The 72,089-nt window shown below is 43.9% G+C and overlaps 1 protein-coding gene and 1 long non-coding RNA gene across 2 annotated transcripts; both read right to left on the bottom strand.

Moving 5' to 3' along the window:
• On the bottom strand, positions 15,531-17,419 carry LOC110437663. Its single transcript, XR_002455568.1, has 2 exons — positions 16,750-17,419; positions 15,531-15,883 (listed from the first exon to the last, which is right to left on the bottom strand). It is a non-coding gene; the product is annotated as an uncharacterized LOC110437663 (long non-coding RNA).
• LOC8084763 (acyl transferase 5) lies at positions 43,170-50,672 on the bottom strand. The gene is made up of 2 exons (XM_002441921.2): positions 50,098-50,672; positions 43,170-44,222 (listed from the first exon to the last, which is right to left on the bottom strand). The coding sequence occupies exons 1-2, from the start codon at positions 50,572-50,574 to the stop codon at positions 43,377-43,379; spliced, it is 1,323 nt and encodes a 440-aa protein (XP_002441966.1). The 5' UTR covers positions 50,575-50,672; the 3' UTR covers positions 43,170-43,376.

Genomic DNA, 72,089 nt, shown 5'->3' with positions numbered 1-72,089 from the left:
TCATTTTCAGGAACAAGATTCTCCCAACAGCTTATTTTCCTTCGCCATTGATATCTTCGAAGAAGAAGGCGAGGAAGCAAGCTCCTCTCGGGCAGTTGGAACTGTATCGGCAGAAACCAGAGCTAAACTGGAAGAGCTATCGGCCATACTTCATCAAGACACGACTCAACTGGTTAATGATTCTGACCCAGCCAAAGCCCTGTTCAAGACCCTTAGAGGGCAAATTCCTGCCGATGCTAAGGAAACACTCTTCCACGCTGCACACCTAGAAAGCCGCCAGCTACAGTACCAGAGAGCTACTCGACGCCTTGCCGATAGAGCTACTCAAATCCAGCTTTCTGAGGAGATGATGAAAGAGAAACTCTTAGCCGATGAGAAACATAAGAACATCGGCACCTTAAAGTCCTCAGGTGATGCACTGAAGCAGAAAGTGTCTGATCTATCGGCAAAAAGAGAAGCCCTACTGGCCGAACTCAAGCAAGTAGAAGATGCTCTGTCCCAAGCCCAGCAAGAAGAGAATCAACTGCCGGAGACCATCAAGCAGCTTGAACAGGAACGAAACGCCCACGGTCGCAAAGCGCTGCAACTGAAGAGGAAGCTGAAGCCGATCGAAGGTTCTGCCGATGATGATATCAAAGAAATAGAGACAGCCAACCAGATTCGGCTGCGCGCCATATCGACGATCCAAGAGTTGCTGAACATCTGAAGCTTTCATCGGCAACATACCCTTGTTTTTCCGTTTCTAGCTTTTAGTCTAGCCGATAAGACTGTTATCGGCATCTTTTGAAACATTAAGTCTGTCTCCAAACATTTAACTCCAGCCGATAGGAGTGTTATCGGCACTTAAACTTTTACGCATCGACCCATATGCTGGGGAAGTATTTCTTTAAATATTTGTCATTTAATGCTCTGGGGAATTCAACTCCTTCGAGAGTTTCTAGAATATAGGCATTACCAGGAGCTGAGTGTCTTATCCGATAAGGACCTTCCCAATTAGGAGACCACTTTCCAAACTTCGAACTCTTAGTGCCAACTGGCAAGACCAATTTCCATACCAAATCTCCATCGGCAAACTCCTTAGCCTTTACTTTTTTATCATACCATCTAGCAACTCTCTTCTTATTTTCTTCTATACTCATTAAAGCTTTTAACCGATGCCCTGCTACATCATCTAACTCATCGGTCATCAAAGTGGCATAATCATCGGCAGCCAATTGATCTTGAAAAGATAATCGCCTGGATCCAACCTTAATCTCCCAAGGCAAAACTGCCTCATGTCCATACACCAATTGATAGGGTGACACCTTGGTTGATCCGTGACAAGCCATCCGATAAGACCACAGTGCCTCATTTAACAATGCATGCCACCGCCTAGGATTTTCTTCAATTTTTCGTTTAATAAGCTTGATAATCCCTTTGTTAGACGCTTCGGCCTGCCCATTGGCTTGAGCATAGTAAGGAGAAGAATTCAATACTTTAATTCCCATACCGATTGCGAACTCATCGAACTCCCCCGACGTGAACATGGTGCCCTGATCGGTAGTGATCGTTTGGGGAATTCCAAATCGGTAAACAATATACTCCTTCACAAAATCAATCATATTGGCCGATGTGACTTTCTTCAAAGGGATAGCTTCAACCCACTTAGTGAAATAGTCAGTGGCAACTAGAATGAACTTATGCCCTTTGCTGGATGGTGGATAAATCTGGCCGATCAGATCAATAGCCCAACCCCGAAACGGCCAAGGCTTGATAATAGGATTCATAGCCGATGCGGGCGCTCTTTGAATGTTACCAAACTTTTGACAACCTTGGCACCCCTTGAAATACTTAAAGCAATCCTCAAGTATAGTTGGCCAAAAATATCCATTCCTTCTAATCATCCATTTCATTTTGAAAGCCGACTGATGTGCTCCACACACCCCTTCATGGATTTCTCCCATCAAACTCCTAGCTTCATCATCACCCAAACATCGGAGAAGAATTCCATCAATAGTTCGATAATATAGTTCATCTTCGAGGAGCACATACTTAGTTGCCTGAAATCGAACCCGTCTCTCAACCTTTTTGGACGGATCTTCTAGATAGTCGATAATTTCCTTCCTCCAATCACCGGCACTGACTGCCGATGCCGCATTAATCATTGGCTGATATCCTGAGGCATGCTGGGCTAACCGATTAGCGTCTTCGTTATGCAATCGGGGAATATGCTCCAATCGGAAGTTCTTGAATTCCTTTAACAGTTGCATACTTCTCTCGAAATAAGTTATGAGAACTTCACTTCGGCATTCATAGCTTCTAGCCAACTGATTTATAACCAACATGGAATCCCCGAATATCTCAACAGCATCAGCACGAACCTCTCTTAACAACTCTAATCCCTTGATCAAAGCTTGATACTCAGCCTGATTATTTGTTGATGTAGCAACAATCGGCAAGGAAAATTCATACTTCCTCCCCTTAGGGGAAACCAATACAATGCCGATTCCTGCCCCCCGGTCACAGGTAGATCCATCAAAGGAGAGTGTCCAGGGTGCAATTTCCAAGGTTTCCACTAGACCGCAATGCTGAGCCACAAAATCGGCCATGATCTGCCCTTTGACTGCCTTAGCCGATTCGTAACGCAAATCGAACTCCGACAGCGCTAAAATCCATTTGCCGATCCTACCACTCATGATCGGCATAGATAGCATGTACCGGACTACGTCATCTTTACAGACAACAGTACATTCGGCCGATAACAGGTAATGTCTCAGCTTGATGCATGAAAAATATAAGCACAAGCATAGTTTCTCAATGGCCGAATATCTAGTTTCAGCATCAATCAACCTCCTACTCAAATAATAAATTACTCTCTCTTTCCCTTCAAGTTCTTGAACCAAAGCTGAACCGATAACCGATCCATCGGTAGATAAATATAATTTGAAGGGCTTCCCTTGTTGAGGTGGAACTAAAACTGGAGGATTTACCAGATACTTTTTGATTTCATCCAGAGCCAACTGCTGTTCTTTTCCCCAAACAAACTCCTGATCGGCTTTCAATTTAAGAAGAGGACTGAAAGCACGAATTCTCCCAGATAAATTTGATATAAATCTTCTGATAAAATTCACCTTGCCGATCAAGGATTGGAGCTCGGTTTTATTGGTAGGGGCCACTATTTTATTGATGGCATCAATAGATCTTCGACTAATTTCAATACCCCTCTGATGTACCATGAAACCAAGAAACTGCCCTGCCAATACACCAAATGCGCACTTGTTGGGATTCATCTTCAATCCATGCTTCCTTGTGCACTCCAACACTTTTCGTAAATCGGCAAGATGCTTTGAGAAATCTCCAGACTTGACCACCACATCATCAATATAAATTTCTACGATCTTGCCGATGAACTCATGAAATATAAAATTCATAGCCCTTTGATAAGTAGCCCCAGCATTCTTTAACCCAAAAGTCATGACTATCCATTCAAATAGTCCAACATGACCAGGACACCTGAATGCGGTTTTTGGAATATCCTCCTCTGCCATGAATATTTGATTGTATCCTGCATTACCATCCATGAAGCTGATGACCCGATGGCCAGCCGCAGCATCGACCAGTAGATCGGCGACAGGCATTGGGTATCCATCCATCGGCGTAGCTTTATTGAGATTCCTGAAATCAATGCACACCCGAAGCTTCCCATTCTTCTTGTAAACCGGAACAACATTGGAAATCCATTCGGCATACCGACACTGCCGAATAAACTTAGCTTCAATAAGTTTAGTGATTTCGGCCTTAATATCAGGTAGAACGTTAGGATTACATCGGCGGGCTGGTTGCTGATGTGGCCGAAACCCAGGCTTGATGGGTAACCGATGTTCGACAATTGATCGGTCTAGACCAGGCATCTCTGTATAATCCCAAGCAAAGCAATCTTCATATTCCTTTAACAAACTAGTCAATTGTTGCTTACACTCAGGATCTAATTTAGCACTAATAAAAGTAGGCCTAGGCTTGTCACCACTACCTATATCTACTTCTACCAAATCATCGGCCGATGTGAACCCTTGGCCTAATTTTCCATCATCGGCGAATCTGTCCATTAAAAACCGTCGTCAGAACCGACTGCTTGGATCGGCGGAATCTCATAATCGGCAACTTTGAGAAAATCTTTCTCCCAAACTTCCCCTGAAATGCACCTAGTCTTTTCATAAGTATCTGCTTCTGCCGATGCGATAACATAAGAAGAATCCCCTGGGACGATCTCAATCTTGTCACCTACCCACTGAACCAAGCACTGGTGCATTGTAGATGGGACACAACAATTGGCATGAATCCAATCTCTCCCCAATAATAAATTGTAGGCACCTTTTCCGCTGATCACGAAAAAAGTTGTCGGCAAGGTTTTGCTGCCGATGGTCAACTCTACGCATATCGCCCCCTTGACTGGAGACACGTTTCCTTCAAAGTCTTTGAGCATCATATCGGTCTTGGTCAAATCTTGGTCCCCTTTCCCAAGCTTCCGATATACTGCATGCGGCATAATGTTAATAGCAGCTCCACCATCAACTAGGATCTTAGTCATTGGCTGCCCATCAACCCTTCCTTTGAGGAACAGAGCTTTAAGATGCTGCCTCTCGTCATCGGCAGGTTTCTCAAAGATAGCCGTCATCGGATCCAAAGCCAACTGAGCTATCTGATCAGAAAATTCCAGGTCATCGTCACTGGTTGGTGCAAGAAACTCCATCGGCAACATGAAGACCATGTTGACGCCTGCCGATGGACCTTCCCTCTTAGTGTCTGACAGCTGCCGACTTCCAGAGTTCTCTCCCTTGTTTAGCTCCTCTTGCCTTTCTCGTTGCAATCTCCTTTTCTGTGTCTTGGTTAATCCTTGAGGGCACCATGGAGGAAGTGGCCTTTGTCTTGTCATCGGGCGTCGGTTCTCCCTTGACTCCATACGATGTGTGTTAGCATCTCTGCAAAATATGAACTCATCGGGAACCCGCGCATTAGCCATCTCCTCGAGTTCTTCCTGGTTCCTGGGAAAATACTGGACACGGTCACCGAGCCGATCGCGAACGCTAAGTCTGCCCCCCAGCCGATCATGAACTGACGTCCTTCCTCTGATTGGCCCATTAAATCGCCGTTCATCATCATGATAACGCCGATCGTTCCTATCGTATCGACCATAACCGTTGCATTCAGGGCAGTCTCTGACAGTAGGAAGCTTGATATCTTCTTCCCAACAATGGATGAAGAATGGGCAATTCCAATGATCCCTGTGCCGATTCCACTCCTGTCGGCGTCTTTCTTCTTCCCGTTGATAATCTTCCTGCCGGCGCCGATACCGATCTTCCCGTTGTTGCCATCTCTCTCGAGGCCTTCTATGAGTTATGACGATACCAGATCGAGGAAGTCTTCCTGAGCTAGTTCCTTTCTGGACCAAGCCCTTACTTCTTGCATCGGCGGTAGTAACTTGATGCTGAGGATCTACCGATGCACTCTTCTCAGCTGTCTCCGACGTTAAGACCTTAGCCTTCCCCTTAGCATCCAACATGTTTGTCGGGAAAGGATGCTGGTCTATCTTCATCGGCTTCTGGGCTTTGGAACTGTCAAACTTGATTCTCCCTGACTCTATAGCCGATTGCAACTGCTGTCTGAACACCTTGCACTCGTTGGTGTCATGTGAAGTTGCATTATGCCACTTGCAATATCTCATCCTCTTCAACTCTTCTGCCGACGGGATCACGTGGTTAGGTGACAGTTTGATTTGACCTTCCTGAAGTAGAAAGTCAAAAATCCTATCGGCCTTGGCGGTGTCAAAGGCGAACTTCTCTGGTTCCTTCTGCCCGAAGGGACAAGACATCGGCTTCTTGTTTTTTACCCACTCTGCCAAACCGATCACTGGTTCCTCGTCGGAATCTGAGCTTGTTGCTTCGTCAACAAATGACACTTTCTTATTCCATGCCCTCTTAGGCTCGAAAGGCTTGATGTCTTGATCAGATATCCTCTGCACCAAATGACTTAAACTTTCGAACTCCTGAGAGGCATACTTGTCCCTGATATGTGGTAACAAACCTTGGAAAGCCAAATCGGCTAGCTGCCGATCATCCAGAACCAGGCTGTAGCATTTATTCTTGACCTCTCGTATCCTCTGCACAAATCCCTCAACCGACTCATCATTGCGCTGCCTCAACTTGACCAAGTCGGTGATCTTCTTCTCATGAACCCCCGAGAAGAAGTATCTGTGGAATTGCTTCTCTAGATCGGCCCAAGTAATTACCGAGTTGGGAGGTAATGATATGAACCAAGTGAAGGCCGATCCAGACAATGATGATGAAAATAGACGAACCCTCAATTCGTCCCTGTTACCAGCCTCTCCACATTGAATAATGAACCTGTTGACATGCTCCATGGTTGACGTGTCGTCCTGTCCGGAAAACTTTGTAAAATCCGGTACCTTGTACCGATGTGGAAGCGGGATCAAATCATACGCTGGAGGATACGGTGTCCGATAAGAATAAGTATTGACTTTGGGTTTTATCCCAAATTGCTCCCTCATTACTTCAGCAATCTTATCGGCCCAATACGCATCGACATCTTGCCGATGAGGCGGCTGCGGATCTGGCACTTGGTGGCGAACCTCCACGTGTCTGTTTGGGACGTGACCTGTGTGGAACATCGTATTGGTCACCTGTCCTCCAATCTGCGGACTACCGAACTGCTGTCCACCGATCGGCTGTCCTCCGAGTTGCTGTCCAAAGTTTATTGGCTGGTTGGGAATCCCTTGACCTTGGAACCCGGGATAGACCTGCCCCTGCTGGAACCCTGCAGTCTGATAACCTTGCTGGGGCGATTGTGGAAAGGCTTGCTGTCCAAGCCATCCATTATTAGCGTTCATCGGCATAGGTACTGCCGATGATTGGTAATTGGGTACCGTCGTTGAATTGACATACCCCGACTGGGCCATAGGCCTCTGTTGCATCAGCATTGACTCTGCCGATGCGTTGGGCATCTGGAACATTGAATCTTGAGGATTCCCAGTATGAGGCCTTGCAGTAGTAGTTGTGGTATATCGAGGACTCTGGTTCACCGGCACATTGGAAGGTGCCGATGTCATAGGAGTTTTGCCCCTCATGTCAGTTATCTGTGATGTCCCCGGCGTCAACTCTGGAGGCATACCATAACCCCACCAGTTGGGAGGAAGCGTTAACCCTGACATTGCCGATGCCAACATATCTGTTGTCAGTTTATGCTGCCCAACTGAAATTTGCGGATTGGTTGCCATCGGCATAGATAGTGCACCAGTAGTCCCCAATGTACTTGGAGGGACGGCAGACTGTGCACTTGCATTCGTCAAGGCAGCCGATGGAGCCGTGACCTCTGGAGCCGTGGGTTGATGATGGGAGGGGCCCACATAATCCGGCGGGATTTGTCCTTCCTTGAAGGTTCTTGCCACGGCGTTGAAAACCGTGTTAGACAGTACACCAGCTTGGTTAATCAACGCTCGATTGATGGCATTGTCAACCATATCTTGAAGCTTGCCAGGATTGGCGTCGAAGGTGACCTGCCGTGGTGCCGGCAGTGCATCTTTCTGGACTACTTCGCCGCTCCTGTTTATGCTGAAAGACTTCAGGCATTGCTGCTTAAACTCTTCCATGGCTTGGGCAATAGCTTGCTTTTGCTCATCCTTGAGGTTGGCCTCCGTCACGGGGATGACGTTGTCTTGATCGAGGTCAGAGATCGACATGCTGATCTTGATCTTGAATCTGGTCCCACTGGGCGTGCCAAAAGATGTGTTGATGCAAAACGGATCTGCAAACACAAAGGGCTAATACCCGATTCAAACGTTAAGGCGTGCCAGCCGATTTGACCTTACTATCGGCAAAGGTGATAACTCGAATACTTTAGTCCTGACAACAGCGATGCGCCCGGATGTCACGGCTAAGAGGTACTCACGCGGAACTCAAGAACAAGTCGAGCTTAAGTCGACGAATTCCTAAGAACTCGTAATAAAAAGAAAAAAAAGTATGACGAAGTCGTCGAAAAGTAGATGCTGGAATATGAGTAAAAACGTATGTTTGATTGATTTCTTGATTTTTTATTACAAGGTCCTAGGGTTTATATTTATACCCTGTTCGAAGAGCTACGACCAGACACGATTAGAACTCGAATTCCAAATTACACGGAATCCATATACAAAACGATGCAAATAACTAAGGAAACAATAAAACTACCCTTCGTAACAAACCGAAACTCCTCCACATGACAACTGGCAGCTTCCGGACTCCTCTTTCACGTCATCGGCAATCCCTTTACCTGGTCATCGGCACCATACTACTGCCTGTAGACTTAGTCACACTCAACTTCTCCCTCATCGGCAACCACCCCCATCGGCAACCCGCATTGTACTGCCACCTTATCCTATCATCCCAGACACGTGTCCAAAAACGGTGTCAACATGCAGTTAGCATTTTAATTGGTCAATGTTTTAATCCTATTTAATCATCAATTATGCTTAAGCTCCCAATTAGCCCAAATGAGTACATGATAATAACACCGTTAACCTTCACGGCTAACACTATCACCATCATGGTTAAACCACATTAATCATCACGATCAATACGTCAGATTTTCATTAGTTATTCCCCATAACCATCCATACCCAACTATTCCGTAAGGGTCCAAAGCCGCTCATGTCCGAGAGCACGGCTAGTATACCAGTTTGATCAAACTCTGCGCAGAGGTGTGCACTTTTCCCGTAAGTCGTGTTACCCATATGCCCGGGGTTTGCAAGACCCACTAACACTACCAAGGTGAGCGGGCAGGGAACACTATGAAGCCTTCCATAGGCCACGCCTAACCAGTTAGGGCCGCGAGGTTTCCTCGGCAGGCAGATATAGAGAACCCCCCTTTCCTATGGCACAATTCCATCACGGCTATACACATAAGAACAGAAGCAGTTCTATACCCAAAGTGGCAAGCCCCTCTTGCGCCCTTTCGGGTAACCTCTAACCAGCTAGATGAGATCCTATTACAGTAACCATCACGGTTGCACTGTAAGTCCCGGATTGTCGCTTACAGAGAAGTCCTTACGGAGGGTCTAGGTCAACTCGACCGAAGTCAATTGCACCATAGCCCTTTTTCCCAACATTTATCATCATATTCATTAAAGTCAGAGCGATAGTAAATTCTCAATTAATTAAAGCACTAGCAAAGCTACCCACATGCATTCTACCCATAGGTGTCATAAATATATAGTCAGGTAGCTAGGATGTCCTTAGGGTTACCAAATTAGGCACATGCAGATGCGTAATTAATTAAGTGAATAGGTGTACAAGGGAAACCCATGTTATACTTGCCTTCGGTGAAGGGGAACTGCTGCTGGTCCTGCTGCTCCTCGAAGAAAAATGGATCACCCACGGACACGTCACCGTCTGCGCTCGATTGGTACCACACAACAACACGCATCCAGGTTCATTCATACAAGCAAACAATCATTTAATTAGAACAGTACACCAACAGATCAAAAATGAAATAAAATATTTAAAAACAGAACCTACGATTCGCTACGATCACATAGATACGAAGATCACGAAAATCAGAGCTAAAACGACCAAGTTACGACTTTTCGGCGATTTCCTATAGGCAATTTAATTAATTAAACCTAACCCTGAAAATAAAAAGTGGCAAAATACAGAAACAGTGGTACTATCATGTAGAGAATTTAATTACGAATCTAACGCAATTTGAACGGGTCAAATCGGAGCTATAACAAATATTCTATGGCCAAAACAAGTTCAGTGGCAATTCTGTAGTTTTCTGAAAACGTAATTTGACCTAACCGACGGGATTTACGCTTTCTAAAAGACAAAACGTATTTCGCTCGAAGGCGCTAAGGACTGCGGCCGAATTTGGAAGTAGCAAATTCTCCCCCGAAGGGGTATCGGGCGTCTCTGGCCGTCCGATTTGAAATGGACGGCCAGGATTAGATCCTGGGAGGGGGAAGGGAAGAGAAGGGGGGCCGGCCGCCGGAGGGGGAGAGGACGGCGGCGGCGCTCCATGGCCGCGGCGAGCAAGGTCGCCGGCGCACATCAAGGGGAGGCTACAGCGCGCGGTTTTCCAAAACGAGACCACCGGGAGAGAGAGGAGGGCAAGGGGAATTCATCCCCGGCTATGACGCGGCCGGAGAACGCCTGGGAGGCCCGCGCCATGGCCGGCCGCGACGAACTGCTCCGGCGAGCGCGGCCGGGGCGCTAGAGAGCCTCGTTTTGCTCAGAAAAAGAACGGGGAGGGAGCGGGGAGGAGTGGGAAACTCACCAACGCGACGAGAATCGACGAAAACGGCTCGGGACGGCGGTTTCGCGCGGCCAACGAAGAACTCCGGCGACGGTTTCTCGCAGCGCGCTCGCGGAAGGGAGCAGAGGCGAGGAGAACGCGAAGTGGGCGAGGAGAATGGCTCGGGCGCGCGGGGTTTTCTCCAACTTAAAGCCGAGGCGCGGGGAGGGAACGTGGGGGGAGCGGGGTGGGCGCTGCCTGGCGGTTTTCCAACCGAGTGAGAGAGAGAGTCGGGGCGACGGTTGGGGAAGAAGATGGTCCTGACGGGTGGGCCCCACCCGTCAGCCACCAGCAAGAGAGGGGGAAGAGAGGGGCAGGCAGCTGGGCCGCGGCCCAGGAAGGAGATGGGGCGCGGGGGAGAGTTGCTGGGCCTCCAGGCCGAAAAGAGGAAGGGGAAGGGAGAGAAAAAAAAGATTCTCTTTTTTTTTTACCCCTTTTCCAAATGAATTTCTTTTCTTCAATTATTTTCTTGCGCAAATATTTTGGTTTTTAAAACAATCATCACATAAAAGAAATGCACCGGCATGAATGCAACAATTAAGCTTCCTCTAAGCTTATATCAAATTTTAATTTCTCCAGATTTATTTATTTTCCTATAGTGAAAATGCTCACAAAATAAATTCATTTAAATTCATTTCATCTATTTAAAAGAAACAAAATTTGTGGGTGTTACATCTTTACACTTATATTATTTTAGAATATAAATATAAATAACTATGAAAAAACCAAATAAAGATTTTATGCTTATATATATATATGTCTTTTGCTTAGTGTGTTTAATAAATAAATAAAGTGGCTATGCTAATCTATATCTAAATAAAAACTCTAGCATGGATATAATGAATAGTTGCTCTGCCTAATCTGCTTAATTTTAAGTTCTCTCTCAAGTTTAGATATAACTGTTATAATTTAAAGCTTGCTCTAGACCTAAACTTGTGGGATGAAAACTTGATCTGAAGTCTAAGTTGTTAACGGATACGATATGGGAAGGTTGATCTGCTGTTTATCTGTTCCTAGAGATGCTAGAATTCTAGAGAATTTTATCTTTGAAAATCTTTAAAATGTTGCATGATGAGTTCCTGTATGATGAGAGTTTAAATTCCTACCACAGCCATATATACATGCTTGCTAGATTTTGAGCCACACATTTACTATTTACTGCTTATGAGCATTGAGTGTTGTCAAGCTGTGTAGACCCTTAGGAGCTTGTCATGTGGTTAAATCAAGATTCACTTGCACTTTCACTCATATATGCTACTTCTACTCTGGAAGTACCATCCACATATATCCATCCATTCCATCTCCAGAATCACCCAAAAATATTCTACTCCTAATCCGGGAGAGAATAGCCAAAAATATTTTTGTTTTTCCCCTGTGAAGTAAATGCTCAAGTTATCTTACTACTACCACTTGCTATATTATCTCAAGAGATGAGTGCTCTAAAAAAAGAGAAAAAAAAGATACGAGGAAATAAAAAGGAGCAAGTACTCGGAACCTCGAAAGAAAAGAAAAAGCGAGACGAGAGGTAAAAATGGACAAGTGTCCGACAGTAGAATTAGTGGTACAAGATACCCACCTGAGAGAAAAGAAAAAGAAGAGCATCTCATTCTCCTCATAAAGTTTCCAAAAGCAAGGAAGGTATGTATCCCCTCAAAAGAGCAAAAGTAGAATTAGACTTCCACCGCCATTGTTTTTGCCATTATTATCACCATCATCACCATACACCATTCATTCGCCACACATGCACATCTTGATTTGGCTTATTGATTTGTTTCTTTGGATCCATGGTTTGACTATGCAATAAATGTCTTGTAAGTATGTATATTTTATCTCCCACCTATGAGCTCAAGATATTAAAGCCTTATTAGAGTAGGGTGAGAGAGAAGACAATGTCACTATGCTTTACACCACAAATACTACATATCTTGAGAGAAGGCATATACCATCACTGCCTTGGTAAGGATCTAGAAATACCACAAAAGAGAGATCTGAGAGAATCATACAAGGAATCTCTGAGTTTTATTTGAAAATCTGCAAAAACCTCAGAGCTATAGCTGATCAAGAATAAGAGACATGGCACTTGACTAGACTGTTCTATCTTTTAACCACTCAAGACAGAAGTGACGGTTACAAGTCCCATGGTGAAAGGTAAAGTAAGTAAGTTTTAAGTCTTGACAGTTTACTCTAACTCAGAGATGAGATCTTATTTAAAAAGCATGTGTACCGTCAATTTTTAAAGATATTGCAACAACTTATGATCCATAGCTGAGTCTATCCTTGCTCAGGGACGAGCAAGAGGTAAGCTTGGGGGAGTTTGTTGACGGTCCTTAAGTATCAAATTTAATTATAAAATAAATAAAGAAAAGGATCCAAATGAAATCAACATCTAGACTTAGGGTTTTATCTGACAGAATTCCACGAGTTTTGGTGTTTGTCTATTTCTGCAGGGAGTTATCAGGAAATACGGAAGAAAGGCCCACACGTCGGGATTACATAAAGATATTAATGTGCCGTGCAATTATCTTACATCTAGAAGACTCAAGAAGCCACGAGACCGAAGCGGAGGCGAAACGGGGCCTGATCCTGGACGCCCGCCCTGTTCCCCTGGGCGCCCGCCCACCTCCTGAGTCCAATCAGGACTCTGCTTCGTGGGAGATCTCCACCGACCTAAAGGATGAATCTAAACCATGCAATCTATGTCGGTTTGATCCAACGGCCCATATTCACTTGAAGGGACTATAAAACCAGACCCCCTGGCCCCTGGAGGAGAGAGCCTCTCAACCCTAATTCATTGTTCCATCAAGGGAGAAGAAGCCTCTGATCAAGATTAGAGCCACCACATCAATTAGATATCTAGATTAGCATAGCTACATAGGATTAGAACTAGAAGGAGTCAATCTTCGATTGGTTTCCGGATCTGTCAGGAGGATTCTTGGTAATTCTCTAATTGTGCTTCTAATTGCTTTCTAATTATCTTTGTTCTTCAATATTATGAATATGACTTTGTTCTACTTCAATATATTGCTTATGACTTTGCTCTACTTGCTTATATTCAAGATTATATTGTTCTTAGTTTATCATAGTTATGTACTTGGCTTAGATAGATTGGATCTATATACATGCTTAGGATCGTATAGCGTTTATCCATCGGATCCATGGGTAAATGATAGATATTGTGTAGGCGTGGTGCTTATACCGTATTTATCTGCGATTGTACCCAATATGCCAGATCGTGGGGTGGTTCGTGATAGTGACAGCTTCATTGATTCTTATATAGTCTCCCTCTCGTGTATTGGGCTGGCAGAGCAACATTATTACAGGGGAGTGATTGCTATGTTTCTCATATTCCTTGCTAATATCACTATGCATGGGCGTAGTCTTGTCTCACAATGATTGCTAAGTATGCTTGCACTAACTATGATATGCTAGACTATATAGTTGAGAATAACTTAGGGAATATTCTTGTAGTTCGTTCTAATACCATGCTAGTGACTTTCTAGAATATCTAATTGAGGTGCTTATCATATTTATTATGTGGCTAGATCAGGTTAGTTATCCTTGTCATTATTATTATTTCATATATCTTTTATGTGACACTTATCCCTATATGAAGAGTTAGATACAATGTTCTCAATTATACATGCAATGATAGATGCTCAAACTCATATTCTATTCTGTAATCAATATTGATGATTGCTAATAACTTCCCAGTGGTAAAAATATAAATAACGATACCTGGAATACTTCCCGGTTAAAATGCTACATCGGTATTAATCTATGCGCTTGCAGATCCCATTCATTATTTATTTAGAAGAGCAATTGCATATTTCAATACCGCGTCTCTCATGTCATGCTGGGGATGACAACTTGGCTTAAGTGGTGTGAGGGATAGGTTTGGCATTTTTGGCACCGTTACTAGATTTAGAGATTAGTCTACTTTTGGTAATGATGTTAAGAATACCCAACAACCAGCTAGATCAAGAAAGCTACGAATTTCACTTACATCTGTAGGTGGCTTCCAATTTAGCACATCTTTCACCTTACTAGGATCCACTGCAATACCACCATTAGAGACAATATGACCAAGAAAAGAAACTTCTTCCAACCAAAACTCACATTTACTACGCTTAGCATACAACTTATGCTCTCTAAGTTTCTACAAACTAATCTTAGATGTTCAGCATGTTCTTCTTTTGTTTTAGAGAATACCAGTATATCATCAATAAATACCACCACAAACTTGTCAAGATACTCCATAAATACTTTATTCATCATGTACATGAAGTAAGCTGGTGCATTGGTCAAACCAAAAGTCATAACTGTATACCCAAACAACCCATACCTTGTTGTGAAACCTGTCTTTGGTATATCTGAATTCTAAATCTTTAATTAATGATAACTGGAACGCAAATCAATCTTAGAGAACACACAAGCACCTCTTAACTGGTCAAATAAATCATCATTTCTAGGCAAGGGATACTTATTCTGGATAGTGACCTCATTAAGTGACCGACAATCAACACAAATCCTCTAACTACCATCCTTCTTATCAACAAAGATAACTGGTGCACCCCATGGTGAAGAATTAGGACGAATGAACCCTTTATCTTGCAATTCCTTTATTTGTTTCTTAAGTTCTTCTAATTCATTAACCCCCATTCTATATGGTCTTTTAGCTATGGGTGCAGTACCAGGTAGAAATTCAATAATAAATTCAATCTCTCGGTCAGGTGGCATACCTGGCAATTCATCTGGAAAAACATCTGGAAACTCATTCACTACACAGTCCTAAGGATCAACATCATTATCTAGTTGGTTCACTGTAACTGTGGGTGGTGCCTGTACTGCTACATCAACATTGATTCATTCTCCCTTTCTAGATTATGACGAATACAGCCTGTTTCCTGTCACTACCTGCCTGTAGTGACGAAGTGACTGTCGTCACAGAAGGTGGGTCACTAATCACCTTCTATGACCACCAGAGGACTTCGTCACTGATACAGTGACAATAGTTCTCATGTCATTGATACAATGACGAGACTAAATCGTCATAACAAATCGAATAGAGTAACATCACATATATGATGACATGGCTAATGACGTGGCAGAAAACATTTGACCCATTAGGAATGGGCTTTTCTCATTAATTAGGACCAACCTAGTTGGCCCACATGTTGTGCAAAACTTCTTGGCCTAGTTACAAATCGGCATTTTCTTCCTTTAAGCCCAATATTGTTACAATCAAAGCTGGGCTGACCCATTTAAAAAACAGTCACAAACAATATAATAACAATTACTAATTACACAATAATGACCATACATAATGGGTGCTCCAAACATAACATTTCATATATGTATCATAAATGGGCATACAAAATGGCTCCATAAACTAACATACAGTACTAGCTATATTTGTTCACTAAACAAGTTAATTTGTTCCAGCTATTTCTGTGGTCACCCTGCAGCACTGAAGGCAGCTTGCAGCCGCTGGACACGTTTCTGTGGCCACCCTGCGCCACTGAAGACAGCTTGCAGTCGCTGCAGACAAACTCGTTATTCATGCCTGCAATTAGTAGACACCAGCTAGTAGATATATAATACGAAGTGCAGAACTTGTAATATGATACTGGTTATGCAGTCAAGTGCTAAAAAGCAATTTGTAGCAGTCACTAGAACTGTTATCTAAATAGTATATGATTTCCCCCCTACTAGCTGCCATGGTGTAGGTGGATGACTTTGCAATTCATGAAAAAAGCATGCAGATTATTTTAGAGAAGCATAGAGACACATATACTTGGCGCCGGGATCAAGTAACATATATGTGAAGATGACATTCAGCTTGGGGTAAAATCAAAGCACATTCACTTAGAAAAAAATCAGAAAGCAGTAGGTACAATGCTGAACTAATAGCACATCAGATTTGATCGTTACTATCTGAACTCTGAACTGCAACAAATTCAGGTGGTGAAACAATTAATAAATGTACATATACATAAAACAGGCCATCGATCTATGTTGCCCTCTATAGAATGACCATACAACACAAATCAAGTAATTCTTCTAGTCATGAAGCAACCAAACAAAGAAAATGAAATTTGTTTTTACTAAGCTATCTACAATTCAAGATGCAGAATATATCCATCTCACGTAAAAGCAGTAGCTTTAGTGTTGCAATTTTAGCACATAAATTCAGTTTGCAATAGTATTTAAATTTCTAAAATAGTAGCTTTCAAGGAAAAGCTTGCTGACAGTTCAATCCATGGTGTTAGCTTGTTTCTCACTTACAGGGCAGTAGTGTCTACTATGATTATCTTTTGTCTATCTGAACACTATCACGAAGTTTACTGTTTGCAACTATATACACATGTTATCTTGTCGATATAACATTAAAAAGTATAACAGAGGGTCACTGCTAGTATGTAGCCTCACCACTTTCCATGGCGTGCATGTTCAAAAAATGCATAGCTAGTCCAAATGGCTTGTAGAAATGAACGGGAGCCCTTCACTTGCAGTTACTGATTGTGCTGGTGTTGCAGATGAAGTCAAAGACCTGGACCATGGTGCCATGCCGAAGCACACTGGACAATCTTCACGTCCACTGGGGCAGCATCCACACGCCCGCAACCTGCAACACTGGGCCCTCAAAGCCATGAATGCGCCATGGATCTTGCCAGAGCCATTGATGGTGATGGCCTTAAGGATGAAGGAGCCGAGTTGGAAACTTCCTAGCGCAGGTCCGGCCTTCTCTCGTGTGGATCTGGGCTGTGCTCGCCGGTGCCACCTCACCACAGCCGGATCCGTCTTCCAGAACCTGCAAAACCATCACTGAGGGAGCCGTCAGCGCTACAAGCATCATCCTGTCATCATAGATGGTGTGGACGAGGCTTGGAGTGGTGAACCCTCGCGCCGCCCTAGCCGAGCCGCCGACCCTTCACGCCACCATCGCTAAGGAGGCCGGCCACTCTACTCGATGCGCTGCCAACCATGGCCACCATGCTCTCCTCCCTCACTGCTAGAGTGCTAGGACCGGGAGATAGGGTGCAGCTCAGAGTGGGAGATGGGGTGCGGTGGCTGAGGAAAGGGAATTGTGGCTAGGGTTTCGATAGCCAAGTTCTTATATATTAGGCATGGGCGTATTTCTATCCATCCGATCGTAAATCAATGGCTATAAATTTATGGGCCGAACAGGCCAGTATCAAAAGACAGTTGGGCTATTGGGCTCAACACCTAATTTTTATATATTTTCTTGCTTTTTAGCTATACACGAAGGTGCACGTGGGATTCCAATCTTTGGTGTGCACGGGATTCGAAATTTTAGTGTGCGCGGGAACCAATTTTGAGGTTGTTTTGCTGCATAGGAAACTTTTATAGTATCATAAGTGACCTAAAGGAATGTAAATTAAAATTTTTTAAACTACAAAGTTCTATAACTGTAAGAACACAACAGTTTGATAGAGCATGATTTTAGAAATTTTTAGGGAAAAATCAGTAAATTTGGAGCTAGTACAAGAGAGAAAGGCTAGTTACAAATTTCAGCCAGAGATTAAAAAGTGAAATGAGTTCTTCAACAATTTCAAAATTAAATTTCACATAGCATTTTGATTTAGTAAATAATTTCTAATGAAAAAATTTTGAAAAATAAAGTTTCATAACTTTACGAGATCTACAAATTTTATTTTGGTCATTTCTCCATCCGAGATTGTTTGCAAAATTTAAATTTTAGTGCTTATACTATTCGGTGTCAACTTATAGGGAGCCGCCCCTAGAGAAAGGGGCATTGCTACATATCTTTTTAGTAATAATGTCAGAAGTAATAATATATTATACAATATAAAGAGCATATAAAATTTTATTTAAACATATAAAAAATTTTGGTTCCTTGTCCGATTCGGTTGCATTGGTTTGCTCATTTGGTTAAGGACATACGAAAATATATTATATAATTATATGAAAACATATAAAAACTTTGGTTAAATATTATTATAAAATAATAAAAATTAAAGTCGGTCCTCCTCCATCCGCCAGTGTCGCGGCTAGTCGCGGCCAGCCGCCGTCTGCCGCTGGTGCCGCGGCGGGTGAGTGCCGGCGACTCCCCCGGTATACGAGTAGAGTTTTTTTTTTCTGCCGATGCCGTCGGATGCCGTCTCGGAGGCCACGGGATGGGCTTGGACGGGCTGGACCGGGACTTTGGGTTGGACGGGCTGAGCCCAGGCGAGACCCAGATGCAAAATAAAATAAATAATTGTTTTAATCACGTGCTTTGAGATTCGTGTAAATTATAAAAAAAGGGAGTACCGGAGCGGTTGCCTTTTGAAAAAAATAAAGTTTTATATTTCATGATGATCAACTATTGTCATTGATCTGTCGTTACAAAGCTGATGCAGAGTATACTATGACGATGTTTATGACAGAGACATAGCTTGGTCATAAACAGTTGTCATCCTGCGAACAGTCGTCATAAACAATCTCTGTTTGTGACAAATAGGTGTTCTGTCATCTGGTATTCGTCACAGAAGCCCAGATTTATTGTAGTGGTGTTGTCACAGCCACTACTTTCTCTCTGCACTTAATATCTGTCTAATCTTTCTTCATCTAGACCAAACCCAAAATCACATCTATGCGTGAAGTTCTCATAACCATAGGACTGATAGGGAAATCTACCCCCCTTAAAGAAAGACTTGCTGAGGGGCAACAATAAGAAACTGGTATAGTCCCTCCCGGTGAATTTACTAGCATAGGGGTTTTCATGGCAACTAGTTGAATGCTATGAACTCTAACAAATGCTTGTGAAATAAATGTATGCGAAGCTCTAGAACCAAATAAAATTGTAGCAGGGATAGGGTTGATGCTGAACATACCCATCATAATTTCTGGTCCCTCTTGAACTGTCTCTACAGCCACATGGTTCACCTTTTCCGCATAACAAGTAGAGTTCTGATTGCTATTCTGCTGGTTGAACTTCTCTGGGCAGTCATATGACATATGTCCTTCCTTCCCACAGTGAAAGCACCTAGTATGGGTATTGGGAGCACTTCTCTTCATAGGGGTGGCATTTGAATTTCCTAAACGGGGTGTCTGCTGACCACTCTACTGTTGATTAGGATTACACTGCTGGAATGGAGGGTGCTGATTTCCATTGTGGTTGGTTCTAGAAACGCTGATGCTGTTGGTTGTGGTCCACTGATTAACTGGTCCCTGGAACATCTGCTAGTAGCCCTGCTGAGAATTGAAGCACTAACGGTTATTGCTACCAGAACCTTGTGCTAGCATCCTCCTCTTCTTATCCTGGCCTTTGCGCATGTTATCTAATACAATAGCACGATTCACAAGAGCCTGGAAGGTAGGATAGGTATTTTCAGCCAACTACAACTTGAGTTCATCGTAAAGACCTCCCATGAAAAGACGTTGCTTATCAGCATCTTCTATGACATCATTTGGGGCATAGCGGGCCAACTGCTCGAATGTATCATGATACTCAGCCACAATCATAGAGCCCATTCTAAGAGATCTAAATTCCTCCTGCTTAAGCTCCATCATTCCTTCATTGTTATGTCGTGCTCTAAAATCTCTGCAAAATTCTTGCCAGGTGACAGCAGGAGCATGGTTGGGATGAGCAGCTTGAGAAGACTCCCACCATGTCTGAGCTACCCCATGCAGCTGTCCTGAAGCATACAACACCTTTTTCCAAATCATTGCATTGTGCTATGTTCAATTGTTTCTCTACAGCACGCAAACAAGTCATCTGCCTCCATAGGGTCTGTAGATTGAGTAAACACTGGAGGTCTTCCGTTCATAAATTCCCCACGCTTGTCCCTCACATGAACCGGTGGTGATGGTGGCGGTGGTGTAGGTTGGTGCTGAAGGTGTTGCATAAAAGCATGAATCATCTCATTCTGAGTCCGCATGACCTCTTCCACAGTAATTGGGGCATTGGCACCCCTGCCACGGCATCTGCCTCTGCCTCTTTCCCTTGCTGCCATCTGCATTCCAAGGTACAAAAACATGTCTTAGTAACATCCAACATGATAATTATAAGAGATAATTGAATCTGAATTTTTCTAGGAAACATCCAACATCAGCAGTTCGAAAAATCAGTCATATCTGGAGTTCCAGATTTCAAAAGGAGATATTTTGCACACTGTTGGAAAGATAAAGAAATTATCTACAACTTCTATTTAGATCATATTAACAGATTCCATAGTTAAATTAGTCAAATCTGGGCACAACCAAAACCGTTCCAGAATTCTAGTCTGCACAGAAACCCCATGCAAATAGACAATTCTCTCCATGTACAATTCAGCAATACTTGTGCCTGAAGCTTCGGTACTGTAACATCCGGAACCTCTATGGTTCAAACCTTTTCCTCTAGCATGAAGCAAGGATAATGATATGTCGCGTCATACTGTGCCTCCTCAAAGCGTCTACCACGATAAAAGACCAATGCTTGGTAAGCTGCATCAGCCATACTATCCTTTGTAGTAGCCCGGCTGACTCGAGAGAGGTTTTTTGACTCCACCTTGTGAATCCCCTTAGTAGCATCTAGTGTCTTGTTTAACAGCTCTGTGTCCCAATGTGATCTCCTCAGGGGATGCCTGTGCTCTGTGCAGCAATACTCTAGAGTGGCTTACAGATCTGGGTAGTAGCTATTCAATGCCAGCACTAGTAGTTCAGTTTCCACACACCACTAATGTCCAACCCATCCATATATTAGCTAGTTGAGCAGGTTGGAGTGGGGTTGGATCCTGCATCTCTTCATCCTCAGGCACATCTTCCTCCTGAGCTCCTCTCACCTACGATTCTTCATCTGCCAGCTCAGGAACACCCTCCATATGCTGTCCCCTTGGTTTGAACAGGGCACAATACTCCTCAGCAGACATGCGTGCAACACTACGGGTATGGGGTGACATCTACAAAAAGTTTTTAGACATAGATCAGATAGATGCAAGAATTTCATAATAGAATAAGATTGAGAAGCATAAAAAAAATCTTTAGCAAATAACAAGGCCATAGTGCAATAAATTTTCTTCTATTACTAACCTGAAATTAATTTTGTACTGCTTTGAATGGTTGACTGGCCTAAAAATCAATTACCACAAGAGTGAGGTGTATGGGTTTGGAGTTTCTCAAGGAGAGAAAGAAGAAATGGCCAATATGTTGAATTGTGTTCTGGGGGAACTTCCTATGAAATATTTAGGGATTCCTATCAGTGATCACTACTTAGCCATGGGGGCCTTCAGCTTTCTTCCACAAAAGATGATGTCCAAACTTGATCCCTGGAAAGGGAAATTTTTGACATCTGGGGGGAAACAGATTTTAACTAATTCCTGTCTAAGCAGTATTCCTCTTTATTGTATGGGCTTCTACTGGCTCATGGATGGGATTCACAAGAAAATGGATAGCATTAGGGCTAAATTCCTTTGGCAAGGAGCCGAGGACAAATTTAAATATAACATGGCCAAATGGGAAATGGTGTGTAGACCAAAGGACCAAGGAGGTCTAGGGATTATAAATACTAGAATTATGAATGACTGCCTATTAGTTAAGTGGATCTGGAAGATTTTTCAGGAACCCGAGGAACTTTGGTTCAAAATTGTCAAAGCTAAGTATATGGGTGAAGGGGGTTTCTTTAAATCTAAGACAAAAAGGGTCTCCCAATTCTGGCAAGGACTACATAAAGTGAAAAATCTCTTTAAATGGGGTGCTGTTTTTAAGGTAAGAAATGGGAATCATTGCAAGTTCTGGGAAGATTGCTGGGCCGGGGAGGTTCCACTTGCTGTTAGCCATGAACACCTTTTCAGGATGGTGAGAGATCCTGGCTGTTCTGTCTCAGATTGCTGGGATGAAGGGGATTGGGTTATGGATTTTAGGCGTGCCTTAACCACAGAAGAGTATATCAATTGGGTAGATCTTACTAACTCTTTACCGGGGGTTTGCTTGGAGACCCATGATTCTGATGTGGTGTCCTGGGCTTTAGAGACAAAGGGACAGTACTCTACGAAATCTCTTTATAGGTTCCAAACAGATCGAGGTATGCCTAGTAGAGTTGCTGGAGTTATTTGGAAATGCAAAATTCCTTTGAAAATCAAGTTTTTCCTTTGGCAAATTTTCCATAATAAACTCCAGGTGGCTGGTAATCTCATAAAGAGAGGTTGGAAGGGTGATATAAATTGCTATATTTGTGACATTGTTGAAACCATCAACCATTTGTTTTTTGGTTGTCACTTGGCTCGGTTAGTTTGGGGGATTCTACAGGATATCTTTGAACTAGAATCTGTTCCTAGGTCCATAGAAGATATGTCTATGACCTGGTTATATGGCACGGGGCCTTTACCTAAGCGGTTGATGATGTTTTTCTTCGCGGGTTTTGCCTGGGCGTTATGGATTACGCGAAACAAGATGGCAATTGAGAGGGTCTTTGTTAAAATGCCAATTGATGTGATATATGTGGCGATATCATTCTTGCAGAGATGGAGTATCCTTTTGAAGGAAGAGGACAAGGAGCGCGTGTGGCAGGTTCTGGAGGCAATTAGAAGCTGGCTGAAGAACTTCCAACCCAAGTCCTCCACTGCTACGGATGTCGTCGAAATTTAGCAGCTCCATTTTAGTTATAAAAACTGTTGTCCTTTCCTTCCGAGTTGTGGGCTGAGTTAGACTTGCTTTGTACTGTGGCTGGTAACCCCAGCGAACCTGTTACGTTGTGCTTTCTTAAAAGCAGAGTTAATTCTCTTTAAAAAAATAGTGCAATAATGTTTATGTTTTCAAAGTAAAGGAAAAATCTAACTAGAACAAAAGGGATCTAAATATTTTTTTATGCCACCACAGTGAGTACCTTGGGGATGTACCACCAAAGGAGTAACATGGGGCTTCAAGGTTTTGTAAATGGTTTTGGAAACTATGCATGATGAATTTTTATTTTCTTTTCTGAATGCAAAAAGGTGTTGAACTAAATGAGTATGATTGTGAGGAAATTAAACATGCTTCTAAAGGAAACTAATGCAGCACTGAAAAGGGAAATATGGATAACTGCCAAATATACCTTTTGGCGAGGGTTTGGTGTTTTGAGTCCTCCTAACAGGACATCTCCTTTCACTCAGTTTCTTCGGCCACTCCGGATGTCTTCTCTGGTGACTCCAATGGCTCTTCTTCCTGCGCTAGTGAGTCAGAAATAAGTACAGCTCTTTGAACCCATAGCTTATTGGCTGGCGAGGCAGACTTCGATGAGGGAGCTTTGTCTTTAATGATGTCTTCATTTACTTCTTCTATGGTGTCCTTCTCTGGAAACAAATCTTCATGTCTTGTTACCTCTCCTTTTGTCACACCCATATTTCAAGAATAAAATAGGATGCATAAAAGACTCATGTTCACCACAGAAATAGTCGCACACATAAGTAGACAAATCTCAAGAGTATCATCACAGTGTTTATTACATAGCAGAACAATAATAATCTCATAGTCTTATACACTAAAGATAAATATAATGAATAAATTCTCTTGATGGAAGCATCACAAGGGACAACTGTTGACTAGTTGATATCAAACCTAGTACTCATATCGATAATCCTCAATCCAATCTTCATCATTTTCATAACCTGAGGTGTTGGGAAATTGCAAGAGTGAGCAATATCGTACTCAACAAGTATAACCAGGGGTTCATGAGGCTCAAATAGCTGACACTGGTCTAACTGCATTTAGCTTTTATATGTGGATAGCATGTTCATAATTAAATAGCAAGTGTCAAGGTAGCATAAATAAATCCCATAACCACATGATCAAGTGTAAGCATAATTAATTCAAAGCATGAATGATAAACAAATGAACATAATAACTTAATAAGCATCGTCATCTTTAATATAAGAATCCCAAGGCCGCTCTTAACCGTGAGCACAGCTAGTATACCAGTTTTTAACACTCTGCAGAGATTGTACATCTTTACCCATGAGTCATGATTTACCCTTTCGCCCGAGGTAGCTAATCTCTTAACCCCCTTCCTAGGGAGGTCAGTAGAGATCACTATGAAGCCTTTCAAAAGTTCGTCTAACATGTTAGGGCCGTAAGGTTTCCCGGACGCGCAGATATAGAGCCCCCCTTCCAATGGCACAATGATGCGTAGCCTATACACATAAAGGTCACACTATACCCAAAACGGCAAGCCCATCTAGCGCTCTTTCGGGTAACCACTAACAAGATAGAAAAGGTCTTCATACTGAGCTAAAGCCAGAGCCATTATAGCCCTCATGGTTGCACTGTTATCCCGGTGATCACTTACAGACAAGATCTCATATGGTTATCAGAGATTTGTTAACACTTATTGCATAGTGATTAATCATCTTACAAGATCATGGAATACATCAAGCACTAGCATAAACTACACCAAATGCATATCAAATAGGTAACAAGGAATTTAGGGTAACAATCATCTATGATTTTGCTAAGGTCATCAAGGTGGACACATGCATATGATATAAATTATTTTAATTGTGTATATGTAACAAGGATAGTCCCAAGTTATACTTGCCTTGATCAAAGCTCTTCTGAGACTGCTGCTGGTCGTCAAAGGCTTGGTCTTGCTCACCAATGTACGGCTCACTATCTATTCCCAATCATCAATCAACAACACGCATTCCAATGGAGACAATCACACACAAAACAAACAAGCTATAATTAGAACAATACACCAACAATGATAAAACAAATATAAAATTTTATAAAAATATTCTGCGCAGTGCTACAATCACATAAATGTAAAGATCACGAAAATTGGAATTAAAACGTAGAAATTAAGAGTTTTCTAAGATTTCCTAAAGAACAATAATTAATTAAATAGTATCATTAAATTAAAAAGTTTCAAACTGAAGAAACAGTACCACTATCATGTAGAGCTCGCAACTATGAACATAACGCAATTTGAACGGGTCAAATCAGATTTAAAATGAGCATTTTATGAGCAAAACAATTTTAGTGGCAAACTTGTAATTATCAGAAAACGTATTTCAACAAAACCGACGGAGAATACGCTTTTAGAATTGAAAAACGTAGTTTCCCAGGGGCGCCATGGACTGTGGGTTATATTAGGAAAATGATCGGGGTTTCTTTAGCAAAATGACAACCGAAAGGGTAAGTTCTTTTCTGGACCGTTGATTTTCCATCCGACGGCCGAGATCGATCCCAGGGGAACCCACGGCGGGCCAGCCGTCTCCCCGAAGTCTGGCGTGGCGTCGCCATGGGAGAGGCTCGCCAGAGTTGTCGTATTGGTGAATTGGAGCGCTAGGAAGCGAAAGAAATACGCCAGGCCGAGGAGGAGCTTAGCCCGAACTCACCTATGCGCTTGGTTCGGCACGAGAGGGAGCAAGGAGAGCTTGCCGTGGTGGCGCTTGGATTCAAGCTCGGCGAGATCCGAACCGCGGCTGCTGTTGTGGCTAGGGCTCGGTTTTGCAGTCAATGTGGGAAAACAAGACGCGTGGGCGTTGCTGGGTACTTTATAGTACTCAGGATGATGTCCTACTCGAAACTCCCGGGAGAATCGGGATTTGCCAACGGAGCGGACCTGAGTTCGGCTTGGTTGTTGACTATGGATAACGTCAACATTTATTAGAACTTTAGACATGAAAGGATATATGAATACCCACTAGGCTAGAGTTTTAGCTGACAATTTCCATGAGTTTTGCATGTTTCGTATTTCCCAATGATTATTCCAGAAAAGCATAAAAGAAGGATTAGAGTGCATAATTATCACGAAACTTATCGGTGATGGAAAATATCGTCATTAGGCTTAGGAAGGGTCTAGAAGTCACCCGAAGGAACGAGACCCGCATAGGAGAAAAGGTGGGGCTGGCCGGCCCCACCCTGGGGCTGGTCAGCGCCCGATGGCTGCTGCCTTCTCGAGTCTTCCTCCTACGCCTCCTTGGAAGCCAAGCAAAGTATTCCTCCATCGATTTTAAATCGGTTTGATCCGATGGTGCACACAAGATGAAGACGCGGATCACTGACGTGGTGGTTCCTTGCCCCCTACTCCACCTCGGCCTATATAAGGACGCCCAAGGCCCCCTCCTTGAGGCATTCTACACCCCGGTGCTTCATATTCTCTACACAAATTAGGGTTAGTAGTGTCCCTCTAGTTCATCTAGTTCTAGCTCTTCTAGTTCTAGTTCTAGTTCATCTAGTTCTAGCTCTTCTAGTTTTAGTTCTAGTTCATCTAGTTGTAATTAGAAGAGGGAGAGAGAAGAGGAGAGAGCGAAGGAGGAGCCGGATCTGTCGGATCTTCCTCAACATTGTACTTTTGCAGTATCTGGTTCATCATTCAGCAATCTTCACGTGCCTTAATTACTATTCTAAGTTCTTTATTTATTTAATTTCAGTACTTTAAGTTCATTTATTAATTTCTCGCTTGCATCAAGTGCTTTAGTCTTTGCAACGCTAGAGTAGTAATTAATAGGTTAGGCATGGTACTTAGTCTATATATTACCTAGAATTACACCCAGTTCTACGGATAGCTGTGGTAGCCCCAGGTGGTGACAACTGTGACGGCTGACGTATTCCACCACATTTGGATTGGTATTGTAGGACCGTAGTCGGAGCTTCCTAGTCCCCTTTCTCATCTGTCTATGGCTAATGTTCTCATGTCCCGAAATAAGTAGACTTTAAAGTCAATCCGATTTATAGATCCATAGAGAAACCTTAGAAACATCCTCTCTACCCACTAAAGAAATACTCTGACCTTTACCATTGGACGATCTTGAACCTTAATTAGTACACTTCATGTTCCTTATGGAAAATCGATACTCTAGAATACTCCTAGGTGAAAGTTACATCGATATCCATACACTTGCGGATTTCTCTGTTTGCGTTTAAAATACCCAACAAGCTTTCTGGCGCCGTTGCCGGGGAACGGTAGTTGTGCTAGTTTTGGACCAAGTTCGTCTGTTTATCCTTTTTCTTTTTTTACCATTATCTTTACCCCTACATGGATTCCACACCCATCTACCAATTTTCCACTCCAAGGGTTGAATTATTAGAGCCTCCACCATCATCACATCCTATACTTACGGATGGCTTTCAAATTTCCCTGCTTTCATAGCCATGCTTCGGGAACAAACCTTCTCTGGAAAAGAAGACAAAAATCCATACATTCACCTCCGAGAATTTAAGCAACTGTGTTCTTGTCTGAATATTTCTGGCATGAACCATGAGACCTTAAAATGGAAGTTATTTCTGTTCTCTCTTTCTGAGAGGGCGAAACAATGGTATACTCATACCGTTAGGAGTGTAGAGGGAGATTAGAAGAAACTTCGAGATAAATTTTGTCTCACTTTCTTTCCTATTTCCCAGATTATTCCTCTTCGTCTTAAAATTTTCACTTTCCAATAAAAAGAGAAGGAAGCCTTAGGAGCAGCTTGGGCAAGATTTTCAAATTTAATTGCATCTAGCCCAGATTTGTCTATGCCTGAACATGTCCTGTTACAACACTTTCACTATGGCCTTAGCAAAGAAGCTGCCCTTTTTCTCGATACTTCTTCGGGAGAGTCCTTTTCACATAAAACCGTTAGTGAGGGGAAAGCAATCCTTGACAAAATTCTAGAAAACACCCCATACACTGGTGTCTATGATGAATTCCCTGATGAACAAGTTGAGACAAGCCCCAAGCCAAAAGAGGAAACACTAGCAACCGAATTAGAAACTCCACTTGATTCATCTCATGAATTGGTTGTTGAAAAACCTCCTGAAAAGGGAACACAAACCCAACTAGAGGATAATGATTCTCCTTTAGAGTTTCCCTTTGAATTCGAGGAAGATATCTTTGAAGATTATGAAAATACCTCGATTTTTCCTATCCAACCAAGACCTCTAGCACACACTACACACTCTGATCCACATGAAGGCTCTGTTATCATAGAACAAATTAAAAGCCTCTCATCAATCATGGGTTATGAATGGCTTACAAAAGTAGAGTTATCTCCTGAGGTAGCTCGAATCACTGATCCCCAACCATTCTTTTATGCCAAATTAGGGGGGTCTGCTATGAAAATACACTACAGTCCATCTGTTGGGATAAACCTTATTTCAAAGACATTAGCTAATAGCCTTTATCCCAACACATCCTTAACCCCATCACAAAAGCGTTTACAAACCTCTTTGGGAACTATTCTTGAGAGCAATGGGGCATTAAGGATTATTCCTATCAGCATTAACAACTTTGAGATATGCCTAGATTTTCACATGTACGACACCTTGGAGATTACTCTCTTGATTGGTAGACCAATCATGAGACTCTTACAGGAAAACCTTTACAAGGTCATTTAGACTTTAAGGTTGGGAATTCCACTATAAATATTCCTCTTGCCCGTTCTATCAACACAATAGTGGAACCCAAATACGAGCAAGACTCTATTGAAGAAGTTTTAATGGCATCTCTAGAAAACATGGCCCAACCAATCCTTGATGATGAACACTTTATTCAAGAAGAGGAAGAGTTGGTAGAGCCCATTGAACTAGACAAAAGTGAGCAACCACCTGTTCCTTCAAGCAAGCTAAAACCTCTTCCTGCTAGCCTAATGTATGTCTATCTCAACAATAATCAAGAAACCCCAGTGATCATCAGTGACAAGCTTTCCCAAGAAGAAACCCATAAACTTGTCACTGTCTTAGAAAGACATAAACCAGCTATCGGCTACTCACTCAAAGACCTTGTAGGCATTAGCCCCGTTCTCTGCACTCATCGCATCCCTATTGATCCTGATTGCACACCTTCACGGGAGCCACAGCGGAGGCTTAACCATGCCATGCGAGAAGTTGTTAAAAAAGAGGTCCTTAAGCTTTTACACGCTAGGATTATTTATCTCGTTCCTCATAGTGAGTGGGTTAGCACGGTACAAGTTGTGCCAAAGAAAGGAGGAATGTCGGTTGTTAGGAATGAGAAGAACGAATTCATCCCTCAACAAACTGTCACTGGGTGGCGTATGTGCATTGACTACCAAAAACTCAACAAGGCCACAAGGAAAGATCACTTCCCGTTACCTTTCATTGATGAAATGTTGTAATGGCTTACAAATCACTCGTTCTTTTGTTTCCTTGAAGGGTATTCCAGATATCATCAAATCCCGATCCACCCCGATGACCAAAGTAAGACTACTTTCACATGACCCTATGGAACTTACGCATACCGACGAATGTCGTTCAGGTTATGTAATGCTCCAGCTTCTTTTCAACGGTGCATGATGTCTATTTTTTCCAATATGATTGAGAAAATCATGGAGGTATTCACGGATGATTTTACCGTATATGGCAAAACCTTTGATGATTGTTTAGAGAATTTGGACAAAGTCTTACAATTGTGTGAAGAAAAGCACTTAATCGTAAACTAGGAGAAATGCCATTTTATGGTCCGAGAAGGAATAGTGCTAGGGCACAAGGTGTCCGAACGTGGGATAGAGGTGGATAGAGCCAAGATTGAAGTTATTGAAAAACTTCCACCTCCCACAAATGTGAAAGACATCCGCAGTTTTCTTGGATATGCAGGGTTCTATAGGCGCTTCATCAAAGATTTTTCTCAAATAGCTAGACCCCTAACTAGTCTCCTTGCTAAAGATGCACCTTTCATCTTTAATGATGAGTGCCATACAACTTTCCAAATTCTTAAAAAAGCACTCATCTCAACTCCAATTATCCAACCACCTGATTGGAAGCTTCCTTTTGAGTTCATGTGTGATGCTAGTGATTTTGCGGTTAGAGCTGTTTTAGGCCAAACCAAAGATAAAAAGCACTATGCCATATCTTATGCGAGCAAAACCTTGTCTGGACCTCAGCTCAACTATGCTACCACTGAAAAAGAATTGTTGGCTGTTGTCTTTGGTATAGACAAGTTTAGATCTTACTTAGTGGGGGCTAATGTAATTGTTTATACGGATCATGCTGCTCTTAAGTACCTCCTCACTAAGAAAGATGCTAAACCTCGGCTAATTTGATGAATTCTTCTACTCCAAGAGTTTGACATAGAAATACAAGATAAGAAAGGAGTAGAAAATTCAGTAGCCGACCACTTGTCTAGACTTCAATACAAGGAACCACATGAATTACCCATTAATGATTACCTAAGGGATGAAACCCTACTCGTGATAACAAACTCAGATCCATGGTAATCAAATATCGTGAATTTTATGGTAGCGGGTATGTCCCAGATGGTATGGACAAAAGAAAATTGATTCATGAAAGCAGTCTTCACCTATGGGATGATCCCTATCTATATCGAGTTTGCTCTTATGGATTGCTCAGAAGATGTGTCCATATGGCGGAGGCCATTCAAATTATGGAAAGATGCTATGCCTCGCCATATGGAGGGCATTATGGGGTATTTCGAACACATGCCAAGATTTGGCAAAGTGGCTTTTTCTGGCCAACAATGTATCAAGATACAAAGGAGTTTGTCAGGAGATGCCATAGATGCCAAAAACATGGGAGCATCAACTCACGAGATGCCATGCCACTCACAAACAATCTCCATGTTGAACTCTTTGATGTATGGGGGATTGATTTCATGGGGCTATTCCCTAAATCCAAATTGTGAGTACATCTTAGTGGCTGTATACTATGTATCCAAATGTGTAGAAGCCCAACCATGTCGAAATGCTGATTCCAATCATGCTAAGAGAATGTTCCATAAAATCATATTTCCTCGCTTCGGTACACCCCGGATGGTTATAAGTGATGGAGGATCCCACTTTATAGACAAAATCTTCCGAAAGTACCTAGCGGATCACGGAGTGCGTCACAACATTGCAACGCCATACCATCCTCAAACTAGCGGTCAGGCAGAAACATCTAACAGGCAAATTAAAAATATTTTACAAAAGACCATAGATGAAATGGGTAGGGGATGGAAGGACAAACTCCCTGATGCACTTTGGGCTTACCGAACTACATACAAGACGCCTATTGGTATGTCACCCTATCAGCTTGTATATGGGAAGACATGCCATTTGCCTGTTGAGTTAGAATTCAGGGCCCATTGGGCAATTAAGAAGTGGAACATGGATCTCCACCTAGCTGACAAGAATCGTCAAATGTAACTTTCTGAGCTCGACGAATGGAGAGAAAAGGCTTATCACAACTCTAAGATCTACAAAGAAAGAACTAAAAGATGGCACGATAAGAGAATCAAACATAAAGAATTTAATCCTGGAGACAAGGTTCTACTTTTCAACTCAAGAGTCAAGCTTTTCGGACATGGTAAACTACGAAGCAAGTGGGATGGACCTTACAAGGTCATTGACACTTCAACTCATGGAGCCATAACCATCCAAGATGGTACAGGTAACACATTTAAGGTAAATGGTCAACGCTTAAATGTTTACCTTGAGCCACAAATTAAAATGGTTGAAGAACTTGATGTGATTGAGTTCTTAGAAATCATTCAGTAAATTCATACCTCATAATAATAATAATAATAATAATAATAATAATAATAATAATAATAATAATAATAATAATAATAATAATAATAATAATAATAATAATAATAATAATAATAATAATAATAATAATAATAATAATTGAAACACTAAGATTAGAATTTAGACTTTCTGGTGTCCTACACCGGAGAGTCCCTTTTATTTTCACCATTTTCTTTCTATGAATGAAAAGCCAGGTACAATTTTGAAGAAGTGTGGAGGAGGTGCCAACCCCCATTGTGAACAAATATGCTGAGCAAATCATGGACTGATGGGGGAGTCTGCGTACAAGTACTAAAACTCGGTTTGATCTTTCTTGATTCACTCATATGCTTACTGAGTTTTACATTTGTTATGCACTTGCATTACCTTGCAAATTAAAAAAACCAAGATCCACATTTAGAATTAAAAATTTGAAGAGTGACAGGATGATGACATTATTGAAATATAAGCTTGCATGAAGATGGTTTCATATACATACACTTATGATTGTGGGAAAAATATTATGATAGAGAAATCATATTGACTAAGTTGTTGTGGAATGTGACATAGTTCTGGCATAGAAATCTTACTGACATTTTCGCCTAGAGTGCCTCTAACCTGCAAGGAGTCAGTAGGGATATAGTCTAGCATTCCTTAGATATCGATCCAAAAATGAGACCTAGAAAGCAAAGGCAAAGGAAGATGTCAAAAGAACGGATACTTGTAGCAAAGGCAGAAGTGCAGAGACTTCTAGACGCTAATGTCATCAGAGAGATCATGTATCCAGATTGGATAGCGAATGTGGTTCTGGTCCCAAAGAAGAATGGAAAATCGAGAATGTGCATAGATTTCACAGACCTCAACAAAGCCTGTGTGAAGGACTCCTTCCCCTTGTTGAGAATAGACACCTCAGTCGACAAGGCCGCTGGCTGCTAGAGATTCTCACTACTGGACTGCTTCTCACGCTATCATCAGATCTAGCTCAAGAAAGAAGATGAAGGCAAAACAAGCTTCACAACACCATTTGGAACATACTGTTACACCAGGATGCCCGAAGGACTCAAACACATAGGAGCAACCTTCGCCAGAATGATAAAGAAGGTCCTAGTCAGTCGGCTGTAGAGAAACATAATAGCATATGTTGACAACATCATGGTGATGAGCAAAAATAAGAAAGACTACATTCAAGACATGAAAGAAACCTTCACCAACCTAAGGTCGGCAGGACTCAAATTCAACCCAGAAATATGTGTTTTTGGGGTTAGCAAGGGGAAGATTCTTGGCTACATCATCAGTTCCAAAGGAATTAGGGCCAACCCCGATAAAACCAAGGCAATCATGGTAATGGCACAACCTTTCATCCAAAAAAGAGGTGTAGAAACTTACTGGCAGAGCAGCAGTGCTCAACAGATTCATATCAAGATCCGCCGAACGAAGCCTCCCATTCTTCAAAGTCTTGAGGGGAGGAGACAAAGTGGAATGGGGTCCAGAGCAGTCGGAGGCCTTCAGGCAACTCAAAAACTACATTGCAACCAGTCTAGTGGTAACCGTGCCAGAACCAGATACTCTGCTATTGCTATATGTGGTGGCCTCTAAACACGTAATCAGCATGGTCCTAGTGCATGAAAAAAAGGAGCCCAAAGGAATCATTCAAAGGCTCGTCTACTACATGTCTGAAGCTTTGTTAGAAGCCAAGCTAAACTACACAGAAATTGAGAAAATTGCCGACATAGTACTGACTACATGAAGGAGACTGAAGTACTATTTCCAAAGCCATGAGATAAAAGTCCCAACGTCACAACCATTAGGTGACATCCTCAGAAACAAGGAAGCCTCCGGTCGGATAGGCAAATGGGTGGCTCATTTGTCTCTGTTTGACATCACCTATGTCCCCAGAACCGCAATCAAATCCCAAGCACTAGCTGATTTCATGGCAGATTTGATACCTTCAGCACAAATAGAGAAAAACGAAAACAACCAAATGTGGACACTATTCAAAGATGGAGCATGAGGACAAGCAGGAGCTGGAGCTTTAGTAGTTTTGATTGCTCTGTCCGACTCAAAGTCAAGGTATGTTGCAAGGCTAGAATTCAAGGTAACAAACAATATAGCGGAGTATGAGGGACTCATCCTCAGACTTAACAACGCAAAGGCGTCAGGGGCCAAAACTTTACTAAATCAAGACAGATTCCTAGGTAGTAGCATGGCAAGTCGAAAAGGAATATCTAGCCCATAATTAAGAACTTGCAAAATACTTGACAATTGTAAGAGGACTAGAACGAAGGTTCAAGGGATTCACTCTTCGCCACACCCCAAGATCTGAGAACAGTGAAGCAGATGAGTTGGCAAAGGCCGCTGCAAACAACTTAACCATACCACCAGAATCCTTCTACGAGGTTCTCAAAATCATCGCCGAAGGCATTTTGCACTGTACTTCTAGCAGAAGGTGAAGATTGGAGGCAAGCAATCATAGACTCCATAAATGACAGGGCAAGCATAGAGGACAAAGCAATAGCAAAGAGAATGGAAGCAAGAGCAAGGAACTACACCATCATTGATGGAAACTTGTACAAGAAAGAAGTAGTGCAGCCCCTATTGAAATGCATATCACAAACCAAAGGCAGAGAACTCCTGCATGAAATACACAAAGGAATGTGTGGATCACATATAGGTCTACGTGCATTGTCAGCCAAAGCGCTAAGACAAGGACTCTACTGGAAACTCATATCAAGGACGTGGGAAACATAGCGAGAACAGGTGAGGCTTGCCAGACCTTCGCACCACACCAAGTAAAACCTTTAACACCCACACAACTTATAGCACCAACATGGCCCTTGCAAAGATGGGGAATGGATTTGGTAGGCCCTCTACCAACAGCCCAGGGGGGGGAAACAAGTTCACTGTTGTCACCATAGAGTATTTCACAAGGTGGATCGAGGCAAAACCGCTTGCAACGATCACCTCAGAAACAATCAGGAAGTTTTTCTAGCAGAACATCATTTGTAGATTTGGAGTCCCAAGCTTACTAACAGTCGATAATGGAAAGCAAATTGACTCAAAAAAGTTCAAAGAATTCTGCCAAAGTATAGGCACTAAAACCGCCTTCGCAGTAGTATACCACCCAGAATCAAACGGGGCAGTAGAAAGAGCAAACAGGATAATATTCTCTGCAATCTCCAAAACTCTATTGAACCTCCACAACAGAAAATGGACTAAAAAGTTACCAAGAGTTGTGTGGTCTCACAACACAACCACCTCAAGAGCTACTGGGTTCACCCCCTTCACACTTCTGTATGGCGAAGAAGCAGTGCTACCACAGGAGATCAAGCATCAAAGCCTCCGCTCTATGAAACAACTAATGGCTGAAGAATAGAAGGCTATTGCAAGGAAACAGTAGAAGCGTCAAGGCTAGAAGCAGTGGAAAACATCAGCAAGTACCAACAAGAAACCAAAAGATGGAGGGACCACAAGGTCGTATAAAAGAACATACAAGACGGAGACTTAGTCCTTAGGAGAAACGGGAATTCTACAAACTCTAGGAAGCTTCAACCCAAGTGAGAAGGACCCTACACGGCGAGGCAAGTAGGGAGGCCAGGATCATTCCATCTGCACGATCACTAGGGAAGAACATCCGCACACACTTGGAACATAGATAACTTACGTAGGTTTTACATTTAAATGTAAGGTCGACCTCTGTGAAATATAAGCAATTATTTCGTTCATTACTGTAAAACCAAGGTCTGCACTCTTTTTCTCATAGGGGTACTCCTAGCGGAGGTGAGGTTTTTAATGAAGCAAAACCTATGTAAAACCCTCTAAAATATAAAGAGGAATCACCCCATAGGAACACCACATTAAAATTAAAAAATGGCCAGCAATGGGGCCATCATATTCGACAAGAAAGCATCACGCGAAACAAGGACCCTCCGCAGCATAAAGCCAAAGGCTTAAAATGCTCGTAACGTCCTCAAACGGTGAAAAAGACACCAAGGCCTTTGCAAAAGACCTGGCAAGCAGCCAGGCAGCATGGTCAATCTGGTCAAAAATGACAAAGTCCTATCCTCATCAGGCATCGGAATTTGACCCGTCAACTAACTAGACATTCCTAAAAAAGACCTAAAAGAACTTCGGGCACTAGGAAACGCAGAGCAAAATTCACATCTTACCTTCGCCCAAAGATAGCGAAGGTTCTCAAAACATACTCGGAACATTAATGTTATAGAAAAGCACAAAAATCATAAAATCATGCTAGTCTCAACAACCACAACAACCGAAGTACACATAACACTAAAGTTTCAGCTAACAACATACACGCAATGAATACAACCACTACTATAAAACCAACGCTCCAGCAGCATGAGCCCCAGTCGGGAGTAGTCCGCCACAAGCCAAACAAGCAACCTCACAACCCAAATCATAGAAAACAAATACTAGAGCAACATGGAAGCTCGAGTGAGCCCACCAATCGCCAAAATTCCTGGTACAGCACAAAGTCCCGTAATGTCAAAACCTAGCAAAAGAAAATCATAGCCCAAAAGCTTAGCACACAGTCCACGGCACTGTGATGAACAACTGCCACAAGGTTGTGCACAACTGCAACAAAAGCACTGCATGCAAGTATTGGATGTTATGGAAGGGTATTGCATGAAGTCTCGTAAGATCCCCCCGCAATCGCCAAAACTCAACCGCGAAGGCTAACCTCACCCATGTTCAATGGGAGCAGCTCAACCAAACCAGCAAAGACACCAAGCAAGGAAGCTATCGACAGGCACTCAAGATGTAAACAAACCAATCTTCACAAACTCAAGAGCGACCAACGCCTCCGCTACATCAAGCGTGAAGGAGCACACTCCAACAGCAAGACAAAGATCCTTAGGATCAACACCACAGTGACACTCAAATACACAAATGTAACCAACCAGCGTGCTGCAAGTACTCAAAAGCTTAATACGAAATAATCAAGGTCGCAAATTGTAATAGAGCATCCAAAATAAAATCAAACTTTATTCATGCTAACTCCGGGACAAGTCTTTACATTCAGAGGGGACAAAGGAAAAGAAAAGCCAAATCAAAAATCTAGCTAAGCTAAGATCCTTCGTCAACCTAAACAATGAAGGATCTAAACATCCCAAACAAATCTAACATCAGAAGGACCAAACATCGGTATCTCACTACAGTAATCCGGATGAGGAACTCCACGAGATCATCAACCGTCCGCGAAAGGAAATCATGGAGCCACCAATCTAGAACCCATCCTTTAACATAAAGATCTCCATGTTTAAATGTGACAGGAGACATGTATGATCCCTCCTCAAAGCCTGGGGGAAGAACATCACGTCTAGGAGGAGACCGAACAACCTGAGAATAAAAGACAAGTAAACATAAAAAGCCATACGACATAGTTTGTACTTTTTCAAGTAAAACCAATAAACCTCCGGACAGCCAGGAAGATAAAGCTCCACCAAAAGATCGGCATCCTCCAGCAAGCGAAACACCTTTTCGTCTTTGACAAAGATACGTAGAATCGGATACGAAGGCTGCACCAACAAACAAACAACGTTAAAACATACAAAGCACAATCAAGTAGGAAAAAAGAGAGGCTGAAACAATAACCTAGGAGGGAGGCCAAGACCCGCAATGTGCAAGCGAATGTACAAATTCATATCGTTCATCATCAATATCAAACTCAACAAAATCAAGCCTATCTACAGCTGTCGTTGTTTTACCCCCCCGGGGGGGGTAGCACCAATGAGTGAATTTATGTCTGTGCTTCCTCTTCCAGATGGTGATGTAAGTAGAACTCAGCGGTTTATCCTGATTTGGGCAAAAGAAGGCCCTACGTCCAGCAGGGGGGAGTTCGTATTATCTTGCACCGAAGCGTTTGTATAGGGGTGAATACAAGTATGAATGGGCGTGAGGTTCTAAGTCCTCAGGGCTTAGCTATTTGTGGCTAGGGCATTGGCGGTGTTGTGTATGTGAGTGTGGTTTCTATGTGAAGTAGCCTGCTTGTTCTAAGCCCTGGCGTCCCCTTTTATAGGCTAAGGGGAGACATAGGGTTACACGATGCATGGGTTAGTGTAGGTTACAGTAGGGGTGAGGGCGCAGGTCAACTCAAGGCCTCCGTACCGGCGTGGTAACAGATCTGTACTAATACGCACGCATGTACAAACCTTCTAGCGTCGCATTAGGAGTGGTTGGAGCGCTGACCTGTGACCTTGAGGGCTGGGCGGATTGGGCATGTTTTGTGCAAGGAAAGCGTTGACAATTATGCCCCATGGGGTCGTCCGATGGGATGTTACACAGGGCGTGACAGAACTGCCTCGTACTTTTCCCCAACTTCCAAGTCAAAGCTAGGAAAAAGTGAGATGGGACGGGGGTATGATCCATCATCCCCACTATAGTTGCCATGGTGTTAGGTGGGAGCCTGTCAGGTGCATTAAATGCACTGGATCCCGTACCGGTGGCAGGCAGTCGAGATGCGTCCCACGCTCGAGGCAGTGTGATTTTGCTCGACCCTGATTCCGTGATTGAGGGGTGTATGGACTCCATCATCCTAGCATTTGCTCAAGCCACTTTCCGCCATCGAGGCGCATGTCGATCGGCGTGTTGGCTGTGTTTATGGTACGTCGAGTAGAGGGCATAACATGTAGCGCCTCTTTGGGATGTCGAGGCTTCCTCCTGGGCCGGCCGAAGATGATTTGCACATTGGACTTTTTTCACCTATAAGAGCGGGTGGAGATTTTATTTCTTTTGGGATATACATATGGGTACACCCTTATTGATATCCTCGACAACAACACTCCTATTTCGAAATGCAACTTGCCAATATTCCCATAAATCTGGCAGAACGTAAATCCTATTGAAAAAATGGACAACGGGGGTACATCAACAACATCCTGCGCAGCAACTCCATGAGAGACCTGCGTAGGGTAAAGCGCAAACCGCAAATAAGCAAAACAAACAAACTCAGATTTTGGCAAACATATTAAAACTTTATACAATCACAAAGCTTACAATCAATAGTCTTTTTTACAAAACGTCTCAAAGACGTAAGCCCCTAAAACTACATAGACTCTCACACCTAAGAGGGAGGCTTATCCGAAGGGCCGACATCCTCTGCATCGTCAGCCTCGGCCACACTCTGATACGCCCTAGCAGTGCCCGCAGGCAGAGGGCCAGAGGAAGGTAGGACCGTAGGACCAGCAGCACCAACCTTCGCCTTGTTTTTTTCAACCTCCTGTAAAGACAGCAAGTCAAAACAAAGAAACACAAAGATACACCACCGAATCTACAGAAGACAAGAAGAAAATCCAAATACCTCAAGATGGCGAGCTTCAGCCATGTTCTTGGCCTCAGTATGCCTGAATTTAGCCCAAAAAGAGCTGATAAAGTTCCGGACAGACCTATGCACGCCAAAGGTGTTGTCGCCAACGTCAGCGGTGGAGGAAAGGTTCTCCTTTTGAACCGCTTCAATATGGCTGCAACCCTCATGTCGGAGGAGGCGACCAAAGGGGTCACCGCAGCCAAAGCCCCAAAATCAATAGCCCCACCAACAAAGTTGGGCAGCTTCCCGATATGGGACTTCAACTAGGCCAGACTAACACTAACATCCCCGCACCCAGGAGGGGCGGAGGTGTTGCCGCCAAACTGGCTTAGGGCGTCACGGTACAGCCCCACCATAGTCGAAGCCTGAGCCTCCACCTCCTTCAGTTGGTCCCATAGGACAACCACCGACTCGCGCTCAGCTTCCAGCTCCTGACGAAGGCAATCTAAAATCTCGTCAGCCTTCTCAGCTTTTCGCATAGCCATGTCTTTGGCCGCCACCGTGTCGGAGATGTCCTTCCACAGGCCAGCTACATCCAACTCTAGCTTCTCTTTCTCCCTCTTCAAAAGGGTAACCTCCTTGCGCGCAGCAGGCAGAAGCTTTGCATCCTCTGACAGGCGAGCCTTCTCAGCCTCCAGTCTCATTCTCCTCCTTCTGCACCTTGATGGCTTCATCATGGCTTAAACCTCTTGGGAGCAACGTTCCTCCAAGGCCGCAGCCATGTGGTGACCCTAGTTAAAAAAGTAGCAATAATGTAACCTCCACAATGAAAGCAAATAATAAATAAAACAAACAAACACTCACAAGGCTGTGGTGCTCAAACTGCACATGAAGAAGGGTAAAATAATCCATATAGCGAAGCTCCCGCCGGAAGCGTTCTGCAGAGAACAAAGACGTAAGAAAACATAAGAAAAACTAGAAAAATACCAGCAGGTCAAAAAACAAACATCCGATAACGCTATGCACTTCATGTATAGTGCTCGCCCAACCTCAAATCGTCGAATTGGAGGTTGCTGGAAAAACAAAACAACAAACATGTCAGCCAATGATGAAAAGAAAAGACAAGTAACCCAAGGAAAAAAGCCACGTACAAGCACTAACTTCGGCCGGAGGCGCTAGGCCAGAAGAACTACCAAATTAGAGAAAGACCTTCGTGAGCAATGCTCGCACCTCTGGCTAGTTCCTCCACACTAGCCAAACTAGAGAAAGCATCACCTAAAAAAGAACAAGAACTTCATGTCACATGCAAAACAAAGCAATGTAAGGAATCAAAAAGAAGGGAGTAGCGATAATACCCATGAAAAGGCCCAACGGCCTAGCAAAACCTCCTACAGGGGAAGAGGCCCCAACAAGAGGAGCAGACTCTGCCTCCCTAGAGTCTCTCTCCAAGTTAAGGGCGGGCACTTCAAAAGCCACAGCCTCACCAACAGGGGCCTCCTTGTCGGAAGAATCTCCTCCAAGCAGCGAAGGAAGCGGGGCAACAGGCGAGGGCTCCACAACAGCAGGAGAACCAACCACCGACATAGGTTCTGGAGCAACTAAACCTCCAGCAGGCTTCGATGAACCGGAACTAGCGCTAGAAGAACTACCACCAGAAGAAGAACTAGCAGAAACCTCTTCCAGCACATCAACATGGGCCTTCTTTGCTAAAGCCTTAGACACCCCACCACCCTTACGTTTCCTGGCCTCTGCTGTCGCGGTCACATTCTTCACAGTAGCATCCTTATTCTTCTCGAGGCTTAGAAGAACATCTAAAGGAATCACATACTCGCATCCTACCGAATCGAGGATAAGTCCCTTCGGAGGCCCCAAAACCCACCATCTTAATCGTGAAATCTTCATTCCGATGACCAAGCGGCCAAAAGTCAGAGGAAACCATCTCCTCCACAAGATCGCGCCCACCTGAATAGCGGCATGCAAGCGTAAAAGCCTTGTCGCACGATATGCACTCCTCCAATATCTCCGACGAAGTATCCACCTTAGACAAAGGCTTCATCTCCCTCATCCTCGATGCATACGGATGCATCGTCTCTGTGCTCTCATCTTCAAGAGTGCGCATAGTGCCAGGAGTCTTCACATAAAACCACATTTTCAACCAGTCCTTATCCCACTTGTTCTTCTGGCAAAATGACATTTCTAGTCACTCACCAGGCTGCGTCCTTCAAGGAATAAAGGCGCAGCTCCCAAAGTATGCTATAAAATTTCCTTCGGCAGTCTTGATCTTCTTCGGCTGTCGTTGAAATTCGAAATAGGTGCAGAAGTTATCAATATGGAGCGTAGACCCATAAGACTCGCAAGCCTAGCAAAACATACTCAGTGTAAGTATCCCGTTTGGGCTACAGTGACGCAACTCCAGGTTGAAGGCTTCCATGACCAAGCGGAGGAAAGCATAGGGCGACACCCGCAAACCTCAGGTAAAATAGTCCCTGTAAATCACTGCATACCCTGGATCAGGCTTAGGAACTGTTTGCCCAGCGGGAGGGACCTTCGCCCGACCATCCTTGAAAAATCCAGCTCGCACCATTTCAGCAACATCCTCCGCTATGATAAGGGACTCACCAAACTCAAACGTAGGACCGGCCATTGAGGCAAAATCCTCCACACTAACCAAATCCCCAACAGAAACCTCCATGTCAGACAAGGTCTCATCCAGGTCTTGAACAACAGCAATCTCCAGCACGCAGTCTTCGAACCGCCTGAACCACCCACTAGACCTCACACTAAGCACATTACGAAAAGGACCAGCAAGGCTCGCCGGACAGGATGGGCGAAGGAGTGGAAGCCACTGCAAAAGCAATATCTCAGCCAAAAATGAATGCGAAGGCTATAAGTCAAATGAGCGAAAGCGACAGTGTGAGACAACGAGCACCCCCACCCTCCGTTACATAGGGGGAGCCTACGTCGGTTGCGATTCCTGGTGCACAACGGCTACCTAAAGCAGCAACTGCAAGCAGAGGAAAACACAACGGCTACCTGCAGCAACTGTAGGGCGCAATCAACGGAGGAAAATGCAACGGCTACCTGCAACAACTACAGGGCACAATCAGTGGAGGAAAACTCAACGGCTACATGTGGCAACTCCAGGGCGCAATCAGCGGAGGAAAACTCAATGGCTACCCACACAAACCGCATCATGCAACCTACGGAAAGGAAACTGAAGAATCTTAACCGCACAAATCAAAGCAATTAGTCGAGCAAAACAAAATAAACTATTAAACAAACGAATATCAATAAGACATCCTACGCACTAGGGGGGAGGCGGGAGCTCCGCCTAGGGCCTCCGCTACCAAATGAGTTTTTGAGCATATGGCCCGTAGGAGTGCCCCCACACTCAAAAGGGGGGGGGGGAACTATTGGGGACTCGGCCATGCTTCCCCCCCTTCAGTTGCGTCAGGAGTTTGCTACCACCAAAAACCTACGTGCACCGGACCTTCGGAGATAAAGGGACGAAGGTCCCGAGCAGACCTAACGCTAATGCGATTTTTGCGGCAAGTTATGCATGCAGGGACCAAACCGGCGTTGGGGATCACGAAGGAAGAGGGGCGCACCCTTCAGATTCCACATGACGAAGGATGTGCCGAGTACGACCTAGTAAGAACCGGGAGACCAAGGGGAAGCAGACGAATGACCTTCGGCGCTCTTGTGGCGGAGGATCCGTAGCTTCTAGCATAGGTTGGCCGAAGGTTCGAGCTCCGGCAGGATCAAGGCTCTGATCTGAAGGCGTGCGTAGAGCTCACGGTTTGAAATTACTTAAGTGACCTTATGAACTGTAGAATGCAGTGGTAGAATATGTTGGAATATTCTATCACCGTCACGGGGTAATCTTGTAACTGACCTAGGTCAGGATCCACGCTCTATATAAAGGATGTAAATGCTCATGAGGAGAGAGAGTTAAGATCATTTATTATTGTACCACCTGTTCTAGGGCAGCGAGCTCGTTGGTCATTACACTCAAGCCGCTCACAGCTGCGGTGAGCAGGCTTTGTCCCACCGTTCTGTCTGGAAGTGCCCCAAGCACATTCCAACACTGTCCAAATCAACTTGTTTAAGTGACTTAATTTATGTTTTCCCCTCAAGCATATTTCACAACCGAAACACACATATACATCCACATTATTCTCATTACTTTTCTCAAGATAGAACACCATTGGCCACTGGTTTCTAGCTAGATATATGCTTCATGGCACATCTAGTCTAGGTAAATAGAAATGTTACATTTTGTATGACCAATCAGGGCTACTGGTCAACAACATTTTTATTTGAATCAAACACTTAAATGCATAATTTCCACACTAATAAAAGCCAAGCAACTAAAAGAAGGCCTTCATCTCATCCTTGAATTCCATGAGATGCTTCTCCTCCACGCACTGTGTCATTATTCGAGTCCCCTTGTTCTTCACTGTAGTAGGTGGAGCCCCAAGAACTGCTACAGCCATGTAGTCTGCATAAGTGAAAGGTATGATATGGTTTGGTACACCCCACCCATAGTCAACCTCAAAGAATCCAAGCCTCGTCCAATCAGACACAAACAGAACATTGTGCTTGAATGTCAGTTGATATGGGTCTACCTTCACATCACCCATGGACCATTTGGCAAACTCCAAAGGCAGCCTAGCCTTCCCATCCCGTATCATCCTAATCACATCATGCAATCCTCCACTAGCAACACCCTCAGCAGTTGCTGTTACAGTCACCGGATAGAAGCAATTTCCATAGAAGCCCCCATCGTTTGGAAGCTCCCGTGTGAGGAGGTGGCGAGTGTTGGCAAAGAAGCAAACATGGACCTTGACATCTGGATTGTACTTGATTGCCCTGGTCCTAGCTTGCCAAACCTTGGCAATGGCAACATCGAATGTAGAGCAGTATTGTCCATTGGCTTGAAAGTACTCAGTCTTGACATGTGCAATATTGTCAAAAGTAACATCCATGACAAAATGTTTGAACCCAAAGGACTCAAAGGATGGTGGCGGCGCAGGAGGCAGCTTAGGTGGGTTTGGTATTAACGACCGAGCCCACACAGGTGCTATTGTAAGTTTATCTAGTCCACGGGCAAACTCGGAAATTGCATTGATGAATTGAGCTGCACCGAGCCCATCTGCAAGGGTGTGGACTGCGACCAGCCCCACCACAAATCCTCCACAAGAAAATTCCGTGACCTGGTACACAGTTAGTAGGTTCCATTAATTAATAGATCTTGGTGGCATGGGTGCTTAAAATAATTGAGTGTGGAAAATTAAGTTTACTACGTACTTTGGCGTTCTGACTTAATAAATGTACTACTTGAAAATTATGTAATACTAATAACTAATGAATATATATAAGATTCGGGAAGTATGCAACATTTTGCAAGTAATTGGAAGTTTGTGACCTATTGTATGATTAGGATAAGATATGGAGAAGCTGCTTCATCATTGTTTAGATGTAGTGGTTGTGTGGATTTCACTAGAAGCAGGAGACAGGAGGTACACTACCTAAAGCAACGACTTTATACTTCTTCTTTTGCTAGAAACATGCATGGGGCTAGAAACATGGCATTATGCACTCGGACTTTCAAACTACCACAAGGAAACATTGCTAGAAACATGGGGCTAGAAATATTTCAAGCTTATATGAAACAGTCTAATGGGAAATTAATAACAAATACTGTGGATGTGTTGACATTTTGTTGAATGATGCTACCACTTTGCTCAATGGATATGAGAAAAGAACGAGCACATTGAAAAGTGAGGTTTGACAAAGCTTGCACGACTATATAGCAAAACATTTTGTCGGGTGCCACAATACATATGTTGGAATACATGATGGTCGGCATTATATGGATGCAAAAGCACGTCTCATTCTAATTTTCATAACTTTTCTCTGATATAATTAGTATGCAATACCTCTAAGGCCATGCATCACTGGTCAGTTTTTCTTCTACGCAAAAATTATTACTGCCGGAGGAGAAGACAGAAAAATCACTAGGAGCCAGTGCATCACTCTCATTAGTTTAGGAAATAAAGGTTGTGATCATGGACTATTTGGATAGTGCCTGAAATTATCACATTCATCTCCCATTGCATCTAGAAGTTGTATGCCACTACCACACACTTAAAACTGGCAAATTAAGGTCTTGTTGATCGATGTAACGTACTATACCCGTTGCGCTTCAATTTGACGAAAAATCAAACATTATTTGTCATTGTTCACAAAGCGATCACCCAGAAGGTGTGTTGACTGTATAAGTGAAAGCTGCAGTGCATGCTACTGAGCTTCAATTCATTAACTATCATCAAGTCAACAAGTCACTGTAGTTCTCTATACCACACAGTACAGGTATGAATAACTGGGAATATTGTCTTTACCATACCTACCGTCCTGTAATTGATAGTCGTCTGAGTCATCAGTGTTACTTACTGTGTGTGACATCGATGTAACTGTGTGTGCACCCTAGACTATAGGAGGGTCGTATTTAGTTTCATGTGACATCAGCTAATTCAAGTACCTACATTTTTATGCGAGTACGGTGATGAAATCCTGTCAACGACTAACAACACGTCACACAATGATTCATTATTTTTTAATTAACTTTTTGGTGGTGGACTGGTTAGGGAATTTCATGTGTCATCATACTAGAAACATACAACGAGCAGGACGAAATAAATATGCCACATCAAGTGAAGTAGATATCTGGATTACTAAATTAGTATTAAGGCATGAGGGGATGTTAGGTATGTGTTCAAAAAGTGTGAATATAATTATCCCTCACTGCATCATCATAATCTACAAAAATAGGTATGGATCTCTATATATGTCCTCACAGCTGTCTTGCAGTCTTGCACCCTTTTATACTATTATTTAGATGCACACTGAGCTGTGCAAATCAGCTTATTCATGTCTTAAATTATGTTATCCCCTAAAACATATCTAGGTATTTATATTTTACCATTGCATTTTTATCAACTAGAACTTTTTTATGGAGAGGAATATTTTTCTATTGACCAGAACAATCTTCTGTGGTTGTAGCTTTTTATTATTAAGCTGAACAATTTCCATATATTGTAATCTTGAATATTTTTCTCATGGAGCTAGCTGGAACAAGATTTTTCCACGGATGATTTTTTTTCATGAAAACCAGCAATGTCATTCTCATGAAGTTGAAATATTTATTCTGAGTGTGACTTGGTGTATTGAGTAGAGAAAATATCATGGTTTACCAAGGATCGGTTTTGCTTATATGAAGTTGGAACATCGAATTTATTGAGCAGAATATGGAATTTCATTTTGTAACCCTAAAATGTTGGAAGTTTTCATTTTGTATACGTGTTCAATGCAGAGCTTTCTCTGTATGAATTTTATTTTTTTAAGGAAGTTCAAGTGGTAGTTTACCAACTGAATGCAGGAATCAAAAAAGAGGGCGTAAATTAACATGTATAACTATTCCACTTTTGGTGGAGTCAGTAGTAACACGAACTATTTGAATTTTTTTTTGCAAGGACACAATTGCTCACAACTTTGGAAGTTCATTCCTATCAACAACTTTGAAAGTTCAACAAGTGCCAGCAATATAATCATCAGCAACACGCCAAGAGAATTGCATCTTTGGTCCCCAGTGGAAATTTCAGAATTCACACATAGCTAGGTTGTAGTCTACTATGAATCCTCATACATTAAAGATATTATGAAACTATTTCTAGAGGTAATTTTGCACATTTTATTTTTTTTTCTTCTTGACACAAGTGCAAAAATCACATACTAATATACTATATATTGATTGGTTAAATATACCAACTTTCTCTTAATCAAGACTAAAACATTATTTTATACACTCTATTCTAATAACTTATAACATGTGTTGGGTACCATAATAAGGGATACCCAAATCAGAGCAACAAAAAACGCAAAGAAACATACTAATCACAATCATCAGGGCCTCGGACGCAAGTTCCGACTCGCCCGACCCCTCAGGGCCTCGGACGCAAGTTCCGACTCGCCCGACCCCTTAGGGCCTCGGACTCAAGTTCCAACTCGCCCGACCCCTCAGGGCCTCGGACTCAAGTTCCGACTCGTCCGACCCCTCAGGGCCTCGGACGCAAGTTCCGACTCGCCCGACCCCTCAGGGCCTCGGACGCAAGTTCCGACTCGCCCGACCCCGTCCAGGCTCGGGCGCCGGACCCCACTCCGCCTGGGCAACAAGACTTCCCCCGACATGACGGATGCGACGGCCCCCATAACGCGGCAGGGCAAGGCGACAACTGTTTCAACCACCCCAGTCACTGCAGCCTTACCTCTGTCACTATACACCCCTACCCCTGTTCACTGTAGCACACTACCGCACAGTAGAAAGGGAATGGGTGAGGTAAATCAGCACCACTGTTTGTGGTCATTTTCCACTGTTGACAGGATGTGCAGCAGTACTGGTGATCCTACCCCCGCGACCCCTACAGGGTTCGGTAACCCTCTACAGGAACAGCTATGCCGTCAACCATCCCACAAGGACGAGATGGACCAGCCTCAACAGGGTCGGGGCTGTGTTTTCACCCCTCAATAAAAGAAATCTACTCATGTAAATACCTGGCCTTCCCTTGGGACTATAAAAGGGGAGCCAGGGTTCACAACTGGAAGGGACACAGGACCAAAACACGCACACAACACTTTATCACAGAGCAGCAGCCCGCACTCTATCCACACCAAGCCGAAACCTGGGACTTAGCCCTCTCTCGCAACCAGCTTGTACCCCCTACTGCAAGCACCTTTGGGTGCAAGGTTATACAGAATCCACCACTACACTGGACGTAGGGCATTCTTAGCCCGAACCAGTATAAACCCTCTGTGTCTCACTTGCATCACCATCCAAGCTTGGTCAGTCACGCAGATTTATACTTGTTAGTGCCTAGACCGCGAGTCTAGACACCGACAACATGTTTTGATATTTTGAGATACCATAGACTTTTCTATGCTATCTAGATATTCACTTATGTCTAGATATACATAGTAAAATCAATTGATTTAGAAAAGTCAAAATATCTTATAATTTGGAATAAAGGGAGCAAAAAATATCTTAGTGTGAGCAGTTGTTTGTTATTACGTCCACGATTTCCTTATTCAAATTAAGAAATTATAAGTTTATTAGGAACTACATAAAATAACAAGCCCAGATTAAAATTGTGTCTCCATTTGTTAGCTAAAGGGAGCTATATTTATTCATAGAATATGGCTGCGGCCCATTTTAAAGTCAACATCATCAAGTTTCTTCCCAAAATACTGTTAATTTAATAAAAAATAACATTGGAAAATTTATAACATATACAAAGTGCATATTATATGCTACTAGTATTGAATTCTTCAATATTAATCTTATAAAACTACCTACTTATAGTGTGCATCTGTGAAAATTAATGATGAAAACACAATAAAGGGCCATACATGCATGGAAAAAGGATGTTAGTTTCCCCAACTAGTATATATATAGTGAAAACACAATACCAGAAAACTGAGTATCCTTGAGGGCCAGCAATTTCCTTGAGGGGCGAAATTAAACCCCCAAGGATATACAATTACCTTGAGGGTTGTATAAAACCTCCAAGAAAATGCATATTCTTGAGTGCTGAACCAAACCGCCAAGTTAAATCTATATTTCCTTGAGTGCTAGTTGAAACCGCCAAGGTAATTCTATGTTTCCTTAAGTGTTATTATAAACCACCAAAAGTAATTCACATTTCCTTGGGTGTAACTAGAAACCGCCAAGGAAGTTCTAGTTTCTTTGGGTGTAAACCCTCAAGTAAATTATTGTAGCTGCCAAGGAAAAAACAGTTTATAGTCATATTTCTCTTAACCACCGATATAGTGAACTCATTGCAGTCTTGTTAGTTAGACATTGCATTTTATAGACATAAACGCTCCATTGACATGTTTGGAAAATGATATATAATTTTTGTAAGTAAATTAATCCAATAAAAGTTATAATTTTGTGTTGCTATGCATTAGAGAATGCATATACTAGCACTTAGGTTGAGATGCCTACTTATTTTAAAGCTAAAATGTAACATAATATCGTATGGAGGCAAAGTTTATATCAAAGTTATAGAGCCCGAAGAGATATACAACTTCTTAGTTGATGAAATTTCCATTTGAAATTATTTGAGGTCCATAAAATATGTTTTAAATAATTAGAACTTTAAACTTTAAGTACTCGATGAGATATAAAACTTTATAATTCAAACTTTTTTCATTTGAAATCATTTCGGTTCTCAAATATTCATTACAAGATCCACTAAAGTGAAAACAAAAAGAAAGAAACATTCACTTAGTCACAAAAGACTTTGTGGTGTAGTGGTAAGTTAGTTTCACATGGAACATCAGGTTATGAGTTCGATTCTCACCTACAACAAATATGAGATTGTTTCTCTTTTTTTTCATGCATATCCTTGGGTCATCGGCACTCAAGAAAACATTTATCCTTGGGTGTTTTTACATTTTCGTGGGTGCCATCGGCACTCAAGGAAACCTATATCCTTGGGTGTTTTTACATTTTCTTGAGTGTCATTGGCACTCAAGGAAACCTATATCCTTGGGTGTCGTTATATTTTCTTGACGATGTTAAAAATCTAACCACTGATTTATTTTCTTGACAGTTTAACCCTCAAGGAATTGATTTGTGGCGGCCGGCACTTAAGGAAATAGTATTTCCTTGTCTCTCTACCCTTGGCGGCCATTCCTTGAGTGCTAGCCGCCAATATTGATTTCCTTGGCGGTTTTAGGGGTTTCCTTGAGGGTTTTTGACCCTCAAGGGTATTCAGTTTTGTGGTAGTATATATAAATATGTCATTTGCTACAGTACTCCAAAATCATTGAGACCATGCATCAAATTGAGTTATATGTGAAATGCTTGAAAACATTACATGCTTTTTGACAGCAAAAATAATCTAGTCGTTCCATCGGGTGGATATATAGTAAGCTTAATAATCATTAGAAGATATACTAGAAATAAAAGAAAAACTGTCATCGAATAGCTTGGAATGCATGTGTTGAAATGAAAGTGTACATATATACCTGCATCATCATGGGAATACTGGTAGGGTCAACACCTTCCTCTGGGGCCGGCAGCAGCTCTTCCTCGGAGACCATGAGCGGGTAGTCGTCGAGGCCGTTCACGTCATCGAGGCTGCAGTCAGCGACGGCCTCCACGAACCAGGCGCCCTCGTCGGTGCACTCGACGCACGCCTCCCCGGCGTACAGCGAGCCGACGAAGCGGCCGGCGAACGGACGGTAGTCCACCAGAGCGCGGGACAGCGCTGCCCGGATCACCTCCGCAGGCCTCCTGCTGGCAGCAGCGGCGGCGGCGGCGGCGTCGTCGTCCGCCTTGCGGCGGAACACGTGCAGGGACCGCACCGTGTGGCGCAGCCCCGGCACGCGGTCGATGGCCGACAGCTCCAGCGTTTCGGCCGTCGTCGGCACCGGCGCGGACGACGACGACGGCACGACGAACGACTGGGATTTCCTTGTCACCGTGATGATGGTCGTCGCCATGGTGGTGCGTGTGTGGCTGCTACGAGAGACGACGTAGCTTTGCGAAGTGCGGTGAGGCCGTGAGGGTGCTGCGTGTATTTAGCGTGTAGTGTAGGTGGTGCGTGCGTGCGTTGGCTATACAAGATGCATGGGTATTTATAGACAAAACAGATGACTTTATATTTTAGGATAGAGGAATAACTTTTTTTTAGATAAGGGATATATAAATATCCGGTCTCTACATCCGAGGATGTACACAGCCAATTATTACAACGTTTAGGATAAAAGAAAGAGAAAGAGCAAGCCATGGTCTTAAACATTGACCAGGAAATTAAAGCAAACAGTAAACATGTTTCTATCCTTTATTAGAAATCTCCAAAGCAATTGTCTCCAATCTCTTGCTTATCGATGTGAGGATGTTCTTGGCTTGCTCACCACGCTGCAGTGGGGCCAGAAGCAGAGCCAATACGCTCCCCTGAAAATAACCTGCATAATGAAGTTAGTTTTGAGTTTGTTAAATATAACATCATTCCGGCATCGCCAGATGGCCCAACACATAGCAGCCACCCCAACCAAGATCACACCTCTAAGCCTCTTATACTGATTATGAAGCCAAGTGCCAAACATATGGCTGATAGATCTTGGTTGAGTTAAATTTGCAGCAAAGGAGATAATTCTCCAAATTATTTTGGTAAAGGGGCAATCTATGAATAATTGTTGGATAGTCTCATTCATATTACAACAGATACATTTCTGGCTCCCTTTCCAATTCTTCTTAGCGACCTGTCTTTGGTTAGGACAACACCCTTTTGTAGGAACCAAAGAAAGATTTTAATCTTGAGGGGAATTTTTATTTTCCAGAGAGTCCTATGACGAAAAGGTGGTTGTGTATCAATGAGATGGAGATACAGCGAACGGACAGAAAATAACCCAGATTTGGTTAATTTCCATCTAAAAAAATCTGAACCACCCACCAATTGAGCATTAGAAATCTGTGCTACTAAATTTAGCCATTGTAAAAGTTTATTGTCCACCAGAGCCCTACGAAAAGAGATGTTTAGGGGACTAGAAGCCAACACCTTCGATACAGTTGCGTGGTGATCATGCACTATGTTGTAAAGGGAAGGGTATATTTAACTTTTAGAGGCTTGTCTCCTACCCATGTATCATCCCAGAACCTCGTCTTGGTCCCATCTTTAATTTCAAAAGAACCTTTAGATAAGACCTCATCTTTGATGCGCATGAGGCCTCTCCAAAAATGTGAATCACTAGGTTTAGCTGTCACTTGGGTAAGGGTTTTCGATGTTAGATATTTATTCGTTAGAAGGGACTGCCACATGCCCTCTGTGTTAAGTAGATTTACCAGCCACTTTGCCAATAAGCATTTATTCTGTAGCTGTAAATCTAGGATTCCTAAACCCCCTTGGTCCTTAGGACGACATAAGATGTCCCATCTGGCAAGTCTATATTTATGTTTGTCACTAGATCCTTGCTAGAAGAATCTTGATCGGACATGATCAAGCTTTTTGAGTACTCCCTTAGGAATCTCGAAGAAGGACATCATAAACATAGGTAGACTGCTTAAGACAGAGTCGAGTAGAACTAATCTTCCCCCATAAGATAAGTATTTTGCTTTCCAGCAAGAGAGTTTCTGTTGGAATCGTTCTTCAACCTTTCTCCATTCAGAATTTAGGAGTTGTCTATGGTGCATTGGAATTCCTAGATATCTGAAAGGATATTCCACTGCATTACATCCAAAGAGAGTAGTATAATAAGGTTCCATCTCTTTGGCTGCCCCATAGCAGAAAATTTCACTCTTGTGGAAATTGATTTGAAGCCCAGATAATTGTTCAAAGGCACATAGCAATAGTTTTAAATTCTTTGCTTGTTCTGGATCGTGGTCCATAAAGATAATGGTGTCATCTGCATATTGTAGGATCGACAGACCATCATCAATGAGGTGGGGGATGACTCCTCTTATTTGACCATCGGCTTTTGCTCTATCGATAAGAAGAGCTAGCATATCAGCGACGATGTTAAATAAGATTGGCGACATAGGATCTCCCTGCCTAAGTCCTCGTTTGGTTTGGAAGTAGGGGCCAGTATCGTCATTGACTTTGATCCCCACACTTCCCCCGGTTACCATACTCTCAACCCACCTACACCACTTGGGGGAGAAGCCTTTCATGCGTAAACTCTGTTGTAGGAAAGACCATTTCACTTTATCATATGCCTTTTCGAAGTCAATTTTGAGAATGACCCCATCTCTTTTTTTGGTGTGTAACTCATGGACGGTTTCGTGCAAAATAACTACTCCTTCCATGATATTTCTGCCAGGCATGAAGGCAGTCTGTGTTGGGCTCACCACTATTTTTGCAACCATATTCAGTCTGTTTGTACCCACTTTAGTAAAGATTTTGAAGCTCACATTGAGGACACAAATTGGTCTATATTGCTAAATTTTTGTAGCATTTTGAATTTTTGGGATTAAGGTAATGATTCCAAAATTTAGGCCGAAGAGATCAAGTGCCTCCCTATGGAGATCTGCAAAGAGGCTTAAAAGATCCTCTTTAATAATTCCCCAAAACACCTGATAGAATTCCGCAGGAAAACCATCCGGTTCCGGAGTTTTATTATGTTCCATTTGGAAGATTGCATCTCTCACCTCAGATTCGGTGAACGGACTAATTAGAATATCATTTTGTTCCGGAGAAATTTGAGGAACATTGAGATTATGATCTTCCACAAGTGTGATCTCAGAGCTTTCAGGTGGCCCAAAGAGGTTCTTGTAATATCTTGTAATATGGCTTTTAAGGGACTCATCTCCAACTACAGTCCCTTGATCATTTTCAAGTTTGTAGATATGTTGTCTACGGTGTTTTCCATTAGCCACGAGATGGAAGAACCGAGTGTTAGCATCCCCCTCCAAGAGAGTTTTAACTTTGGCACGCTCATACCATTTCAGTTCCTCCTCTCTCAGAAGACTAACTAATCGCTCTTTTAGATAGTGTTTAAAATTGATTTCTTGATCAGATAGTTGAGTACACTCAGCTTTCTTATCAAGAGCCTCTAAACGAGCTAGCAGTGTCTTTTTTTCTTTCTTGTAGGACCCTGCAGTGTTGTTGACACCATTTTTGGGCACGTGTCTAGGATGGCAGGATAGGGTGGCAGTACGATGCGGGTTGCTGATGAGGATGGTTGCCGATGAGGGAGAGGTTGAATGTGACTAAGTCCACAGGCAGTAATATGGTGCCGATAGCTGGATAAAAAGGTCTGCCGATGACTATGGCAAGGGAATTGCCGATGATGCGAGGGAGGAGTCTGGAAGCTGCCAGTCGTCATGTGGAGGAGTTTCGGTTTGTCACGAAGGGTAGTTTTATTATTTCCTTAATTATTTGCATCGTTTTGTATACGGATTCCGTGTAATTTGGAATTCGAATTCTAATCGTGTCTGGTTGTAGCTCTTTGAGCAGGGTATAAATATAAACCCTAGGACCTTGTAATAATCAATCAAGAAATCAATCAAACACACGTTTTTACTCATATTCCAGCATCTACTTTTCGACGACTTCGTCATACCTTTTTTCTTTTATTATGAGTTCTTAGGAATTCGTCGACTTAAGTTCGGCGTGTTCTCGAGTTCCGCGTGAGTACCTCTTAGCCGTGACATCCGGGCGCATCGCTGTTGTCAGGACTAAAGTATTCGACTTATCACCTTTGCCGATAGCAAGGTCAAATCGGCTGGCACGCCTTAACGTTTGAATCGGGTATTAGCCCTTTGTGTTTGCAGATCAGTTTTGCATCAACACATCTTTTGGCACGCCCGGTGGGACAGATTCAAGATCAAGATCAACATGTCGATCTCTGACCTCGATCAAGAGAATGTCATCCCCGTGACGGAAGCCAACCTCAAGGATGAGCAAAAGCAAGCTATTGCCCAAGCCATGGAAGAGTTCAAGCAGCAATGCCTGAAGTCTTTCAGCATAAACAGGAGCGGCGAAGTGGTCCAGAAAGATGCACTGCCGGCACCACGACAGGTCACCTTTGACGCCAATCCTGGCAAGCTTCAAGATATGGTTGACAATGCCATCAATCGAGCGTTGATTAACCAAGCTGGTGTACTGTCTAATACGGTTTTCAACGCCGTGGCAAGAACTTTCAAGGAAGGACAAATCCCGCCAGATTATGTGGGGCCCTCCCATCATCAGCCAACGGCACCAGAGGTCACGGCTCCATCGGCTGCCTTGACGAATGCAAGTGCACAGTCTGCCGTCCCTCCAAGTACATTGGGGACTACTGGTGCACTATCTATGCCGATGGCAACCAACCCACAAATTTCAGTTGGGCAGCATAAACTGACAACAGATATGTTGGCATCGGCAATGTCAGGGCTAACTCTTCCTCCCAACTGGTGGGGTTATGGTATGCCTCCAGAGTTGACGCCGGGAACATCACAAATAACTGACATGAGGGGCAAAACTCCTATGACATCGGCACCTCCCAATGCGCTGGTGAACCAGAGTCCTCGGTATACCACAACTACTACTGCAAGGCCTCACACTGGGAATCCTCAAGATTCAATGTTTCAGATGCCCAACGCATCGGCAGAGTCAATGCTGATGCAACAGAGGCCTATGGCCCAGTCGGGGTATGTCAATTCAACGACGGTACCCAATTACCAATCATCGGCAGCACCTATGCCGATGAACGCTAATAATGGATGGCTTGGACAGCAAGCCTTTCCACAATTGCCCCAGCAGGGTTATCAGACTACAGGGTTCCAGCAAGGGCAGGTTTATCCCGGGTTCCAAGGACAGGGGATTCCCAACCAGCCAATAAATTTTGGGCAGCAACTCGGAGGACAGCCAATCGGTGGACAGCAGTTTGGTAGTCCGCAGATTGGAGGACAGGTGACCAATACAATGTTCCATGCAGGTCACGTCCCAAACAGACACGTGGAGGTTCGCCACCAGGTACCAGATCCGCAGCCGCCTCATCGGCAAGATGCCGATGCGTATTGGGCCGATAAGATTGCTGAAGTAATGAGGGAACAATTTGGGATAAAACCCAAAGTCAACACTTATTCTTATCGGACACCGTATCCTCCAGCGTATGATTTGATCCCGCTTCCACATCGGTACAAGGTACCGGATTTTACAAAGTTTTCCGGACAGGACGACACGTCAACCATGGAGCATGTCAACAGGTTCATTATTCAATGTGGAGAGGCTGGTAACAGGGACGAATTGAGGGTTCGTCTATTTTCATCATCATTGTCTGGATCGGCCTTTACTTGGTTCATATCATTACCTCCCAACTCAGTAATTACTTGGGCCGATCTAGAGAAGCAATTCCACAGATACTTCTTCTCGGGGGTTCATGAGAAGAAGATCACCGACTTGGTCAAGTTGAAGCAACGTAATGATGAGTCGGTTGAGGGATTTGTGCAGAGGATACGAGAGGTCAAGAATAAATGCTATAGCCTGGTTCTGGATGATCGGCAGCTAGCCGATTTGGCTTTCCAGGGTTTGTTGCCACATATCAGGGATAAGTATGCCTCTCAGGAGTTCGAAAGTTTAAGTCATTTGGTGCAGAGGATATCTGATCAAGACATCAAGCCTTTCGAGCCTAAGAGGGCATGGAATAAGAAAGTGTCATTTGTTGACGAAGCAACAAGCTCAGATTCCGATGAGGAACCAGTAATCGGTTTGGCAGAGTGGGTAAAAAACAAGAAGCCGATGTCTTGTCCCTTTGGGCAGAAGGAACCAGAGAAGTTTGCCTTTGACACCGCCAAGGCCGATAGGATATTTGACTTTCTACTTCAGGAAGGTCAAATCAAACTGTCACCTAATCACGTGATCCCGTCGGCAGAAGAGTTGAAGAGGATGAGATATTGCAAGTGGCATAATGCAACTTCACATGACACCAACGAGTGTAAAGTATTCAGACAGCAGCTGCAATCGGCTATAGAGTCAGGGAGAATCAAGTTTGACAGTTCTAAAGCCCAGAAGCCGATGAAGATAGACCAACATCCTTTCCCGACAAACATGTTGGATGCTAAGGGGAAGGCTAAGGTCTTAACGTCAGAGACAGCTGAGAAGAGTGCATCGGTAGATCCTCAGCATCAAGTTACTACTGCCGATGCAAGAAGTAAGGGCTTGGTCCAGGAAGGAACTGGCTCAGGAAGGCTTCCTCGATCTGGCATCGTCATAACTCATAGGAGGCCTCGAGAAAAATGGCAACAACGGGAAGATCGGTATCGACGCCAACAGGAAGATTATCAACGAGAAGAAGAAAGACGCCGACAGGAGTGGAATCGGCACAGGGATCATTGGAATTGCCCATTCTTCATCCATTGTTGGGAGGAAAATATCAAGCTTCCTACTGTCAGAAACTGCCCTGAATGCAACGGTTATGATCGGTACGATAGGAACGATCGGCGTTATCATGGTGATGAACGGCGAGCTAATGGGCCGATCAGAGGAAGAGTGTCAGTTCATGACCGGCTGGGGGGCAGATTCAGTGGGCACAACAGACTTAGTGACCGTGTCCAGTATTTTCCCAGGAACCAAGAGGAGCTCGAAGGAATGGCTGATGCGCGGGTTCCCGATGAATTCATATTTTGCAGGGATGCTAACACGCATCGCATGGAGTCAAGGGAGAACCGACGTCCCACGGCAAGGCAAAGGCCACTTCCTCCATGGTGCCCTCAAGGATTAACCAAGACACAGAAAAGGAGATTGCAACGAGAAAGGCAAGAGGAGCTAAACAAGGGAGAAAACTCTGGAAGTCGGCAGCCGTCAGACACCCAGAGGGAAGGTCCATCGGCAGGCGTCAACATGGTCTTCATGTTGCCGATGGAGTTTCTTGCACCAGCCAGTGACGATGAGTTGGAATTTTCTGATCAGATAGCTCAGTTGGCTCTGGATCCGATGACGGCTATCTTTGAGAAACCTGCCGATGACGAGAGGCAGCATCTTAAAGCTTTGTTCCTCAAAGGAAGGGTTGATGGGCAGCCAATGATCAAGATCCTAGTTGATGGTGGAGCTGCTATTAATATTATGCCGTATGCAGTATATCGGAAGCTTGGGAAAGGGGATCAAGATTTGACCAAGACCGATATGATGCTCAAAGACTTTGAAGGAAACGTGTCTCCAGTCAAGGGGGCGATATGTGCAGAGTTGACCATCGGCAGCAAAACCTTGCCGACAACTTTTTTCGTGATCAGCGGAAAAGGTGCCTACAATTTATTATTGGGGAGAGATTGGATTCATGCCAATTGTTGTGTCCCATCTACAATGCATCAGTGCTTGGTTCAGTGGGTAGGTGACAAGATTGAGATCGTCCCAGGAGATTCTTCTTATGTTATCGCATCGGCAGAAGCGGATACCTACGAAAGGACCAGGTGCATTTCAGGGGAAGCTTGGGAGAAAGATTTTCTCAAAGTTGCCGATTATGAGATTCCACCGATCCAAGCAGTCGGTTCTGACGACGGTTTTTAATGGATAGATTCGTCGATGATGGAAAATTAGGCCAGGGATTCACATCGGCCGATGATTTGGTAGAAATAGATATAGGTAGTGGTGATAAGCCTAGACCTACTTTTATTAGTGCTAAATTAGATCCTGAGTGTAAGCGACAATTGTTTAGTTTGTTAAAGGAATATAAAGATTGCTTTGTTTGGGATTATACAGAGATGCCTGGTTTAGACCGATCAATTGTCGAACATCGGTTACCCATCAAGTCTGGATTTCGGCCACATCAGCAACCAGCCCGCCGATGTAATCCTAACATTCTACCTGATATTAAGGCCGAAATCACTAAACTTATTGAAGCTAAGTTTATTCGGCAGTGTCGGTATGCCGAATGGATTTCCAATGTTGTTCCGGTTTACAAGAAGAACGGGAAGCTTCGGGTGTGCATTGATTTCAGGAATCTCAATAAAGCTACGCCGATGGATGGATACCCAATGCCTGTCGCCGATCTACTGGTTGATGCTGCGGCTGGCCATCGGGTCATCAGCTTCATGGATGGTAATGCGGGTTACAATCAAATATTCATGGCAGAGGAGGATATTCCAAAAACCGCATTCAGGTGTCCTGGTCATGTTGGACTATTTGAATGGATAGTCATGACTTTTGGGTTAAAGAATGCTGGTGCTACTTATCAAAGGGCTATGAATTTTATATTTCATGAATTCATCGGCAAGATCGTAGAAATTTATATTGATGATGTGGTGGTTAAGTCTGGAGATTTCTCAAAGCATCTTGCCGATTTACGAAAAGTGTTGGAGTGCACAAGGAAGCATGGATTGAAGATGAATCCCAACAAGTGTGCATTTGGCGTATCGGCAGGGCAGTTTCTTGGTTTCATGGTACATCAGAGGGGTATTGAAATTAGTCGAAGATCTATTGATGCCATCAATAAAATAGTGGCCCCTACCAATAAAACCGAGCTCCAATCCTTGATCGGCAAGGTGAATTTTATCAGAAGATTTATATCGAATTTATCTGGGAGGATTCGTGCTTTCAGTCCTCTTCTTAAATTGAAAGCCGATCAAGAGTTTGTTTGGGGAGAAGAACAGCAGTTGGCTCTGGATGAAATCAAAAAGTATCTAGTAAATCCTCCAGTTTTGGTTCCACCTCAACAAGGGAAGCCCTTCAAATTATATTTATCTACCGATGGATCGGTTATCGGTTCAGCTTTAGTTCAAGAATTTGAAGGGAAAGAGAGAGTAATTTATTATTTGAGTAGGAGGTTGATTGATGCTGAAACCAGGTATTCGGCCATTGAGAAACTGTGCTTATGCTTATATTGTTCATGTATCAAGCTGAGACATTACCTGTTGTCGGCTGAATGTGCTGTTGTTTGCAAAGATGACGTGGTCCGATACATGCTATCTATGCCGATTATGAGTGGTAGGATCGGTAAATGGATTTTAGCGCTGTCGGAGTTCGATTTGCGTTACGAATCGGCTAAGGCAGTCAAAGGGCAGATTATGGCCGATTTTGTGACTCAGCATTGCGGTCTAGTGGAAACCTTGGAAATTGCACCCTGGACGCTCTTCTTTGATGGATCTACCTGTGACCGGGGGGCAGGAATCGGCATTGTATTAGTTTCTCCTAAGGGGAGGAAGTATGAGTTTTCCTTGCCGATTGTTGCTACATCAACAAATAATCAGGCTGAGTATCAAGCTCTGATCAAGGGATTGGAGTTGTTAAGAGAAGTTCGTGCTGATGCTGTTGAAATATTCGGGGACTCTATGTTGGTTATAAATCAATTGGCCGGAAGCTATGAATGCCGAAGTGAAGTTCTCATAACCTATTTCGAGAGAAGTATGCAACTGTTAAAGGAATTCAAGAACTTCCGATTGGAGCATGTTCCCCGATTGCATAATGAAGACGCTAATCGGTTAGCCCAGCATGCCTCGGGATATCAGCCAATGATTAATGCGACATCGGCAGTCAGTGCCGGTGATTGGAGGAAAGAAATTATCGATTATCTAAAAGATCCATCCAAAAAAGTTGAAAGACGGGTTCGATTTCAAGCGACCAAGTATGTGCTCCTTGAAAATGAATTGTATTATCGAACTGTCGAAGGAATTCTTCTCCGATGCTTGGGTGATGATGAAGCCAGAAGTTTGATGGGGGAAATCCATGAAGGAGTGTGTGGAGCGCATCAGTCAGCTTTTAAGATGAAGTGGATGATTCGAAGGAATGGATATTTTTGGCCAACCATACTTGAAGATTGTTTTAAATATTTCAAGGGATGTCAAGGTTGTCAAAAATTCGGTAATATCCAGAGAGCACCCGCATCGGCTATGAATCCTATAATAAAACCTTGGCCGTTCCGGGGATGGGCCATCGATCTGATCGGCCAGATTTATCCACCATCTAGCAAAGGGCATAAGTTCATTCTAGTTGCCACTGACTATTTCACTAAGTGGGTCGAAGCTATTCCTTTGAAGAAAGTCACATCGTCCAATATGATTGATTTTGTGAAGGAGCATATTATTTACCGATTTGGGATTCCCCAAACGATTACTACCGATCAGGGCACCATGTTCACGTCAGGGGAGTTCGATGAATTCGCAATCGGTATGGGAATTAAAGTGTTGAATTCTTCTCCTTACTATGCTCAAGCCAATGGGCAGGCCGAAGCGTCTAACAAAGGAATTATCAAGCTTATTAAACGAAAGATTGAAGAAAATCCTAGGCGGTGGCATACATTGTTAAATGAAGCACTATGGTCTTATCGGATGGCTTGTCATGGATCAACCAAGGTGTCACCCTATCAATTGGTGTATGGACATGATGCAGTGTTGCCTTGGGAGATTAAGGCTGGATCTAGGCGATTATCTTTTCAAGATCAATTGACTGCCGATGATTATGCCACTTTGATGACCGATGAGTTAGATGATTTAGCAGGGCATCGGTTAAAAGCTTTAATGAGTATAGAAGAAAATAAGAAGAGAGTTGCTAGATGGTATGATAAGAAAGTAATGGCTAAGGAGTTTGCCGATGGGGATTTGGTATGGAAGTTGATTTTGCCAGTCGGGACTAAAAGTTCGAAGTTTGGGAAGTGGTCTCCTAATTGGGAAGGTCCTTATCGGATAAGACACTCGGCTCCTGGTAATGCCTATATTCTAGAAACTCTCGAAGGAGTTGAATTTCCCAGAGCATTAAATGGCAAATATTTAAAGAAGTACTACCCCAGCATATGGGTCGATGCATAAAAGTTTAAGTGCCGATAACACTCCTATCGGCTGGATTTAAATGTTTGGGGGCAGACTTAATGTTTCAAAAGATGCCGATAACAGTCTTATCGGCTAGACTAAAAGCTAAAATCGGGAAAACAAAGGTGTGTTGCCGATAAAAGCTTCAGATGTTCAGCAGCGCTTGGATTGCCGATATGGCGCGCAGCCGGATCTGATTGGCTGTCTCTATCTCTTTGATATCATCATCGGCAGAACCTTCTATCGGCTTCAGCTTCCTCTTCAGCTGCAGCGCTTTGCGCCCGTGGACGTTTTGTTCTTGTTCAAGGTGCTTGATGGTCTCCGGCAGTTGACTCTCTTCTTGCTGGGCTTGGGACAGAGCATCCTCTACTTGCTTGAGTTCGGCCAGCAGAGCTTCTCTTTTTGCCGATAGATCAGATACTTTCTGCTTCAGTGCATCACCTGAGGACTTTAAGGTGCCGATGTTCTTATGTTTCTCGTCGGCTAAGAGTTTTTCTTTCATCATCTCCTCAGAAAGCTGGATCTGAGCGGCTCTATCGGCAAGGCGTCGAGTGGCTCTCTGGTACTGTAGCTGGCGGCTTTCTAGGTATGCAGCATGGAAGAGGGTTTCTTCAGCATCGGCAGGAATTTGGCCTCTAAGGGTTTTGAACAGGGCCTTGGCTGGGTCAGAATCGTTGACCAGTTGAGCAGTGTCTTGATGAAGTATGGCCGATAGCTCCTCCAGCTTAGCCCTGGTTTCTACCGATACAGTCCCAATTGCCCGAGAGGAGCTTGCTTCCTCACCTTCTTCTTCGAAGATATCAATGGCGAAGGAGAATAAGCTATCGGGAGAATCTTGTTCCTGAAAATGAGAATGAAATAAGTCATTTTTATGGTCAAAGCTTCGGCAGACGATGCTGGTGGAAAAATTGGATGACTTACTTGTTTCAGGGCAATTTCTTGCCTTTGACTCAAAGGTACCGATGGAGCTACAGGTTGATCGGCAGATGTTGCCGATGGAACGATATCGCCTGAAAGAAGACAGGAAGGGTTATGAGACTAAATGAGAATAAGTTTATCGGCGGAAGTATTGTTGAGATATGTTACCCGGAGGAGGAACAACAGTTGTCTGACTCGGGGAAACCGCCGATGATATAACTGGACCTGCCGGGCCAGTTGTTTGTTCACCCACGTCAGCTGATGTACCTTCTGTTTGAGGTTCTTCCTACTGAGGTTCTTCCATCTGTGGTGCTTCCTGCATTGGTTGGGGAGATGGTGCTTGCTGTGTCTGGACTTCTGGAGAAGAAGGGGAAGATTCCACCGGGATTGGAGACACCGGAGGAGGAGGGGGAGTTGCCACTTTCTGGCGCTTTGTTCCAGCCTTAGCACCTTGGGTGCCCTTCCTCTTTGGCTGGCTAGACTTGGGGGCATCGGTACCTTGGCGTTTGGTTTTTGCCGATGCACCAGTTTGCTGCAACAACAAAAAGGAGTTTATGAGCATAGATAGCCGATACAAAGATAGTTAGCATAAATGAAAAGGGTTTGACAAATTGCCCTGAAAGCTTGCGCCAGAGTGGAAGCAGCTACCGTTGGCGATGTCTGAGTTTTCCTGGTGGTAACTTTCTTGAGGCGCGCACCCCGATGCACGATGGAAGCCAGAGTGGGAGCATTATGGCCGATTGAGGAGATCGGGCCTGATGGGAATAAGTCGATCGGTTTCCCACTCCTGCTAACCGATGGGGGGGTGTTGTCAACCTGCAAAAGGAATACAGGGGTAAGTTACCGATGGAAATAGTATTGGAAAATGAGACATCGGTTTAAAATACTTACAGTGTCATCAGGGACTTCGTATTCGGGGTCGATCATGCCGCGGTATGAGAGGGCCGATCTGCAGAATAGATTCTCTTTCCATTCTGCCCACCATAGCTTGTATGCCTGAGTGATAAAGGCAGCTAGAACCCATTCCGACAGATCTACATCTGTATCGGCATTTGGTGGTAGCTGGGCTACTCGAGTCCACTCGAGAAGGTTGGCGATGGGTTCTCTGGGCTTTATCACATCGGCATAAGGAAGTGCAATCGGCAACTGGCTGAAAGCTAGCTGGCGAGCTAATGCCGATGGATTATAAAATTCATAGGTTTGGGGAGAGGTTTTTGTGCTACCGAAGAAATTCACTGGTTTGGCTCTGGGAGTCACAATTGCCATCATCACCTCATTGTCCCCGTCGAGAGCTTCATCAAATGGATTGAAGGACAGAGGGAGCATGCTATCTGGGTCGTCATAAGCCAGCCATGGTCGTTCATCTCTGGCCAGACCCTCATACAGAGTCTCAAAGAATCGGCCGATCTGATCCGGATTGTTCCCTGAACCGGGTAAGACTATAACGGCTTCGCCAAAGTTCAAGGGGGCACGCGTTGCCGATTCCTCTTCACCCAACACATGATTTTCGGCTATATCTCTTGGGAAGTGCTGTGAGAACAAGTTGAAATCAAGGCGCTTATGCAGGTGCAGATTGAGCCACATATTAATAAACCACCAGGGGCCTCCCAAGTTGCCGATGGATTGGCCAAGCAGGAGTTTCTGGGCTACCTGATGAAGAAGGTGGTAAACAGCGCTGAGCAAATATCGGCCGAGAGGAAATTGGCCACCGCTAGCCAGTCTTTCTGCTGCCGATAGATAGACAGAAGTCGGTCCTGCCGATCGACCACAGAATACAAACTTGTCCAGCCACATGTTCAGAAAGGTGGTTTGCTCCTTTATGGTGACAGGCCCTCTCCCGCGGTACTTCTGGATGTACCCTGACCAACCGCCGATAGCGCGAGTCTCCACTTTGGCACTGGGGGCAGTATCAAAAAAGTGGGTGCTATCGGCAGAAGATATATCTAGCCCAGTAAGCATGGCTACAGCGGCAAGGGTAGGAGAAGCAGGGCCGCGGCCAAAGACAAAGGCATTGAGAGTGTCTGACCAAAAGTAGGATGCAGCTATCAGCAGTGACTCGTTCCTGTGCATATCGGCAATGGATAGCCTAATGCATTGAGCTAGCTTCCTCTCACCCCACTGGACTTCATAAGAATTGCTGACCCTCAAGAACCAATCTTTCCATGCTACAGTAGGGCTGGGCCAAGAGCGAAAGGTGTCTTTCCACAGATCTAAAGAAAAGTTTTCGGCTCTAAAGGGAATCCTGTTGGTTTCTGCATTGATAAGGTCGGTTGGATCTGGATTCCCTAGAGGGCCGAGGCACTGAAGGTGTGGTTGATCGGTAGGGATGACAATTTTGTTGGACAACTCCTAGTGTTTTGGAGAATAAAAATACAAAGAAAAAGGAAAAGGAAGATATTCAGTAGGATGAATCGCAGATGAACAGGAATGCGAGAAAAAGGTACAGGAGATGAGATGGAAGTCTGACCTCAGGGACGACGAAGCCAATGGCCATCTTGTCGTGAAGAGGACGTTGGAGGGCACCGGAGTTGATGAAGAGGAATGTTTGTCGGAGATCTTGAGGGTTGTAAATGGCGCCGCCGCTGGAAAAGCAAAGTTGGATAGTAGAATGGTGTAATGGGGGAGGAGTACCCAAGAAGGAACTATTTATAGGACAAGACGGGCAAGGGCAAATCCGACTTATCTCTTTGCCGCATCCGAGAAACCCGAGGGTACTCAGGTAGATATGGTAACTGTTCGCACGGTAATCCAGGGATTGTGCAGGTGATTTGACGGGAAGCGGTCATTATCTAAAGATATTTTACTGTGCGAGATCTCCTGGTCGGTCCATCGGCGATATTCTATAACGGTCATCTTGCCGATGGGCGGATAGAGGGGAAGTAACCGTTTTTGCGAATATCCTGGTCAGAGCATCGGCAGATCTTTGTAACAGTATTGTTGCCGATGTACGACCAAGAAAGATGCCCGTTTAGGAAGTTGGGGATTTCGAGGAATCTGCGGAGGATTAGGATCAGAGTTGTCCAGATTAAGGTTGTCGGTTACCAGATTAGGAGCATTAATTGCGGAGAAGGCATCATTACTGCAGAGAATTTCGGAGCATTAATAGTTTTATACTCCGAAACTGGGGGGCATGTGTTGACACCATTTTTGGGCACGTGTCTAGGATGGTAGGATAGGGTGGCAGTACGATGCGGGTTGCTGATGAGGATGGTTGCCGATGAGGGAGAGGTTGAATGTGACTAAGTCCACAGGCAGTAATATGGTGCCGATAGCTGGATAAAAAGGTCTGCCGATGACTATGGCAAGGGAATTGCCGATGATGCGAGGGAGGAGTCTGGAAGCTGCCAGTCGTCATGTGGAGGAGTTTCGGTTTGTCACGAAGGGTAGTTTTATTATTTCCTTAATTATTTGCATCGTTTTGTATACGGATTCCGTGTAATTTGGAATTCGAATTCTAATCGTGTCTGGTTGTAGCTCTTTGAGCAGGGTATAAATATAAACCCTAGGACCTTGTAATAATCAATCAAGAAATCAATCAAACACACTTTTTTACTCATATTCCAGCATCTACTTTTCGACGACTTCGTCATACCTTTTTTCTTTTATTACGAGTTCTTAGGAATTCGTCGACTTAAGTTCGGCGTGTTCTCGAGTTCCGCGTGAGTACCTCTTAGCCGTGACATCCGGGCGCATCGCTGTTGTCAGGACTAAAGTATTCGACTTATCACCTTTGCCGATAGCAAGGTCAAATCGGCTGGCACGCCTTAACGTTTGAATCGGGTATTAGCCCTTTGTGTTTGCTGATCTGCAGTTCAAAATCCGCAGGCTCAGGCAACATCTTAGAGGCTGGGCTAAACCCTGATGCAAAACTGATCTGCAAACACAAAGGGCTAATACCCGATTCAAACGTTAAGGCGTGCCAGCCGATTTGACCTTGCTATCGGCAAAGGTGATAAGTCGAATACTTTAGTCCTGACAACAGCGATGCGCCCGGATGTCACGGCTAAGAGGTACTCACGCGGAACTCGAGAACACGCCGAGCTTAAGTCGACGAATTCCTAAGAACTCGTAATAAAAGAAAAAAAGGTATGACGAAGTCGTCGAAAAGTAGATGCTGGAATATGAGTAAAAACGTGTGTTTGATTGATTTCTTGATTGATTATTACAAGGTCCTAGGGTTTATATTTATACCCTGCTCAAAGAGCTACAACCAGACACGATTAGAATTCGAATTCCAAATTACACGGAATCCGTATACAAAACGATGCAAATAATTAAGGAAATAATAAAACTACCCTTCGTGACAAACCGAAACTCCTCCACATGACGACTGGCAGCTTCCAGACTCCTCCCTCGCATCATCGGCAATTCCCTTGCCATAGTCATCGGCAGACCTTTTTATCCAGCTATCGGCACCATATTACTGCCTGTGGACTTAGTCACATTCAACCTCTCCCTCATCGGCAACCATCCTCATCAGCAACCCGCATCGTACTGCCACCCAATCCTGCCATCCTAGACACGTGCCCAAAAATGGTGTCAACACATGCCCCCCAGTTTCGGAGTATAAAACTATTAATGCTCCGAAATTCTCTGCAGTAATGATGCCTTCTCCGCAATTAATGCTCCTAATCTGGTAACCGACAACCTTAATCTGGACAACTCTGATCCTAATCCTCCGCAGATTCCTCGAAATCCCCAACTTCCTAAACGGGCATCTTTCTTGGTCGTACATCGGCAACAATACCGTTACAAAGATCTGCCGATGCTCTGACCAGGATATTCGCAAAAACGGTTACTTCCCCTCTATCCGCCCATCGGCAAGATGACCGTTATAGAATATCGCCGATGGACCGACCAGGAGATCTCGCACAGTAAAATATCTTTAGATAATGACCGCTTCCCGTCAAATCACCTGCACAATCCCTGGATTACCGTGCGAACAGTTACCATATCTACCTGAGTACCCTCGGGCTTCTCGGATGCGGCAAAGAGATAAGTCGGATTTGCCCTTGCCCGTCTTGTCCTATAAATAGTTCCTTCTTGGGTACTCCTCCCCCATTACACCATTCTACTATCCAACTTTGCTTTTCCAGCGGCGGCGCCATTTGCAACCCTCAAGATCTCCGACAAACATTCCTCTTCATCAACTCCGGTGCCCTCCAACGTCCTCTTCACGACTAGATGGCCATTGGCTTCGTCGTCCCTGAGGTCAGACTTCCATCTCATCTCCTGTACCTTTTTCTCGCATTCCTGTTCATCTGCGATTCATCCTACTGAATATCTTCCTTTTCCTTTTTCTTTGTATTTTTATTCTCCAAAACACTAGGAGTTGTCCAACAAAATTGTCATCCCTACCGATCAACCACACCTTCAGTGCCTCGGCCCTTTAGGGAATCCAGATCCAACCGACCTTATCAATGCAGAAACCAATAGGATTCCCTTTAGAGCCGAAAACTTTTCTTTAGATCTGTGGAAAGACACCTTTCGCTCTTGGCCCAGCCCTACCGCGGGAGAGGGCCTGTCACCATAAAGGAGCAAACCACCTTTCTGAACATGTGGCTGGACAAGTTTGTATTCTGTGGTCGATCGGCAGGACCGACTTCTGTCTATCTATCGGCAGCAGAAAGACTGGCTAGCGGTGGCCAATTTCCTCTCGGCCGATATTTGCTCAGCGCTGTTTACCACCTTCTTCATCAGGTAGCCCAGAAACTCCTGCTTGGCCAATCCATCGGCAACTTGGGAAGCCCCTGGTGGTTTATTAATATGTGGCTCAATCTGCACCTGCATAAGCGCCTTGATTTCAACTTGTTCTCACAGCACTTCCCAAGAGATATAGCCGAAAATCATGTGTTGGGTGAAGAGGAATCGGCAACGCGTGCCCCCTTGAACTTTGGCGAAGCCGTTATAGTCTTACCCGGTTCAGGGAACAATCCGGATCAGATCGGCCGATTCTTTGAGACTCTGTATGAGGGTCTGGCCAGAGATGAACGACCATGGCTGGCTTATGACGACCCAGATAGCATGCTCCCTCTGTCCTTCAATCCATTTGATGAAGCTCTCGACAGGGACAATGAGGTGATGATGGCAATTGTGACTCCCAGAGCCATACCAGTGAATTTCTTCGGTAGCACAAAAACCTCTCCCCAAACCTATGAATTTTATAATCCATCGGCATTAGCTCGCCAGCTAGCTTTCGGCCAGTTGCCGATTGCACTTCCTTATGCCGATGTGATAAAGCCCAGAGAACCCATCGCCAACCTTCTCGAGTGGACTCGAGTAGCCCAGCTACCACCAAATGCCGATACAGATGTAGATCTGTCGGAATGGGTTCCAGCTGCCTTTACCACTCAGGCATACAAGCTATGGTGGGCAGAATGGAAAGAGAATCTATTCTGCAGATCGGCCCTCTCATACCGCGGCATGATCGACCCCGAATACGAAGTCCCTGATGACACTGTAAGTATTTTAAACCGATGTCTCATTTTCCAATACTATTTCCATCGGTAACTTACCCCTGTATTCCTTTTGCAGGTTGACAACACCCCCCCCATCGGTTAGCAGGAGTGGGAAACCGATCGACTTGTTCCCATCAGGCCCGATCTCCTCAATCGGCCATAATGCTCCCACTCTGGCTTCCATCGTGCATCGGGGTGCGCGCCTCAAGAAAGTTACCACCAGGAAAACTCAGACATCGCCAACGGTAGCTGCTTCCACTCTGGCGCAAGCTTTCAGGGCAATTTGTCAAACCCTTTTCATTTATGCTAACTATCTTTGTATCGGCTATCTATGCTCATAAACTCCTTTTTGTTGTTGCAGCAAACTGGTGCATCGGCAAAAGCCAAACGCCAAGGTACCGATGCCCCCCAGTCTAGCCAGCCAAAGAGGAAGGGCACCCAAGGTGCTAAGGCTGGAACAAAGCGCCAGAAAGTGGCAACTCCCCCTCCTCCTCCGGTGTCTCCAATCCCGGTGGAATCTTCCCCTTCTTCTCCAGAAGTCCAGACACAGCAAGCACCATCTCCCCAACCAATGCAGGAAGCACCACAGATGGAAGAACCTCAGCAGGAAGAACCTCAAACAGAAGGTACATCAGCTGACGTGGGTGAACAAACAACTGGCCCGGCAGGTCCAGTTATATCATCGGCGGTTTCCCCGATTCAGACAACTGTTGTTCCTCCTCCGGGTAACATATCTCAACAATACTTCCGCCGATAAACTTATTCTCATTTAGTCTCATAACCCTTCCTGTCTTCTTTCAGGCGATATCGTTCCATCGGCAACATCTGCCGATCAACCTGTAGCTCCATCGGTACCTTTGAGTCAAAGGCAAGAAATTGCCCTGAAACAAGTAAGTCATCCAATTTTTCCACCAGCATCGTCTGCCGAAGCTTTGACCATAAAAATGACTTATTTCATTCTCATTTTCAGGAACAAGATTCTCCCGATAGCTTATTCTCCTTCGCCATTGATATCTTCGAAGAAGAAGGTGAGGAAGCAAGCTCCTCTCGGGCAATTGGGACTGTATCGGTAGAAACCAGGGCTAAGCTGGAGGAGCTATCGGCCATACTTCATCAAGACACTGCTCAACTGGTCAACGATTCTGACCCAGCCAAGGCCCTGTTCAAAACCCTTAGAGGCCAAATTCCTGCCGATGCTGAAGAAACCCTCTTCCATGCTGCATACCTAGAAAGCCGCCAGCTACAGTACCAGAGAGCCACTCGACGCCTTGCCGATAGAGCCGCTCAGATCCAGCTTTCTGAGGAGATGATGAAAGAAAAACTCTTAGCCGACGAGAAACATAAGAACATCGGCACCTTAAAGTCCTCAGGTGATGCACTGAAGCAGAAAGTATCTGATCTATCGGCAAAAAGAGAAGCTCTGCTGGCCGAACTCAAGCAAGTAGAGGATGCTCTGTCCCAAGCCCAGAAAGAAGAGAGTCAACTGCCGGAGACCATCAAGCACCTTGAACAAGAACGAAACGTCCACGGCCGCAAAGCGCTGCAGCTGAAGAGGAAGCTGAAGCCGATAGAAGGTTCTGCCGATATGATATCAAAGAGATAGAGACAGCCAATCAGATCCGGCTGCGCGCCATATCGGCAATCCAAGCGCTGCTGAACATCTGAAGCTTTTATCGGCAACACACCTTTGTTTTCCCGCTTTTAGCTTTTAGTCTAGCCGATAAGACTGTTATCGGCATCTTTTGAAACATTAAGTCTGCCCCCAAACATTTAAATCCAGCCGATATGAGTGTTATCGGCACTTAAACTTTTATGCATCGACCCATATGCTGGGGTAGTACTTCTTTAAATATTTGCCATTTAATGCTCTGGGAAATTCAACTCCTTCGAGAGTTTCTAGAATATAGGCATTACCAGGAGCCGAGTGTCTTATCCGATAAGGACCTTCCCAATTAGGAGACCACTTCCCAAACTTCGAACTTTTAGTCCCGACTGGCAAAATCAACTTCCATACCAAATCCCCATCGGCAAACTCCTTAGCCTTTACTTTCTTATCATACCATCTAGCAACTCTCTTCTTATTTTCTTCTATACTCATTAAAGCTTTTAACCGATGCCCTGCTAAATCATCTAACTCATCGGTCATCAAAGTGGCATAATCATCGGCAGCCAATTGATCTTGAAAAGATAATCGCCTAGATCCAGCCTTAATCTCCCAAGGCAACACTGCATCATGTCCATACACCAATTGATAGGGTGACACCTTGGTTGATCCATGACAAGCCATCCGATAAGACCATAGTGCTTCATTTAACAATGTATGCCACCGCCTAGGATTTTCTTCAATCTTTCGTTTAATAAGCTTGATAATTCCTTTATTAGACGCTTCGGCCTGCCCATTGGCTTGAGCATAGTAAGGAGAAGAATTCAACACTTTAATTCCCATACCGATTGCGAATTCATCGAACTCCCCTGACGTGAACATGGTGCCCTGATCGGTAGTAATCGTTTGGGGAATCCCAAATCGGTAAATAATATGCTCCTTCACAAAATCAATCATATTGGCCGATGTGACTTTCTTCAAAGGAATAGCTTCGACCCACTTAGTGAAATAGTCAGTGGCAACTAGAATGAACTTATGCCCTTTGCTAGATGGTGGATAAATCTGGCCGATCAGATCGATGGCCCATCCCCGGAACGGCCAAGGTTTTATTATAGGATTCATAGCCGATGCGGGTGCTCTCTGGATATTACCGAATTTTTGACAACCTTGACATCCCTTGAAATATTTAAAACAATCTTCAAGTATGGTTGGCCAAAAATATCCATTCCTTCGAATCATCCACTTCATCTTAAAAGCTGACTGATGCGCTCCACACACTCCTTCATGGATTTCCCCCATCAAACTTCTGGCTTCATCATCACCCAAGCATTGGAGAAGAATTCCTTCGACAGTTCGATAATACAAATCATTTTCAAGGAGCACATACTTGGTCGCTTGAAATCGAACCCGTCTTTCAACTTTTTTGGATGGATCTTTTAGATAATCGATAATTTCTTTCCTCCAATCACCGGCACTGACTGCCGATGTCGCATTAATCATTGGCTGATATCCCGAGGCATGCTGGGCTAACCGATTAGCGTCTTCATTATGCAATCGGGGAACATGCTCCAATCGGAAGTTCTTGAACTCCTTTAACAGTTGCATACTTCTCTCGAAATAGGTTATGAGAACTTCACTTCGGCATTCATAGCTTCCGGCCAATTGATTTCTAACCAACATAGAGTCCCCGAATATTTCAACAGCATCAGCACGAACTTCTCTTAACAACTCCAATCCCTTGATCAGAGCTTGATACTCAGCCTGATTATTTGTTGATGTAGCAACAATCGGCAAGGAAAACTCATACTTCCTCCCCTTAGGA

Source organism: Sorghum bicolor, chromosome 8 (genome assembly GCF_000003195.3).
Source record: "Sorghum bicolor cultivar BTx623 chromosome 8, Sorghum_bicolor_NCBIv3, whole genome shotgun sequence".
NCBI lineage: Eukaryota > Viridiplantae > Streptophyta > Magnoliopsida > Poales > Poaceae > Sorghum > Sorghum bicolor.
The sequence above is the reverse complement of the archived record's forward strand: the minus strand, read 5'-3'. Positions and strand labels throughout refer to the sequence as shown.

Bases quoted from the DNA above. Each gene is read 5' to 3' on its own strand.
- LOC8084763 (XM_002441921.2), bottom strand. From the start codon at position 50,574: ATGGCGACGACCATCATCACGGTGACAAGGAAATCCCAGTCGTTCGTC. The intron at 44,223-50,097 runs GTATATATGTAC...ACTGTGTACCAG, and splicing joins GTATTCCCATGATGATGCAG to GTCACGGAATTTTCTTGTGG.